Source organism: Panicum virgatum, chromosome 5K (assembly GCF_016808335.1).
Source record: "Panicum virgatum strain AP13 chromosome 5K, P.virgatum_v5, whole genome shotgun sequence".
Taxonomy (NCBI): Eukaryota; Viridiplantae; Streptophyta; class Magnoliopsida; order Poales; family Poaceae; genus Panicum; species Panicum virgatum.
In genome coordinates this window covers 4,877,749-4,946,015 of record NC_053140.1, presented here as the reverse complement: position 1 = coordinate 4,946,015, position 68,267 = coordinate 4,877,749, and the positions used below count along the sequence as shown (strand labels likewise).

The window sequence follows — 68,267 nt, the reverse complement described above, 5'->3', positions numbered from 1 at the left end:
CGTGCCCGCGCCTCCGGGACACGTGGCGCCTCCGGACTCCCCCGGCAGTATGTTGGTTCTACGCGCGTGGGAGGTCCGGATGTACGCGGGAGGTCCCGGACCCCTATGGGGGGGGGGTCCGGGCCCTCGGCCTGTCGGTTCGGAGCTTCCCCTCCTCAGGGACACGTGGCGTCACCGGACCTGTCCCAGAGCGGGGAATGGGTCTGGGGCCGTTGGTCCGGTGAGGAAGGAGCCTGACTCGTGGGGCCTGGCTGCTTCGCCCCTCATCGCGTAGTTATGGATGACTACGCGAGTCCTGCCTTGCTGGAGTAAGAGTGGGTATCCTTGCTACAGGGTACCGACACTTTCATTGGGACCCCCTTCTAGAAAAGCTTATGAATCATAAAGTGTAAATAAAGGGCAAAATCTCTACTGTCATACCTAATCGAATCAAAGATCGGATAAAACCTTTGACTTGATTATTTTTTTTACCAACTTTATCTATCAATTTGAGAACAACACACAATGTTGACAGTATCTAGAAAATTAAGTTATTCTTATTACAATAAGAATACTACCAACGTTCATACATCCATCCAATTCCATGATTACATACAAAACATTATCATATTTATTTTGATGAAGATTGAAGAGAGAAGTTCGTTAGTCAGTAGATAGCCTGTTTTATTCTCCTAGAGTCGGTTGATTGTTGAGGCCCACCATTTATGTGTATATATGACGACGTCGATCTTTACGAATATTCCCGCTGCAACAAAAGAGAGAGAAGAAAGAGAGAGAAAAAAAAACGGTAGCATTATTTTTGACACGGAACCAAGGATGTGTAAAGCGACGGTGAGAGAGAAGCATTAATGTTTGTCGCGTACGCACACACACGGCGACAAGAAAATATTTGCGCTTTGTCACATCACACGTCCTCACATTAGCGCAGCTTATGGCTTTTGTTTTGTGTTTGTCGTTTAAGCACGTAGTCTGACAGCTAGCATATGAATACATTAGTGACATCTCATCAGACTTATACTAGTGAAAAACTTGCTCTTGATGCTGCAGATATATCCTACCTAATCATGGAATAATTAACCATGCACGCCCCCACCAACTAATCATCAAGAATATATATTTTTATTTTCTCATAAAAATTAAGGACATTAATTCGATTTATTTTTTGACAGGGATTTATAGTACTATTGTTTGATTCGATAACAATAGGGAAATGCAAGAGCTAGCTGGTCACTAACATATATATAGAAATATCTTTTCGCCAATTAATTAGAATGCTTTTGTGATTATTATACAAATCTATTCCCTTGATTAGTTGGTCAAATCAGGACCAAATTAATATAGGAGTACTTGGTTGGTGATTAATCGGCATCATTCTAGATACCAAGCTAGGATGCGCCGTACGCGCAATTGATTAAAATGTTTCCAAGATCTAACGGCGTTTGTAGCCCGCCTCGCACTAGTAGCAAGAACGCTATATACGTCCTGCTTTATCAATAAAATAGATACAATCTCGTGCCGAACTGTTCAAGCAAAAATAATAACAATATAATACGACCGGATCGATACTCTATTTTTGTACGTGGCCCCATCTATTATATCCTCCATGGTTTGCATAACCTGGTATATCTCTATCTCGTTTTGAAAAGAAGAAGATAAGAGGTTTGTTCATGCTTGCAGGCTGCAGCTCTTGGTAGTGCGAGGTTATGGTTTTCAGCATGGATACGTGGCGCATCTAATCTGATATATGCTCATGTTTCTTCCAACCAGCAGATGTGGACCTGACCCTGTCGGGTGGTTCTTCGAAGAATTTTCAAGCTGGTTATTGCGGTCAACCATGCATCTAACTTTTTATTCTTTTGGTTAAACATACTCGAAAAACCTACACTTATAGGGTGAGGTGCTGATGAGCTACTGAGCTGACATCGATCACAGGCCATGGAGAAAAAATGTTGTAGTACACGTCGGCCACTCACTCTCTCTCGCGCGTCCTGACAAATTGATCACCTTTATTATCTGCCGTACGAGAGCGAATCTATCTATACGCAGCACTGCCATCAAATCACGTTAGACTATTCAACAGCAGTCAGCAGGTAATGGTTTAGTGTGTGGCGCTCTTAACATGGCTTGTTAACCATAGCGTCGACCACACAGCCACTACCGATGGCTGTTGGCCTTACCGGCCGGCCAGCCAGCAGCTGGGGCACAGGCTTTTAGGGTAAGCGTCAGCTTGGTAGATGTGGCTAGGCGACAGTGCGCAGGCGGCGAGGCGATGCAACAGGGCCGAGCACCATGCACGCGTAGGATCCTAGGGTCGGTCTCGCTGCCTGCCTTTTATCTCTTGGATCGATCGATCGATCGATCTCATCCGTCGAATCCTCCTGTCACGCTCATCGCCGCGCGCGCGCTAGGCTCCAACGCTGGGATAGGGGGTGACTAGATGAATCACTGAAAGGTCACTGCCCACACACGAACATGGCAAGCTCCCAACAAGTGCAGGCATACATAGTGATCCGGTCTTTAATTTTGCACACGGCACTTCCGCATCCTACATGGCTAGTAGATTGACAGCAGATTGATGTATAGAGTAGTCGTTGTAAGCATGGAACCCACCAGTCACTACTACATATATGGTCATTGCAAACGACATATCACTGCCGGTTTGTTTCAAAACCGACGGTGATAATATATCACCGCCGGTTCGAAATGAATCCGGCGGTGACGACCACTCATCACCGCCGGGTCGTATTACGAACCGGCGGTGATAGATTTTCGAACATCACCGTCGGATCGTAACACGAACCGGCGGTGATGGTTAGACATCACTGCCGGATCATTTTAGGTGCCGGCGGTGATACAATTTTTTTTCCTTTATCTTGTCCCTCTCCCTCTCCCGTCAGTGTCCCTCTTCCTCATCCATCTCCTCCCTCCCTTTCCCGTCTCCTCCTCCCTTCCCTCCCCTCCCCTCCGGCCATCCCCTCCCCATCTCTTCCTTCTTCCTCCACGGGCCCCCTCCTCTCCTCCTGTCCCGCGCGGCGCATGGATCCCGTCCCTGCCTCTCCTCCCGTACTGAGCGGGATGCGGACACAACGGCGCGTGGCGCTGCGCAGCGTGGCGGCGGTGGAGAGCAGCGGCCGGCCGCGTGCAGTGCTGCGTGGAGTGGTGGCGAGGAGCGGTGCGGCGCTGCACGGTGCGTCGCGGCTCAGCGCAGCGGCGGCGGCAAGCAGCGGCCGGCCGCGTGCGGCGCGTTGCGGAGCGGGAGCTAGGAGCGGCGCGCCGTCCCGGTGCAGAGGCACGCCCCTGCCCTGAGCCCCCGAGGAGTTGTCGCACCGAGCCCAGGTAACATGAACACAGCCAACCTGCAAGATGTTCGGCAGAATGCCTCACAAGATTTTTGCCTATTAGGCTGAAAAGCTGCACCAGAGCAGTTTAATATTTGTTGGTATAATACATCTTTTCTCTGAAAAAATCATTATAGAGTAACAGCATTAGTGTGCGGATATCTTCATTATATCACAAAGATAATTAGTGGATGAATTTGCCCTATAGTGAAAACTTTTGGACATGTTTTCTATTTCCTACTGCTTCACTTTTTATTGAGATTAATTATTTTAGAGAGCCGGTTTGCATGATTAGTATTTAAGCTACCTTTGATATGGTAATAACTTTTCCAACTTCATTTGTGTACTCCATCTACTAGTTTAAATATAAGAGAAAGGGTGTAACTCTGAAAAATTAGTTGAACTCAAACTAAACCTTTTGTGAAATTGGGACATGCATATACATGGATACTAAGAATTCAGACAGGTGGTTAACCTTACCTTTTTATATTGGACATCTACACAAATTTGGATTTTCCTTTTAAGCAATGAAGCGACCATCCTGTAATAATAAAGACTATTTGTTCTGGTTATCCTTTCTAATATTCATTGGGCGTCTATGTGTATGTTAGGGTCATTCTTTTTAATGAGCCCTTGTTTGCAAGACATGACTTGTTGATTTTTAAAACAAGTTTTTTTTGGTCTATGGGCAGTAATTTTGAATATTATCTACTACTACTTGAAGAGATGCTGAGTGTAAAGTAATAAAGACTACTTGAAGGTGGGTTGAATCTGACTGACATCAATCTTAGGGATGACCTCAATGGAATGCGATAAAAGTGTCCGGGGATCACTTAGTGTTTTGTTTTATTTATAATTTTTTACAAATAATACGTCTATCAGTTTAAGGTAGAATAATTTACTTTTACTCACAACTCACATGGAACTAATATAGTATGTGGATAGCTTTCTGTTCCTGTGATCGTACCTTTACATGGTCTATTCATCCAATCTATAAATGTCTCATGCTAATGGTGTTTCATTTACAATTAACAGGGATGATGTGGCTCTGGATATCCTCCAACATGATCCCTTTGCGGTAAAATAGTTGCAGCTCTCTCAGACTTGCATTTTGTTCTTCGGCTAAGGTTGTTGTGCATGTATTTCTATCTTTTTACAAATGTGATTGTCTCATGTTTTGTAGACATTTTGCATGCTCTTCTGAAATTTGAAGTCTTGTATGTTCTGTCCAATTTCCATGTAATAAGTCACATTGTTAATTTCTACAATCATATCAAGTGCCCAACCAGAGAGTAATGGGCAGCTTGTTATTAAGTTTGCTACAGAGAGATGCTCAAAACTAGGCTTGATGTATGAACTCTTTGTTTTAATTTTAATGTATGAACTCTTTCATTTAATCTCGATGTATGAGCTCATGTGATTGAATTTTGCTGCTATAATCATATATTATATATGATGTACAAATGGTGCAATATTATTATATGAATATATTTTTTATGGGAAAATGGTCTTCACCGCCGGTTCCATCCACAAACCGGCGGTGATGAGCACTCATCACCAATGGTTTATGAACCGGCAGTGATGAGCCCTCCCATCACCGCCGGTTTTGAAACCGGCAGTGATGACCCCTCCTATCACCAACGACTTAAATCCAACGCCCCCCAAACCGGCGGTGATGCTCATTTCGAACCGGCGGTGATGGGGGCGCTGGAGTAGTGAGTGTCTATCTCCATTGGTGGGTTTGGGGGTGATGAGAAGGTTTCAACAGTTGGATGACCTCCGATCCGTTATCCGATTTTGCAGCTGAATATTAAAAATCGGACTTTATGATAGTTCGATGGTGTAAACTAGACTTCTCCCTTATATATATGTAGTAGATGCAAGTAAAATTATCTGCTGATAAATTTGGCTTTTTGGATGAAGTTTGACTTGAATAGGAAAAAGTTGATATGTAGTAGACTTGAATTATAATATAGTAACGTGTAGAAAGTTTGATTAATTTCTCCTTGTTTATTTGTTAGTCAATCATGTGCCAGCGAATGTAAGGACATTTATGCTACGACGACGACAGCGAACCAGATGTCAGAGCAATCAGTGAATTGGATCAAGTAGCTAGCAGAGTTAGGAGAAAAACAGCGATAGATGGAACATATATTGGCTCACCATGTGGGCATTCCAAGTCTCCAACACATTTTGTCTAGGGACATTGTCAGGCCAGGAGCGGCCAAATATGACAGGCTAAATTGGAATTAGGAGCCCTGTCTTCCATGTGGATGCCACATGATGTGGGGGAAACCTACCTAAAAATTACAGCACATAATAAACAGTGGGGAAGAGAGTGAGTGACACTACGGGTCGACTTTTCCAGCATCTTTGCCTTTCAACATACGAGCTGGTATGCATGCAGCTCAACGATCAGAAACATTGTTGATCATGTGGCCCAGCTATCTACTCCCTCCGTTCTAAATTATAAGACATTCCAACAATTTTTTAGAGTCAATTTTTTTTATATTTAACCAAATTTATATAATAAAATAATGATATTTATTATATAAACTAAGTACCACTAGATTCTTTATTTGTTATATTTACATAGTACATCAATTGGATATCATAAATTTTTATATTTCTCTCTATAATCTTGGTCAAACTTGAGATTACTTTGACTCTCCAAGATTCTTGGGATGTCTTATAATTTGGAACGGAGGGAGTATGTGATTGCCACTACTACAAAAAACATTAACTGAGGCGGGCAAAATTGCTTAACCGAGTCGTTTTTGACAACCGCCTCGGACACACCGAAGCATTAACCGAGGCGGTTTTTTAATGTGCCCGCATTCGAGGCAATTTTAAAGCGCCTCGGTTAATAAAATTTTGTAGTAGTGTGCACTAATCATGGATGCATGGTCCATGAAGAAAACTCTAAGCAATGGAAGTATTTGTACGTGTTGTTGCGCTCACGTACGTACATATATACATAGGGTGTAAACACTAGGACACATTACGACAAAGTTTGTGAGGGCCGGCCGGGCGGTGGGTGGTGAGAGTAATGTGATGTCCCTTGGTGAGGTTGCCAGGGTGCTGGTTGGTAGCTGCAAAAGAAAATAGGGAAGGGATGGAGTGTAGTGTCTCCTAGCTGACAGGACAAGGAGCACTGAGAGCTCAGTGGAAAAGCAGGCATATGAATGAACAATGGTATGCAAAAATTAGGTATGTATCAGATAAAATGGTTATCTCATGAGCAACATAATCTTTCGCAAAGGAGACGGATATATTTGTAGCTATAGACCCCTTTTCTTAGCAAAAATGTGGGACCGGCTTTATTGTTTCTCAAGCACAATCAATCGTGACTGCACAATTGGTTTGAAGAAAATGGTTGCCGATCTTTGTGAAAGCAGACAGTTAGGTGTGACATTCCGAAAATTCACCCGAATAATTTGCTCGCTAAGAATAAATTTCAATTTTTTTTCAAAATTTTGGTTCGTCGCTGAGCTCCCCAAATCCCCCGAAATCTTTCCCATCGAATCTCTGTTCCGACACCCGTTTCCAATCGTCGTCCCATCCTTTTCTTTCCCTCGTTCTGCGCAACGTGCTGCGTGCCGCCGACAGGAGCGCGTGCTCGTCCGGCCGCGGTCGCCGCCGCGAAATCCGCCGGCGCGATCTCCCTTTCTCTCTCTCTCTGTCCCTCTCTCTCTCCCCTTTATTTTTCTTTTTCTTTTTCCCTCCTCCTTTCTCCCTCCCTCTCCTCTGCCGCGCCCTCCCGCACGCGCACGACACCGGCGCCGGCCCCCCTTCCTCACCTGCGCGGCCGCCCCCCTGCCACCCCGCCTCGCTAAGCGTCGTGCCCCTTGCCGCCTCGACGCGCACGCACGCCCGAGCAGCTGTAGCAGAGCTCGCACAGCCGCCGCACGCCGCCCCGCTCTTGCCGCCGGCCGCTCCTGTGCTCGTACGCGTCGCACGCGCGCGCGCCTGTGCCACGCGCACCACGCCGCCGCGCCGCTCGCGCCGTCGAGTCGCACTGCAGCGCACCGCACCCGCCATCGCCGCCGGCCGCACGCGCAAGCACTGCTCCCACGCGCTCCACGCGCCTGCAAGTGCTCTGCGCGCCGTTCGCCGCTGCCCAAGCCATCTTGTCATCCTGTGCCGACCTCGCCACCCGCGCCACCGCTCCACGACGCCGCGCCGCCCCCACGCCATTAAAGGCACCCCGCGAAGCTCGCCGGCCGACCACCTCCGCAGCCACCGCCCCACCGCCTATAAATAGGCCTCCACGTCGCGTTCCACCACCACCACCACAACCTCCACCGCCGTCCCTAGCCCCCTTCCCGGCCCTGCAGCACCGCCGTCATTGCCACCGCCGCCTACCTTCGCCCGCCACCGTGGGGAGCCGTCCATAGGCCACCTCCGCACAAGGTGAGCGGGGAAATCGAATCCCCAAGGTCCCCTCTCGCTTTTCCCCCTCCCCTTGACCGCCACCGCGCCTCCAGGATGCCGGCCCAGGGCCGCCGCTGCCCGCCGGCCCTCGTGGCCAAGCCACCTTGCTCCACTTCTGCTCGCGCCGCGACAGGGAAAAGAACCCCCTCGCTCTCCTCGTCCTTTTGCCCCACCCCCCGGCCGCCGACGTGGCCCAGAGACCGCCGGCGCGCCGCTCCATCCTCCCTTGTTTCTCGGCGGGGAAAGGAAGAAGAGAGGGCAATTTTGCCCAGACCCCCTGCCCTTCTTCTTTTTTAATTAAGAGTCCTTCCACTCTCTAGTCTTTTTTGCAAAATAAACCCTCTCCTTTATTATATTAAAAAATAAACCCGTCCACCACATCAGATTAATTCTAAATAAACCCTTGACCTTTTTCAGAATAGCTCGGATATTTTCTAAAATACCAATCAAGCCCTTGCCCCTCAAAAATATTTGCAAATAGGTCCCTGAATCCTTATTTAACCCCTGGACCCCTCTTTAACTCGTCATTTCATGCGCCAAAAATCCTCCGATCGACCTGAAACTTTGCCACGCCATTTCTAATATAATTTTGGCCATTCCATTAGAAAACTGCCCAAAAATATTACTCCTATCCCCATATCTTAATTGTTTCCGATTCGAGCTCAGTGATAAAACCTTTATTTCTTTTTCTTGATTGTGTGCTTGCTTGTGTGCGTCATAGATCATGGTGTGAACGAGGGAGAACCCGTCGACGAGCAGTACTGCGAGCAAGTGAACGAGGACCAGTACCGCGATGCCGAACCCGAAGGACAGTACCTCGATCAGGACTTCCCGGAAGGCTTTGAGAACGGCAAGTTCAACCCATCCTTTGATGCATATTTTGTCCCAATTTTATAAACACAACCTATTGGCCTGTTTTACAAAACTGCATATATTTTGACTGCTGAAAACATGATTGGATAGCCACCCCTTAATTTGCTATAATCATTCCTTGACCACCTAGATTAACGTCTGAATGTGATTTGCTTGGACGTTAATCGCTGCTAGAACGCTTAGGACCTTAAACACGGTACAACTTGTTTTACAAAAGAAAAAAAATGTGTGAGTGTGTGTGGGAAGGGAAAATGTCGAATTTTCGAAAGATGAGTTTAGACGGGATGGATGGCACTTCTGTGTGAATTGCCAAATGGTGTGCTCGTACCTGTGTGGTTGAGCAAGGAAGGGAGATATCCATCTTGTCACAATTAAGGACCGAGTTGGTGTGTCATCTTTCCTAACTCTACTATCGTGCAAACCACTCGACCGTTGTATGGGCAACGGCTTAGCATAAACCCCACTAGTTAGTCTGATAGCCATCAGGAGAGCTGAGAGCAACGAGTGACCAAGGAGAAGGGATAAGCTCTGTGTGACTTATGCCCCGGTTAAACCTCGATGATAGGTCAATGGCCCCTTGGTGGATCCCGTGGTGACTAGTCAGGTCTAGCTAAGGTGGGTAATGTCTTTATTGGGATCTGCACCGACACTAAGGTGATCGTGCTGTGTTACCCCACTTGTGGGTAAAGTTGTACACCTCTGCAGAGTTAAAATCTATTCGAATAGTCGTGCCCACGGTACTGGGCGAGTTACGGTTTGGTCACACAACTAGTGTTTCTTCTGGGAATGGATGGGTTGGCGTGAGTTATTTTAGGAAAAGTGTTCGGCAGTTGTGCCGTGTGCTATGGCAGACGAGGAGTCTGGTAGCAATTTAAAACTTGGATCATGTGTGGATCAACCCTACGTGTTACTCCGTGCAAGATAATGGCTTTTGAAAACCCCTTTCTTTCAAATAAACTCATGCATAAAAATTAGCTTTCTGCAAATTAAACCCTAGCCTTACCCTTGGTTTACTCTGTGCATTATATTCTATTTATACCCCCTCCGTGGGTGTGGTTGGACTTGCTGAGTACGTTTGTACTCACCCATTTTCTAATTTTTACAGAGGAAGATCCAGACTTTGTTCCCGAAGACGTTGAGTAGGGGTTCCGTCCTGCACCCAATCTTGCCTGTGGATAGGGTCACCCGCAGGAAGCTCCGTATGGCGCAAGACTCTGATGACCTCTTCGTAGTTAATATCGTTGTGTGGTTTTTAGTTGTTATCCTCGCGATAGTGGCACTTCACTGCCCATTACCGCGTAGAGTTGTACGGTGATGTACCATCTGATGTAATAAATGTGTTATCAGCCTTTTGGGACTGATATTTGTATCACATTTAAGTCTTCTCTTATGAGGGGACGCTTCATTAGGATATATGTATATATCTTTACAAAAATTGTGGGCTGAATTCCATAATCGAATCTACATGATATATAAAATATTTATTCCCTAACCTATGATGTTGTTTTCATTTCCAATAATATCATATCATTTTTATTTCCAATGAAAAAAATATGAAAGTGAAAGTGGTGGAGCCTTTTGCCGATCGTTTCCGACCGTTTTCATCCCTAATTCTATCATATATTAAGATAAAGTAACATATTATCATTAATGGTGTATAAAGATTGTTGTTCATAGAAAGTTTAATTAATAAAAACTTATTCAAAATTTTCAAATTATATTTTTGTTTTTATATATAAATATTGATCAATTTTCTTTGTGAAATAGGATTGATCAATTTTATAACTTTGTTTTAACAGAACTATTGTGGTGGTGGATGCATTTATATAGAGTTTACCATATATTTTAACAATTTGAAAAGGTAATGACTTTATTATGGCCGGCCGCACGTTCGCGCTATTATACGGCAGACTAATTTCATCCCCCACCACCGCTGTATAGTGGCACATGCAAGCAATATTAAAACTAAAAAGTTGTAGTTCTTAAACGATCCATCAAATTCAAATTCCGACTGCACAATTGTATCTCTTTTGAGGAGACCTTCAAAACAAGACCCCACTTGAATATATTTCGAAAATAGTTTTCAAAACCCATAAATTGCTTTATGTACAATGAAAAAAATGTCAAAGTAAATTAGTTAAAATGCTCAACCGATCTGCTAAAATTGCTCATTATTGATCATACAGTCAACATTAACCTACCTAGCAAAATTATTTACTCTTATCCACTATAGACACTAAACAGTCTATCTTCACAATATGAACACCAATATCCACTTAACTGAACTCAGACATACAAAAGCAACATTATGTAAACCCATAAGCAACTTTTGCAAATATCGTAAGCAAATTAGAATACCCGAAAAAGTACTTTTCTCTCAAAAAAAATTATATCATTAAAACATAGTGGTGTGAGATTTTTTTTGAAGCTTTTATTGAAATAAACACACCTGTGCAATCGGATTTTGATTTTGATGTTCGGTTTTGAAACTATAATCTTTTTTATTTTGAAATTACGTGCATGCATGTGCTTTTCTTTTTTTCTTTTTACCCCTCACATGCATGCACACACCACTGCTGGGCCAGCCGTACCACCATCTAATTTACGGCCAGCCGTAAGTTAGCCATGTCCATTTTAAAAATTTGATCAAGAAACCTGACTTATTTCTGAACAATTATTCTCAACGTGTATAAGCGTGAGGCACCTTAGTGGGTATGTGAACGTGGTGTCATGTGTGGTGATATGTGTTTGTGTGTGTCATCCTTTGCAATCACAAAAAGTGTCCCCAACTAAGGAACAGTTTGATTATTAAACAACATAACTTAATTCTACAAGCCTTTTATCTCGGGCCAAAGCTATTAATAGTAGAATAGCTCAGAAAAGGATTGCAGTATATTTGTCATGATGACCTGCATATATCATATAAATTTTGTGAGAGGAATAAAAATTAAATACAGTTAGAATTAAGAGAAATAAATCCCACTCGCTGTCACAATCAAGTCCTTTGAACCAGGGAGGCAAAATGACATGCTCAATTCGCCAAGTGTCCCATTTGTCATGTCTGGTACTAGCTAGCTAGTGTCCACCGATTCAGCCATATAAGCCAAACCATGCTTAATGTTGTATACACTGCCTCCATCACTCTTATCCCCTTGTAGCTACTTCTTCAAGCACGGGGGCCCATAAGCATAAATTTGGGTCCCCTTTTACTCCCTTTTGTGCTAACCCATGAAGTCGACAAAGGAACATGATTCAATGGCCAAATCTTAGCTAAAATACGGTGTGAATTGATCACTAAGCAGATAAGGATAAAAGTGGATTCAATAACATCTTATTGGGGCTATTATAATTAGGATATATAATAATGTGTTGCTTTACACATACATCACTTGCGTTCAATAATAAATAAATATTTTGTACTCTCAAATAACATCACAAATGCACATGTCAACAAGTGTCTGTATAAAATACATGTCCCTTTTTCACAATATTAACACTACTAAAAAAAGGGCAATCAACACTGGTCCTCAAATCGGTACTACGTCTCAGACTTCATCACCAGATAACTTAGTGGTGCTTTGTATTTTGGCACTATGAGGATTCTCTGGTAGTTGCGTCATTGTAATTATCTTGTTTTTAATAAAAAAACATGATCAGGCAGGTCGCAAAAAAAAGTACTCCATCGTGCTGTAGAACCTCTCATTTGAAAATAAAGAGCACCGCCTCTGCTTGTTCATTCCTGGCACGAAAAACAACAAATCTGTCGTGAATCTGTCGTGGCTCTGGAAGGGGGCCACAGCCGGGTGGTGGAACGCACCCGCCTAACCTCAGAGGGTGGTTACTCGGGGAGGAGCAAGCTATTCTTCAGATCTACCCATGGAGCAAGAACACAAGAACACACCAGGAGTTAGAGTGGTTCGGGCCGCCAGAGCGTAATACCATACGTCCACTGCGTGTTGTATTGCTCTTGGGTTTAAGGATGAGTCTATCCTCTGCCCTCAGGTCCCTCCTTTTTCACCTGAGTTGTCCCCCAACGGGCGTCTCCCTTTTATAGAGCAAGGAGGACGCGTACACAGGCGTTGGACCCCGACAAGTGGGCCCAACCAGGATGTATGTTATACTAGATAGATTCTAATGGAGTTACAGTGTTGGAGGATCTCTTGCTGGATATGCTTCTTCGTCCTGTAGACTATCTGACCGAGGGGGTCTTGTCCCATTAGCGAGATGCCCGTTGAGGCAGTGTAGGTTGCGGCGTAGACTGTGGGTCTACCGCGCAGGAGTTATGATACTCCGTCGCCGAGCTGTTGTGTCTGGCTGGCGTAGCAGACTGACGAGCGTGGCGTGGGTGGCACCAGCTGCACTGTGCGCCTTGGTAACGTGCGGTCAACAGTACAGCCTGGCTAAAGTCACCTCGGGTTCTCCAGCAGAGCGTACCTTCGTTTACCGCATTGAATGCGGTAGGTGGGCGAGCCTTCCCGGGGAAGCGTCGCGGCCGTGCGCGCGTGCCGCCACCTGCGGGCACGTGGCGGCTCCGGACCCCCCGGGCGGGGTATCTGTTTTCTCCCTGCTGAGGGGTCCGGATAGTATGTGGAGGTCCGGGACCCCGTGGGGGGTCCGGGGCCCCCAGCTGTTTGGCCCTGAGTGCTTTCTTCTCTGGGACACGTGGCGATACTGGACCTGCCTCGAGCGGGAAGCGGGTTCGGTCCCGCTGGTCTGGTGAGATGGAGCCAGACCCCAGGGGTCCGGCTTCTCAGCTCCTTAGGGCGTAGTTACTGATAACTACACGAGTCTTGATATGGTAAGAGGGGGTACCCCAGTCCTGAGGTACCGACAGTGGCCCCCGGGCCCGCCTCGGGGGAGGTACGAACCCGCAGGCCCCCACTACCGTGACACAATGCTGATTGCGTTGGCGTGCCCATGTCGAGAGCGGGTGCTCCGGACCCCTTTAAGGCCGTAGCACTTATTGCCAGGTTCAGGTACTAGAGTGCTTTCCATGGGGCTGCGAAGGTGCAGGCTTAGGGTACGGAACTGAGCTAAGCGGACCTCGAACTGCCCAAGGAGCAATCTACTTCCCCGGACCCGGCTTCAGGCGACCGTGGCGAGCGGTCTCCGCCGGAGCGGGCCACCGGAGTGGACTTGGAGCGACCGTGGCGAGCGATCTCCGCCGGAGCGGGCCACCGGAGTGGACTTGGGACGACTGTGGCAAGCGGTCTCCGCCTTAGCGGGCCACCGGAGTGGACTTAGAGCGACCGTGGCGAGCGGTCTCCGCCGGAGCGGGCCACCGGAGTGGACTTGGAGCGACCGTGGCGAGCGGTCTCCGCCGGAGCGGGCCACCGGAGTGGACTTGGGACGACCGTGGCGAGCGGTCTCCGCCGGAGCGGGCCACCGGAGTGCACTTGGAGCGACCGTGGCAAGCGGTCTCCGCCGGAGCGGGCCACCGGAGTGGACTTGGGACGACCGTGGCGAGCGGTCTCTGCCGGAGCGGGCCACCGGAGTGGACTTGGAGCGACCGTGGCGAGCGGTCTCCGCCGGAGCGGGCCACCGGAGTGGACTTGGGACGGCCGTGGCGAGCGGTCTCCGCCGGAGCGGGCCACCGGAGTGGACTTGGGACTGTTGCCATTGATCCACCGAGATATGTTACCGGACCCCGCGGTATAGTATAGAAAACCAAGCCTTATACTAGAAGGGAGTCCGGACCTCTAGACACAGCAGCTTCGGATACTATGGTACTCGTAAGAGGGCAGTGAAGTACGTAGGCTTAGGGTATATTACCAGGCTAAGCGGCTACGCAGAACTCCTCCACCCCAGGATACCAGCACCACTTCTCCGGAGCAGGTCCCTAGAAGTTCGGACCGCCTTTTAGCTAGAAGGGGCGTCCCAACCTGACCACATGCCAGTAACTCAAATTGGATCGTTAGCAACAAAAGAATAATCTCCGTTGGAAAACATACAAACTGAATGGACGAGTGCTATAAAGCTTAATGCAAAGATAAGACTGAGGAAGCAAATCTCCTTTATTACTTGATCTGTGGTGTACATTAGAGATCGGGATTATGAGGGCGGACATCTACCGCTCTGGACCACTTGCTGGTGTTGCATGTTCATGTGATGAAGCCAGAGGTCGGGTTTACAAGGGCGGACCTTTACCGCTCTGGACCACACGTAGGCACCATGTTATTACAAAGGAGAAATACATTCAATAATATCTAATGTTAACCTTCAACCGTCGCCCTGTGAGTCATGCTCACCCCCGGTCGGAGTGGAACTGCCACCTTGGAAATTCCTCAGTTGTTGGGGGCGAAGGCGGTCTGGACGTGCTTATACAGCATCATCCAGCATCACCTCGGGAGCTTGCAGGGCCCTCCTTTGCACAAGAACTGTTTCATGCTTAGTTTGCATGAGAACAAATTCTTTGGCTTTGAATGGGAGTGGCCCTGCTGTTGCCGATTGTCGACCGGAGCCAGCCTGACACCATGGCGCAGAGGATGGACGGGTGCTCGTTTGGACGAGCACGGAGCGTGGAGAAGGGCGGTCGTTCGCCGGCTCCTCCTTGGTGCTGGTCCAGGGCCTCCGGGCCATGCGGTGGGGGCTGCCGCCTGTCTGCAGCAGCTCCAAGGGAGGCCCGAGCCAGGCGAAGGGGAAGCCGACAGACATCCTTCTCGAGCCACAGCCGTCGGCTCCAGTTCCATCTTGAGAGGAAACCTTGAGCCGATGCCATGCCGCCGCAGGGGGCCCCCGGTGGTTGCTTGAGAGAAAACCTTGAGCCGACACCGGGATACTGCAGGGTGACGCGCAGCAGGCGTCGCCCCTACGCACCATCGTGCCGGCTCTGAGGTGTCGCAGTGGCGACGCACAGCAGGCGCCGCTGCCGTGCGCCATCGCATCGAGGACACTGCTATCTCGGTGTCAGGGCATGCGGCGCAGGCAACACAGTGCCACCCTCCATCTTCTCGTCGTCATTGCAGAGTATGAGCTCAACCTCAGAAGCTAGAAGGTGAGCGAAGATCTGGCCAACGCTTGCGCGCTCCCCACGGACGGCGCCAGATGTCGTGGCTCTGGAAGGGGGCCACAGCCAAGTGGCGGAACGCACCCGCCTAACCTCAGAGGGTGGTTACTCGGGGAGGAGCAAGCTATTCTTCAGATCTACCCATGGAGCAAGAACACAAGAACACACCAGGAGTTAGAGTGGTTCGGGCCGCCGGAGCGTAATACCCTACGTCCACTGCGTGTTGTATTGCTCTTGGGTTTAAGGATGAGTCTATCCTCTGCCCTCAGGTCCCTCCTTTTTCACCTGAGTCGTCCCCCAACGGGCGTCTCCCTTTTATAGAGCAAGGAGGACGCGTACACAGGCGTTGGACCCCGACAAGTGGGCCCAACCAGGATGTATATTATACTAGATAGATTCTAATGGAGTTACAATGTTGGAGGATCTCTTGCTGGACATGCTTCTTCGTCCTGTAGACTCTCTGACCGAGGGGTCTTGTCCCATCAGCGAGACGCCCGTTGAGGCAGTGTAGGTTGCGGCGTAGACTGTGGGTCTACCGCGCAGGAGTTATGATACTCCGTCGCCGAGTTGTTGTGTCTGGCTGGCGTAGCAGACTGACGAGCGTGGCGTGGGTGGCACCAGCTGCACTGTGCGTCTTGGTAACGTGCGGTCAACAGTACAGCCTGGCTAAAGTCACCTCGGGTTCTCCAGCAGAGCGTACCTTCGTTTACCGCATTGAATGCGGTAGGTGGGCGAGCCTTCCCGGGGAAGCGTCGCGGCCGCGCGCGTGCCGCCACCTGCGGGCACGTGGCGGCTCCGGACCCCCCGCGCGGGGTGTCTGTTTTCTCCCTGCTGAGGGGTCCGAATAGTATGTGGGGGTCCGGGACCCCGTGGGGGTCCGGGGCCCCCAGTTGTTTGGCCCTGAGTGCTTTCTTCTCTGGGACACGTGGCGACACCGGACCTGCCTCGAGCGGGAAGCGGGTTCGGTGCCGCTGGTCTGGTGAGATGGAGCCGGACCCCAGGGGTCCGGCTTCTTAGCTCCTTAGGACGTAGTTACTGATAACTACACGAGTCTTGATATGGGAAGAGGGGGTACCCCAGTCCACAAGTACCGACAAAATCTTTCATAAGACCTCCTCTAGATGTTGCAGTCACTATGGGCGATTTTGCTAGGTGGATGGGTAGCAGCAGTGCCTCGAGTCGCGTCCGTGGGAGGGGGAGAGTCTTCTCACCCAGCGAAAACCCCAGCGCTAGCTAAAACTATTCTGCACTATTCATCTATTGAAAAACTACTTTAGCCGGCGACGTCGACAGCCACTGGAGGAGGCCTAAGTGACGAGGCAAATTAACGCAGTGATCATACTTCGACTCGTGGCAGGCCGGATTTTGCTTCTGTCATTCACCTTGGCAGGACGGATGGCCGGATGGCCGCCAGGGCACATACACGTCCTTGCTTGCTTGTGGTGCCTTTTGGCAGTACGCACATTAGAGCGATCGAGCCGGGAATCGAGTGCATGCCTCTAGTATTCTCTTTATTTTTAAGCAAGCAAATGACAGTACTGACAAAATAATTAGGTCATGTATTTAAAAACAAAATTGAGCAAAGTTTATGAGCGAGCCTGTGTGACTGCCGGATCGATTTTAAAGGATCACCTTTTGGCGTTAGCGTCGTCGTTCTTTGGTCGTTTCTCTTGGAGCATGCGTCGTCACCTAGCTAGTACACTCCTACGCGTACGTACGCCCGTAGGAGTGATTGGCTGGTTGGTAGGTTTACGTTACTCCGATCCTTCCCACTCCCTTTTATTTTCCCCCGCGGCGCCGTCTTGGCCGCATCTCCGACCCCTTCGCAGTGGGTGAGATCAGCATACCAACCTTTGTCTCCATCTGCCTCGTGCCCCAGCTACCTGCAGGCAGCATGCATGGCGTCAAAAATCCACTCGAATACCTAACCTAACCAGGACGGGCTCATGATTAGCCCCGCCATCAGTTTACCAGCAGCTCAAGCTGCGCGATCGCTAAGTCCTCCAGCAAGGCCACCTCAGTTAGCTTTATACATAAGTCCAACTTACTATTTTGCTTACATGGAAGAAAGAGAAGGTAAGGAGAGAGAGTGTGTATTGTCTCTTCTTCAAAAGCTAGCTTATAGCTCTGTTTGGAATCCTCCAACTAAAATTTCGCTGGCTAAAGTTTGGAGGTTTTTTTTAGCTAGCTAAAACTTAAGTTACTTAACTTTAGTAGGAGTTTGTTTGGATTCTTGGGCTAAACCCTTCTAAATAACCATATATGGTTATTATGCTACCTTTCATTTATTACTGTCAACTCCCACCGATGGAGTAAATGTGAAGGTATTTTGAACTTTGCTCACTTTTAGAAAATTTTAGCAACTCTTGTAGCTGCCTAATGACTAAAGCTCTTTTTGGGGTCCAACTAAAGTTTAGCAACATTTTAACCGGATCCGTTTGGATCCAAAGTTGTTAAATTTAGCCAACTAATCTTTAGCAAGGGGATCCAAACAGGGCCTATAGAGGAAGAGGAAAAGTGAGCAGCCCACTTTATTAATGAGAGAGGGGTTGTGGGATCCAAAATGTTTTGAAGAATGTGCTATAAGACAAACTAATGAAGATGTAATCTTTTTACTATCTCTTGTATGAGGTGGAAAAATTTAGAGCTAGTGCTGGAGCTCACCTATTGGAGCCGGTCTAAGAGCATATTTGACAGAGCTCCAGCTCAGACTCTTGCGGTAGCTCCTACTTGAGCTCTACCAAACACTTCGAAGGTCTTCGTCCTGTTGCATGTGAGAGCCGCAAAAATAGCTTTGCTTGCGAGAAGATGGAGCAGGAGAGCCACAAAACCAAACCAGCTCTAGCTCCGGCTCCACCCTTTTCTACAGAAGCTGGAGCCCTCTCAAACGGGCCCTAAGCTAAGCTGGAAGGAGCAGCAGCTAGCTAGCGGGTGTGTCAGCTACATGCCTGGCGGCCGGCCCTGTCTGCACAGTCAACTTGCATTTCCCTTGCCGCGCGCAGCAATGGGGATCGGATGGATCCGATCGATCTGATGCGAGGCCGATCGATCGGGGCGTTGCCCGAATAATCCGGTCCATGCTGCTCGGAGATCATGTTCGAGATAGACCATGTCCGGCAGGCGGCCATGGACGGTGGATCCCGGCGCAGATCTAGGCCCAGCTCATCGTGCTCGTGCGTGCTCCAGCGTCAGTGTGACAGGAATGGAAGGAGAACACGGCGACCTCGACCAATCAAGCAAGCTGGTAGCCGGCCCTGGCCCCTGGCCTCGATCGACGGACCGACCGGGTCGAGCTGTCCATGCTTGACCGTGGGGGCTAGGTAGCGTGCCGATGCAGATCCGTGGGCGTGCGCGCACGCGGCCTGCTGCGGCGCGCCACGCCTCCGTGCCCGGCAGGGCTGGCGGCGATCACATCGGCGGCCGATCAAGTGGTCCAACGATCGGCGATCAGCGCCCACATGCCGCCGCGGATCCAGCTAGCGAGAGGAAGAGGCGGCGGCGGCGGCACAGTACCGGCCGGCCACCCTAGGGTACGCGCCAGCCTATATACACGGCCGGCCTGCTGCTCCGTGCCGCCCACGAAACCTAGCAACGCCGCGGCTGTGACGCGAGCCGTGAGGCAAGCGAGCTGCGAGCCAGCGGACGCGCCGCGGCGTCGAGACTCGAGAAGCGCCGAGGGAACGCCCAGGCAAAGGGACAAGCGCGCCCTGGCCTTCGGTTTGGCTTTTTGCTCGCTAGCTCGCGCTGGCCCGGCCCTGCGACGCTGACGACGACGCGCCCGCCGTAGGTAACACTTACACGTTAACACGCGGCGGATGGCGACAAATAAACTACAGATCGGGCCGTTTCACACTCGTCGCTGCCCATTGTTACCCTTGATGCTGCTGCTGCTGCTGCCGTCCCTGTCGATGGAGGGAGAGCTGTGCGCCTGCAGATGCGTCCCGTCCGGTGCCGGGCAGGCACGGTACAGCACGTACACGCGCATAAAACTTGGCCTGGCCTGGCCTGGCCTCGATCTGTTCCACGTACCTGCAGATGTGCAGAGAGAGAGAGAGAGAGATGCTCGTCGACTCGTCGTCCTCTTGCACAAGGGGGATCGATCACTGTCACCGGCTCACCGCTCGCTCGCGCGCCCATCGGCCGTCACCTCACCTCACCTCGACTGACCGATAGATGGTGAGCGGGGACGCTACCAAGACGACGCTGCAGCTGTGCTTTTGCAGCACTGCGCGCTGCAAGCAGCAAGCTGCCCGCTACGCATCCAAAAGGGAGCATCGGGGAGGACGGCACCTCCATGCCAAAGCGGTCAAAACTCAAAAGGGGCGCGCAGGTGTCGACCGCCCACTGGCGCCGCGGCGGCCGCTCGTGGGCGCCGGCCGGGGAAAAAGGCGCGGTAAAAAAAACAGCCTGCGCGCGAAGCGACTGCACCGTATAACGATAGAGAGGCAGGCCAGGGGGGGCAGGCCAGATGGCAATGGGTACCCGATACCCGAATACCCGACGGGTTGTACCCGATATAAAAGTGGATATGGAATGAATTCTTCACCCGTGGGTATGTTAATGGGAACAATCTTCTACCCGTCGGGTAGACGGGTGCGGGTACGGGTGTGAACTACCTATACCCACGTACCCATGGATAATTTATACCCGCAACAATCATGCATAGAACATAATAAATTAGATCCATATAGGTATATATATTCAAAAAATTGATCAATTTGTTTGTTGCTATATTATTAATTATTGTCTTCCTCTTATTTACTTATATTTGATGATTTGTGATTGTATTTATATCATATATTTATTAGTTTTGTGTTATTTAATATGTGCTTAGCGGTATCTAATCGGGTACGGGTTATCCATCGGGTTTATTTTACCCGACGGGTACGGGTATGGGAACGATTTCATACCCGCACACGGATATAGTAGCGGGTATAATTTTTTTTTGTGGGTACGGGTATGAGATAGAACTACCCGGCAGGTATATACCCGTTGCCATCCCTAAGTTGCCATCCCTAAGGGCAGCACATGAACACACACGCCGGCACGCGTGCAGGGCCGTAGGTAGGGGTGAAAGAAAGCTGGCCTGGCTATACAGTTTTTTTTTTACTTTTTCACTCGCTCCCGTGACCGACCGGAAGGTTGATTATTTACCGGCGGAAATGTTCTCGACAGATTAATGTTGGCGGACGGTGGTGGTACATTGGCGAGCACGGGGCGGCGGCCGCGCTTTTTATCTTCGCTGGAAGTTGAGGTACTTGATGGCGAGGGCGAAGACGACGGCGAAGAGGACGCAGAAGCCGGCGACCATGGCGGCGACGACGCCGAGGAAGTCGTGGCGGAACCCGAAGTGCTCCTGGAGGAACGCCGCCACGGTGGAGGTGGCGCCGTCGGCGAGCAGCAGGGGCTGGTCCAGGTCGCCGAACTGCGACGTCAGGAGGCCGTAGAGCGTCCACGACACCGGGTTGGCCCAGTAGTACCACCGCCACCACACGGGGATGCGCTGCGCGTGTTCAGCACAGAGAACCGGACGGGCGAATGGTCAGTGCTGCTGCTATGGAAAAACAGATGGCTGATGTGCAGATACATGGGCACAACAAGCACTGTTCATTTGCAAGTGTCAACATGAGGCTACACCATTCAAGGCTTTCTAGAAGTAGAAATTTGACGGGAAAGGGGCTTAAACTTAACAAGTACTTGGACTAAGAAACTCCTGACATGTCCTCCGGTGTGGAGTTGTTGCCCAAGAACCTACTAACCAGACTATTGGGCCCATGAGCGAGATAGTACGACACCACTGCAGCTAAAGCCCAACTCAAACAAAAGAGTATGTAAAGCAACCATCTATACTACCAAAAAGAAAATAGATAATATGGGGTAATTCATTTAGCAAATGGTTTCTTCTATTGGAGGATAGCTCTTATTCTGAGTCAGCTAAATCTGATGTTCCGAACAACATTCCAATCACTTCAAGTAACTAGCATATAAATTTTTTCCCCCTGGACATGGCGATGACTCACAACTAATAATTCTGAAACAAAGAAAAAACCTTTTAAAAATATCTAAGATTTTTTTATCATATCATTCTGTCTGGTGCAGCTTTGTGGATGACATGTCACATGCAAAATTCACAATTATTGGTAGGCTATGGCACATGAATTGACTAGAGGATGTTAGGTACGAATTATGGGGGTGCAAGTTTATCCCATACCTTTCTCGGGATCATGAATCCGCAGAACAGATTCCACAGCGTATAGAATGGAGCAGCAATAATAGGTGCAACCGCATGGTTTGGAGTGATCGCCGTTGTCATCATGCCATAGAAGGTAAAGTACAGCAACGTGAAGTACATGAAGAACAGGTACCATAGGAACTTAGCTGCTGTCCACTCAAATGATCCCAAACTGTAGAAGATTGTACCATAGATAAGGGACTGCACAAGGATGTAAGGGAACTCCACCGTGACCTGTCAAAGAGCAATTGTCAGCCCACAATATGAGCACCATATATGATATGAAGAATAACAACAAATTCTTAGTCCCAAGCAAGTAAGATAGTTCTGACGGAAATTACCAGAGAAAATGCAAAAGGCAATGCTGAATACATCCCAGCAGCTCGCTCTCTGTATGATACGAATCTTTCAATGGAGATCACAGGCTGAACTGAAGTCGCGTTGGTAATTCCTATGAACAGCACTGCTGCGTACATGGCACCCATGGCATTGAATATGTCATGTTGGGTCTCCCTGGCAATTACAAAGCAACAAAATGGTGCTAAGTTCAGGTTGCCAGTTTAGGAACTGTGTATATGTAATTTCGCAGAACAATCCATGTACATACCTTCTAGAACCGAATTTCCAGCAAATAGTTCCAAACATCAAAGAAATGATAACTGTGTAGAAGAATCGAACTGCGGTGTATTGAGGGTTCCTCCAGTATGATAGGTTTTGCTTCCATAAGCAAGCAATATATTGAGCACAAAACGGTTGGGCATACTTCGTTGCGAAAGTAAGTTCTTTCGATTCACTGCTCGGTCTGCTCAGGACTTCAACGATTTCTCTGGTCTGCCTGAAATACAGAAGCATTACCAGATGAGTGAGGAAAAGGTGAATCCAAAAACTCAAGAGAATTTTAGTAGGTTATATGTATTTACTGAAATAATTTTGATTGTCGATAGTATTCAGCAAAATCCACTCCAAGAATCTGCTCCATTTGAGTACTTGTGACTTCCAACATCCATGCAGCAGGATTATAGCCATCCCTGATTTTGGGCACTCCTGGAATTGCCTGTACACAAATATGAGGATGTGAGGAAAGAGACTTTGTGTAAGTTTGCATCAGTGAGAAAACACATATTGAAGAATATACCTCAAAAAAGTCAACCAGATTGCGTGATTTGGCACCCAAGGGGCCAGCATATATAAGTTGACCTCCACGCTTCATGAACAAAAGCTGAACACCATACGCAGATAAGTTAGGAGAGGACAACTTTGCAGTCTTTATAGATGGTAATAGCAGGGGGAACAGTAAATTCAATAAATGAGACCAGTAAAACTTCGAACAAACAAGGTTTAGATTACAATTTGGCATCACAATGATTGCTAAATTAGATGTAACATCATTTTTTTCTTTATTAGTGAAATTGGAACTCAGTATATATATATAGAGCTTCGGAATGTTTAGATTGTTATTAACCATTTCTCATGCGTATGAAATGGATAGCATATATAATGTCATCTCAATTATTTCATGTACCTCATCAAATGATTCGAATATGTCAATACTTGGTTGATGGATGGTGCAGACAATGGTCCGTCCTGTATTAACGATATTTCGCACCGTCCTCATCACAATGGCTGCAGATCTAGCATCCAATCCTGATGTGGGTTCGTCCATGAAAACAATAGAAGGATTTGCAACTAGCTCCACAGCAATTGTCAACCTTTTACGTTGTTCTGTAGATAAACCATTTACCCCAGGCAGACCAACAAGAGCACCACTTAAGGGGTTCAACTCAACGAGTTCCATGACCTCTTCAACAAAAGCCTATGAAAGTGAACACCAAGGATAATGAGGACAAAAAGGGCATGCAACATATAGCAAACCGGAGAAAAAAAGCATTCAGGAAAAGCATACCCTTTGAGTGTCAGCATCAACATGAGATGGCAACCGGAGGCATGCTGAGTATAACAAAGACTCAATCACAGTCAAGCAAGGTGAGTGGACATCATTCTGTTCACAATACCCAGAGATCCTAGTGAAGGTCTCTTGGTTCTTAGGATACCCAGATATAGTAATGCTTCCTTCTATGATACCTCCAGTCTTCCGGCCAGCCAAAACATCCATGAGGGTAGTTTTGCCAGCTCCACTGACTCCAACAAGTGCTGTCAGTATTCCTGGCCTGAATGCTCCAGTGACATCAACAAGCAGCTGTAGTCGGTCTTCTGCTATGCCTTGCTTTTTCAATTCCTGCTAGCAAAACTGGATTATGAATGAATAAATACATATCTTTTCTTTTCTGAGTAACCTCAGTCATACAGATGATCCACCTCTGACATACCTCTGGTACATCAACGTAGTAGTTGATATTCCTAAAGCACATAGAAAGGGGTTGAAAAGGCAACACCATACCCTTCTGTTCCTTGAGATTACCTGCAAGTCAACTGCAGTCAGTATGCATGAATAGGAGTCACGCGCTTACCAAGGAGAAGAATGTTCTTATGTGAGTCATGAAAACATATTTCATTCTTTCTAAAATTACCACTTAATGAATTTGAGTGCAGATAAGATCTTAGCTCCATGGCTACCCTGTCATTCTTCCTCCTAGAATCCTTGTGCCGAATTTCATCTTTGGACACAACAGCTTGCAGATTACCAATAGCTGTGAAGAAGCAATAAGTGTTAAACTGAGAAAACTATTACAAATAAGTTGAAGTTCTTTTGGCCTTCATAGGGAAACATAAACTTACGGTTGAGAATCGTCAAGAACATTGTGAACAAGATGTTCAAAACAACTGCATAACCAAACAATGCTCCAACACCAATCCAGAACCAGTATTTTTCCTTGAATAACCCATATCCAGTGAGTATTGCTTCGCCCATTGTGATGTTCTGGTTTGCAAATTGCTGAAATAAAGCATGTGTCAGTAAAAAGCCATCTATAGGACCATAAGAACAAAATTGGTATACCTTAGGTCAAGTGGTATTATGCATTGGAACTATTCATGTGCATTCATGTTTTGTGTTGTGTGCAACCAAAATACAACTGTAACAGACTGGTGCCATTTTGCGTTCCTGACATGAGATTGCATATTAAAATCAAGTGCTACCTTGCTCCAAGAATGGCCATGGAATTCGTTGATGGAAATAGCATTTTGTGCATACATCATAGGAGAGACCCAATAACCCCAAATCCACCAGACTGGTATGCTTTCTGTTGGTTATCAAGGAAACATCAGATATATAATCTTGAAGCTACTATCAACAAGCTAACAGAGAGAGGTTCAACCTTTGGTTATGATGAATCCTCCAAGAATCATAACAACCAACAAAGCAAATGATCCAAAGGTGTTAGCAACTATCATATTACGGCCCAAAGATGCCATGACCCGGAAAAGGGCCAAAGATGTTTGGTGCAGAAAGAAAAGCAACAAAAATTGTCCCAAAAATCTGCAGATGGAAAAAAGATCAACCTTTAAATGTAAACATCTCTGTTGCTCTCAGCAGAAATAAAAATGAACAGAGTAATGTCAACTACCTTGTAAACTGGGGATCATAGCCAACTACATAATATGTTACAAGTACCCACATTCCTGATTCATAAAGTGAGGTTGGGATGCTCAAGAGCCAAGAAGGAAGTGTATAAGCCCATGGTGGGTAGAAGTGCAGGTCCCTGTGCTTGTAAATGACAGGAAGCTTTGTGACTAACATTGAGACTTCAGTGAAGCCATTGAACAGAATCATCACTATTGCAAAGTAAAGGGCTCCTAGATAAATGATTCCATCATCAACTGAATCATGGTGCATTGTTGATCTGAAAAACACTGTCATTGTGATAAGAGCAACAAGAAAAAGCTGCAAAAAAGAGTGAAAATGTTATAACATCTTTCATTGATTGGAATGGACAACATAAAGTAAAATACACGATTCATATCAAACTCACAGCATCCGATTAAAACACAAATATGTAAGAGCCTGTAGCTCTGTGCTTATCAAACTAGCAATATTCTGACATATATTATTTAAGCATGATAGAATGACTTTTTCCCACAAAATGCAGAATAGTTAAATGAGCAATTATTCAATTATGACAACTTCACATTTGTTATTTCAGCATGAGGAAAAGCTTTCAAGCAGAAAAGGCATTGAATGAGTTACTGAGTTAGTGAGGACAATGTAATTTTTGTTTCTTTTTTTACTCAAGCTATCATGCAAGTTTTAGCGATCACAGTATGCATAAGTTTTTCTTGTATTAACCCTTCAACAGTGGCCTTGTGAATGCATTTATTTATCAGTTTGATAGATGCATATCCTAATTGACAATACCTGAATGAATTTGAAGACGTAGATGAACGAGTTCCTTTTCATGAGGAGACGCTGCCACTGGTAGTTAGACTTGAGAAGCTCAAGCCTCTTGACACCGTAACTTGACTTGCAAAGAGCTGCAGGATGATTGCGATGTCTGTTGTATGGCACAGCCAATTCCTCCTGCAATCTCTTACCAATAATAAATGTTTTAAAGGCTTCAGCAAATTTTGACACAGAAACAAACTGGTATGGATAATTGTAGTGGCACCAGTACTGCTGCTGATCTTTCTTGGACAAAACCTGCAATGAAAGAAACGTGAATACAAGAAAATCAAGTTGATAGATAAAACTAGTAAGTGTGGAGGTGCATACTTCTTGCAAAAAATCTGCCACATTTTTTCTTTCTGGACACCTGAATCCCATAGCAGCAAAAAAATCAACAGCAAATTCACGAGGGCCCTGGTATACAATTTGACCTTCGGCTATAAGAATGACATCATCGAATAGTTCATAAGTTTCTGGAGCCGGCTGCAGCAAGGATATGATTGTGGTTCCATCAAGGGCATGTGTAGAATGCCTTAGATACTTGATGATCTGATATGTTGTTGCACTGTCAAGGCCTGTAGATATCTCATCCATGAACAGCACTCGGGCAGATCCAACTAGCAGTTCACCTGCAAGAGCAATGAATATTAGCACAACTCGCAGACTGAAAGCAGCACACAAATCTTGCTAACAGCATGAGCATACATAAATGGCAGTAATATGTGGCAACCTGTTGTCAAGCGTTTCTTTTGCCCTCCAGAGATCCCTTTGACCATTTCATCTCCAACAATGGTGTCAGCACAGATGTCGAGCCCTAAAATCTTGGCTAGATCAAAATTAGCAATTCAGAAATTTTGGCACAGTAAAGTATTAAGAAATTACAAGAAATAAAATTATGTTAACAACTATTTAAAAACAATAAGAAAATTATGTAAAATTAATGAGGCCAGCAAAAAGAATAAATGGACAAACACAAATAAACAGTATTTTGAGACTGTCCAAAGCAAATAAACAAACATCTGAAAGAGACACATCACATACCTTCATTATATACTCTGCCACAAGGCTTGTCTGCTTTCCCTCAAGTGCCAACGCCTGAAAAATTAAGAACACGATATATGAGACAATAATTAAATAAGTATATAATCAGTGTGCAAAGCTGGCAAAGCTATCTAGATGTAGTAGACCTTCATGAACACATCAAGGTCCTCATCAGGTTTTATCCCCGCATTCTTTTCTCTCCTCAGTAATTCAACAAGCATATCTGCAGGTTGGTTTATGTCAAAGAACAAAAAAACGAGAAACGACAAAACTTGATAAAATGGTGATGCAGTGACCTACCATACTTTATTCCAACACCCTGACAGCGCCCAGCAAACTCTAGAGTTTCTCTGACTGTCATCTCTGAAGCATGCCAGTCTTGCTGACTGACATAAGCAGATGTTCGCTGAGGCACAAACTCATTTAAATGGTGGCCATTGTAAGTAATGTTCCCAGACATCTACACCAAATTTGGGTGCTGCATGTTAGTAACAAGAAGTTGGGGCTTGAAAGGCTATTTTTGCTTGCTGACCAGAATTCATTTTCAGGCAATAGAAGATGACAATACTCTTCTGATCTGATGATGGATAAAGCATTGACTAAACGAAACCAGGTAACAAAGATTTTACCTATCAACTTTGAGGAGCAAGAATATATAGAAAGAAAGCTGATTGACGTGATTATACGAACCTTTAGTCCTGGGCCGAGACGTCCAGCAAGAGCTAGAAGCAAGGTGGTCTTCCCGGAGCTTGGAGGACCCAAAAGCAGTGTCATTCTGCAGCATGAACCAATACACCTACTAGTTTAGCAAAGCTTGATTTCGTGCAACATAAAAACAGAATGATACAGAGTCTTCCTGTATGTGATTGAGGCGGTGAAACAGATTCCATGCGCACCTTGATGGGCGAATTATCCCACTGATGTTGTCCAAAATCGGCAATTTCACTCTTCCTCCTCGGTAGATCCTCAGATGCCTCAGGAACGCCTGTTAAAGAGAGAGACAACAGTAAGCATTTCAAGATCAATAACACTGATGCCTAATTCTGATTGCTGATGCAGCGGAATCGGTTGAACAAAGCTTTCACCATGAGAATCAGTATACTGGAAAGCAGACGGATAGCTCAAAAACCGAAAAGAGATATCGCAGCCAAGGATCACCGGGCCAACCTCAGTCATGTTGCATATGAAGTTCGGGATGGTCGGCAGCGCCCTGCTCCCGACGTGCACGTACGCGTCCACCGTCAGATCCTCATACCTCACTTCGATCTTGGGGAACTCTATGTTCACGCTGCAGGAATTATTTGCAGAACCTTGGAATGTTCAGCATACTACGACAAAGTAGTACAGGGGCACACAAAATTATTTGCTTGAGAGCGAGTGATGCAAATTACTACGTGACACGACCCGGCACGCACGTACGCGGCTCGTCTTTTTTTTTTTTTGAGATTGCACGTACGCGGCTCGTCACGAACCATCTACGAGGGGAACGCGTGACAAGTCCAAATCCAAACGCCTCCTGGGCTCTCTGCGATAGAGCAAGCCCCCGGGGCCCACGGGCCAGTCGCCCTGAATTCGCGCCGTTCGGGCCCGCACGTGGGCCCCCTTGGGCGCTCCACGCTGGAGGGTGGACCGACTACCGAGCGAGAGCTTCTAGAAGCTTCCAGCGTCGGCGCGTGCGGAGGCGGCGGGCGGAGTGCAGCGCAAGTAAACCGAGAGACGAGGATGACGCCATGACGGATGATGCGAGGGCGAATTAATGCAGAGAGGCGCGGTGAAACAGACTCACGCGTCGAAGCGGCTGCGTATGCGGCGGAAAAAGTGCTCGGCGTCGCCGGAGTCGGCGAGGAGGCGGTCGACGAGCGCGGTGCGGTCGCCGGAGGAGAGCCCCGCGACGTCGACCTCGCAGAGCACGTCGTCCCCCTCGACGGCCGCGGCACCGCCGGGCGCCGGGGACCGGAGCAGTCCCCGGCGCGCGCGGGCGACGGTGGGGAGCCGCTGCAGCGCGGCCCACCGCAGCGCCTCCCGCTCGTCCTCCGCCTCCCGCCACGACCCCGAGCGCGAGAACGCCGCCTCCGCCGCCCACATCGCCGCTCCCCCTCGCGCTCGGCCGCCTCCTCCGCCGCCGCAGCCGCGCGAACCCTATCCGGCCGCCCCCACGCCACGCCACGCCCCGCTCCGATCCCTTCCGCCGAGTGGGTGCCGCGGCAGCGCGGGGCATTTAAGGAGGGCGTACAGCGTACTGGCACTGGCAGCGGTGGTAATGGCGGGGTGGGAGGGAGGGGTTGGATCCACCGACTCGCCCGCATTTATGGCGCGCGCGGCCATGGCCGCCTTCTCTCTCCTCGCTCGCTCGCTTGATCGCCTCTCTCTCTCTCCCTCTCCGTGCTTTGCACCTCCAAATCCTCGGGGTTTTAGCGGAAGCTGTGACAGGCACCACCGGAAAAAGGGAGGGAAATGGGGAGGCCGTGGGTGCACCAACTTTCCAGTTCCGAACTTCAGATTCCCCCAATCCGGTTCTTCTGGGCCTGTTCCGGGGCCCATTTAATAGCCTCCCATTCCCGACCCTTTAATTTCACTTTTTACCGGGCCCATGGTAACTCGAACCAGGTCAGTATTTGATAATCTAAATTTGCCCTAAATTTTCTAAAATTAACGACGTACTTCTTCGAATTCTTCCGTTCGAAATGATGATCAATTATGGTGTCCCAGCCGTTTGCTGCGGCCTGCGGTTGCAAGCCTTGGCGTTGCATGCCACATTGGCACGGCAGCGGCAGCGGCAGCGGCAGCGGCACGAGCGAGCTAGGGTTGAAAATGGGACGGGAAAATCCCGTCCCAACCGGCTCCGTTTACCGTTTAAACCGATCGTAAACCATTTCCGCGAAAAAATGGGAAAATGGGAAAATAAAACGGGAAAACGGGCGGGAACGGTTGGGGTGTTTTCCCGATCATTTTCACGGTTCCCGTTTTCAGCCGGGAAAATTCCCGCGGGAATTCCCGTATTTGTCGTAGTCGGTTGTGTTACCTGTGTTGGAAACGTGAATTGTTGTTTGCATGTGTTGCAACGTGAATTGTGAATTCGTGATTCACTTTACCTGTGTTTCTTAGTTATACGAGTCTTGTTTTCATGTTATTTATGCATAGTTGTAATTATTTTATCGAGTTAAATGTTTGAAGTGGTTGTATGTATTTTCCCGTTTTGAGTTATCGATTCCCGATCGTAATCGGCATGCTCCCGACCGATTGATTCCGTTCCTGATATCCCGTAATACCGATTTCGTTTTCCCGTCCGATTTTTCCGTTCCCGTTTCCGTTCCCGACCAAAAAATACAGTTGCGGAAACGGTTGAGGGGTTTTCCCGACCGTTCCCATCCCTAGAGCGAGCAAGGACACGGGCGGCGGTCGTGGCTGCGCTCTCAGGCTGTCCGCAGCGGGTCTGCATCCCGCTCTCTACCCGTTTTACAGTTGAAGTTTGGAGAAAAAATTGCCGCAGCGGCACTCTGTAAATGGCGCGGTAAGTTAGCGAGGCCACTGTTTTGCGCCAAATCTGACGCGGGTGGAGAAGCAACGCTACACATCGACGTGGCGCGGGGCCCACACACCGGCGCGCCATCCCAGCGACCCGCGCGGAGGGAAGAGGGGGGACGAGGGGCGGCAACGCCGAAGCTCCACCGCACAGTCGCGCCGGCCGCGAGGAAGACGAGGAGGCGGGACCGCGGGGCCGCGCGAGGCTCCGTCGCTGGAGCCGGCGAGGAGGCACGGCGGAGGGAGCAGGGCGCTCGAGCAGAGCCGAGCAGCCCGGCCCCCGCCGCGCGGGCCGACCCGCCCCGCGCGAGCCCGCCCTGCCTCGCCATGACCGCACCGCCACCGCCTTGCCATGGCCGCGCGCCCGCCACCGCCTGGCCCGTCGCGGCCTCCGCCCCGCCCAGATCCGCGCCGCTCGGAGTAGGGGATGGGCCGCGCCGCCCGGACCAGGGGAGCGGCCGCCGCCGCGGCTTGCCCTCCGGCCCGGAGCAGAGAGGGAGGGGGCGAGGCGGCAGATCCACGCCGTGGAGCTAGGCTCGCCGCGGGCAGACCCGCCGTCCTCCTCCACCCAGGACCCGCCGTCGTCAAGGCCGGGATTGGGGGCAGGAGCCCAGTACCCCGCAATTGCCGCGCAGAATCGAGCCGTGGATGCTCATGCTCGGCCAGGCGAAGCTCGCGGGCGTGACCTCGGCGCCCCGGCCATGGCCGCCGCCTGCCGGAGTCGTGCGGAGCAGAGGGAAAGAGAGGGGGGTGCGCGCCGGTGAGGAGGCGGAGGTGCGCCGGGGTGCGGCCGGCCTCGTTCGCCGCGCCCGACCGTCTCCATGGCGAGCTCCATGGGCGGACGGAGCTCGCACCGGGGGGGCGGGGCCCCTGCCCCGGCGGAGAGAGAGAGCAGGGAGGGAGAGAGGGGAGGGAGGGCACGAGTAAAAAAAGAAAAAGGACTGAAATGTGGGTCCCATTTTGGGGTAGTTGGTATAGAGAGTGATATAGAGAATGGATGGGTGCGGAGAAACTGAATGTAGAGAAGAGAATCTGGATGACTAGGACGGAATATTTTGTTTAAATAGTGAATTTGGAGTATGACGAGTGCGGATATCCTCACGGCGACCTGGTTGCCAGCGGCGACAGGCTGGCGCGATCCATGGCCGGCCGGCGGGTCCGCACGTGAAAGCCGCCCGTGCTGCTGTAGCAGAACAGCGCTGCCCTGCTAGCTGCTACCGCATGGTCTACCTTGGAGCTACTAGCTTGGCTGCAGACTGTTCTGGCGGCTTGGTCGCCGTAAGAGCATGTATTATGGCCGGCGCGGAACGGGCGGAATCCGACATGGTAGTAGGTGAGAGAAGGAAGCCGGCGGCTCGCGATACGCCCGCTCGGGCCGGCGACGACGCGCTCCGCGAGTTGCTATTGGCTCAGCCGCCTGCAACGCATTAAATAGAAGCACGGTTCGCAACCTACGCGCTCGCGTTACCGCCGGCTGCCGCGAAATCTTAAGCCATGCTCTACAGATTGTACGGAAGGTTGAGGCAATTAAAAAGAAAAGAACGGGGAGCTTCACAGTTCAGACTGCAAACCAAACCAGCGGGGGGCCTCGTCGTTGATGGCCCAAAACTAGCCGAGGGGGCAGCACGATGCCCTCCCGAATGATTCACAACGGAGAGGGGGTTCGGGCCAGAGCCTCAAGATGCAGAACGGGAGCCCCAGTGCCCCACCGTTACAGCTTCTTTCTTTCGCGGCGAGGGACCGCCGGACCGGGGTCCGGGCACGGGCCAGGAAACCGCCATGGCCAGTGGCCCTGCACAGCTCGCCGCAATAACTGCGGCATCTGCTTGCTCGTCGGCATTCATGGCTCCCGCCAACCGCAATTGCGTGCTGCAGTTAATTATCACTTCGCCGTCGTCCATCCCGGTTTGGAGCGGAGAGCGCAGGCCTCGCTCCTCCGCACGGATCGATCTCGCACGCAACAGCCCAACCCAACAGGAAATCAGAAAAATCGTGAGGGCAATGTAGTTCCGCGAAAAGTTTTCAAAATTTTTGACTGACGCACGTCACATCAAATTTTACAATACATGCATAGAATATTAAATATAGTTAAAAATATAACTAATTGCATAGTTTAATTGTAAATGACGAGACGAATTTTTTGAGACTAATTACTCCATAGTTGGACAATAGTTGCCAAATAAAACTGAAACATACTACAGCAACTTTTTCGTGAACTTTTCGCGGACTAAACACACCCACGGTAGGGATAAGGATGGATCTAGACATTCGAATTCTTAGAACAAATTTGATATTTTAAAATAGATATGTTTAAAATTTTATGCTAATCTTTTTTTATATTATCAAGCATATTATTACACATAAGAATAAATTTTTGTATAGATTTTTTATGTATTATTTGCTCCCTACAATTAAAAAGGTGAAAAAAGATTCGAATCCGTATCCGATCCGTATTCAAATTTTTATATCTATTATTTGAGAATATATATGATAAATATGAGGTTTAGTTTTTATAAATCTTTACAAGATTAATGTTAAATATAAGGCTATGAATTTACATAGTAAATTCTATATCTTATTTGTCCATAATAAAAAAATGACTAAAAATCTAACATTCGAATAAACATCCGAATCCATCGTTAGTTAATTATGTAGGGAGGAGTACTGGCAGTGCCAGTACTGACATTGCCATCCCGGTGGCAGCGGGTGACTTGGCGTCGGGCGCTGCCATATCGTGGTACGCCGGAGTTTTGGTTTGTCGTGGCGCGCGCGCCGCCGTGCAGAACCACGTCGCGGCCTCTCAGATCTCCGGCCGATCTGCCTGTCGGCCTGTCGATACCGCATCGGCATCGCAGAGGAGATCAGGAGAGGAGATGTATGGGGTTCTGACAGTGGAGCCAAGTCGGGAGTGCGATGCGAGCAGAGTAGCAGGCATCAAATCATGGCCATATCTGAAGGTCTCGGTCGTCCTGGAGCACTGCCCGTGGTCGCATACGCAGCTGACTGGCGGCTCCTGAATCCTGATCCTCCTCGTGCTCATTTGGTGGCCTTTTGTCGCCGTACGCGGATCGACGCGTGGTGCCACAAGTTTCCCCTGCTCACGCTAACAGCTCGACCGGCAGCTGCAAACCTGCAACTGCATCAGGCATTCAGCCCTTGTTTGGATCCCAGCTTTTTCAGAAGTCTCTATCACATCAAAAGGAATCTTACTATTTTATAGTATTAAATAAAATTTGTTTATAAATATTTTTTACAGCTGAGTGCTTTTTCGCGAGACGAATCTAATGAGCCTAATTAATTCATAATTTGTTACAGTGATGCTACAGTAACCATTCGCTAATCATGGATTAAGATATCTCATTAGATTCGTCTCGCAGTTTAGCCCCAGAGTTCTGCGGTTAGTTTTATAATTAACATTTATTTAATACTTCTAAATACAAAAAAATCCCTGGGACTTTTTTGAAGACCATATTCCAAAACACCCCTCAGCGGTCATCAGGCCTTCAACCCCCTCCAGCACGCCCAACAAACTCTAAAGAAGGAAACAGCGGCATTGATCCCGTATGCGCTTTACCACGGGCGCCACTTGCCGCGTGCCTGCGAGGTTGGCAGTTATGGCGCCCAAAGGTAGCGCGCGTCATCAGATGAGATGAGATGAGATCGACGGCGACGGCCGGTCGCTGCTGCTGCCCGCTCACATGGACTTTGGCCACCCACCGCGTCTGTGGCCGCGACCTGTAGACTCGATCGGGGAAGAAGAGATTGGCAGGGCATGACTGTGTATTGTGAGCAGGCAGTCCTGGCCGGGCGAGCGTCAGTGCCGTGCTGGAATGGATGTGGCCAGATCATGAACAACAGATCCTCTTTCTGAAGAATGGGCCACCGTTTGATCCGATCCATTCACGGATTTATCCGAGATGATTGGCGATGATTTTCGCTTTAGGGACTCAAACTCCCGGCCCAGCAGTAACTGTCAGCGACATTTAGTTGTTGCTGCTTCCTGCCTCTTCCTCTGTCACTTGCACTCCTCTGTCCTCTCTTCACCCTGAAAACTGAAACTGTTTCTGTTTGTTTATCAGGGGAAAAAGAATGAAACCGTGACAGTGACAGGGTTGATTCTAGTCATCAATTGTAGATCTTTTTTAAAGAAAAGTCATTAGTTGTAGATTAGCCCACAATCCCGCTCAAGAATTAGTTGGGGCTTGACTAGCAGCCTGATAGTACTTTGGTTTGGTAGCAGGGGCGTTTGACCTTTCTGCACCTGCATGCCACATTGCCGCTGCAGCAGCAGCGCAGTACTCTGCACCGGCCGTTCATAAAACTTTGCCCAGAAATTGGAGTTGCGTCCTGGGCTGTGTATAGTTCCAAAATTTCTCAATTCAAAATTTATTCATCTATCACATCAAATCTTTTACCTTATACATGGAATATTAAATGTAGGTAAATAAAAAAACTAATTGTATAGTTTTGATGTACACGATGAGACGAATCTTTTGAGCCTAGTTAGATCATAATAGGACAACAATTGCCACAAACAAACGAAAAATGCTACCGTGTGCTACAGTGTCCGATGTAACTTTTTTTTATCACCATTTTACATATCTAAACACAGCCCTGGCCTCCTGGGTGCCATGAGTCCATGACATGATGCCTAACGCCTTGAGTCCATGACATGATGCCTAACCAAGAAAGCCCCAGGCTTGATCACTCATTTATACGAGCTGAGCATACAGCGCTGCTCTATGATTCAGGCCCTGGTTAGTTCAAGCGTAAATTTTTTTTTTCGTTGTAATCTTATTAATTTGAAGTACTAAATGAAGTCTATTTACAAACTTTTTATACAGATGGATTGTAAATCGCGAGACGAATCTAATGATGCTAATTAATCCATGATTAATTAATAATTAGCGGATGGTTACTGTAGCATTACTGTTGCAAATCATGGGTTAAGTAGGCTCATTAGATTCGTCTCGCGATTTACAGCCCATCTATGTAAATAGACTTCATTTAGTACTCCATGTATATGTCAAAACATTCCATGTGACAAATTTTTTTGTGTTTACGGGATTTATGGGGTGGGAATTAAATAGTGCTCGGCATTGAATTGCAGCCCTAGTGCTGCACCTGCTTTCTCCGGCAGCCATTCACTCCTCACTCACCCAGCTGAACGCGCTGGCCCGGCCTCACGTGGCACGCTAACGGAACGGAACGGAACGGAACTGGACAGTCCGTTCCTCCCCCAGGAAATGAACGCCGTTTTCCTTGATGACTTGTTCATCCGTTTTCCCACATACTAGCTGCCTGCGATTTGTCTACACTCACGGCTTGCAAAATTGGTGCTCCTTGCGACGTTATCTGCTGCATCCTGACAATTTGCTGTGAGCATTTCGTGCTGCTTTTTTTTATTCTAATAAATTGTTTTCTGTTCTTGCATTGCGTTTCGTTCAGTGCGTCGTCGATGCAGCAGGAGTCGTTCTCGCGTCTACTCCGCCACGTTCGGAAGGCCATTGATGCGCCGCTTCTGCACCTGGCACATCCCTCTCATGCCTCTCTCATCTGTCGCTTTTAATTTCTCTCTTTTTCTCTGAACAGAAACGAAACGAGTGGAGACAAAAACAAAATGGTTTTATGGGTAGCCGATCGCGTATCGCTGTGGCCGGTGTACGATGAAGGGGACCCGGTTGGAGGAGGATGGGAGAAATGTCACCAGAGGGGAGCAATGAAATGGCCAGAGAGATTGTTCCAAAACTCTGATGCGATGCCTCGCCGGTCGCCATCGTGAGAGGCAGCTGAAGTTACAACCACTGAGCCGACTTCAATCTCTGTGTTTCAGGAACTCAATTTGCATTAGATTTTGTTTGGACTGAAATTTGCAGTACATGTGATGGTGATTCAGAAGGCTGAAGCTGACGTTAGAATTGGTGTCCTGAACATTCAGATTCAGGTTCAGCATCACATGGTCACCAAATATTTAGCCAAACGCTGCAAATAGCTATACATAAGAAAAGCAGCTGCTTTGAGTTTTCAAGCATGACGAAAACAGCAAGTTAGGCCAAACAAATTACCAACTAACAACTCATCAGACGGAAGCATGTCAAGAACAGAACAGCTCATAACTCTTATAGTCTTGTACTTAGGTTTGTGTTATTGTGTACAATGGCTGTCATCAGTAAGATGGAAAACTGGAAGTCAAACAGCACAAGTACTCAATGGTAACATGCTATTTAACGTAAGTGACTCTGCAGGCTGCATTGATATGCCTTTTATTCTGTCCCAGTTCTCGTTCCACCAATTGCCCTTTTCAACAATGTATTCTTGAAAATAGGCCATTTTCTTCTCTCAGATTAATCCCAGACGAATTTTTATACCATTGGAAAATCGGAGTCCTGTAAAACTTGAATGTTAAGCCTTTACTTACACCAATGGGTGGTTACTGTACCATTCCATCAGTCACCAACTCCTGCAAGCCGCGCCTCAGCCTCTCTGCAGCAAGCCTGGTATCTTCCTCCTTGAGCCCACCAAAGGAGACGCGGATGTATCCAGGGCCTCCACTGGCGCTCCCTGGGATCACAGCGACCCCATGCTTGTTTGCGAGCCACCTGACAACTTCAAAATCGTCCGAGCAGTTGTCCGGTAGCTTTGCCCAGAGGTAGATGGCGCCCTCCCCACCCTTGACATTGTCCTCACCGAGTGGAGACAGCGCCTCCACAAGCAGCTCTCGGTTTCTTACCAAGTCTTTCACCCTTTCTTTGATCCACGCAGGTCCAGCCTCAAGTGAGTAAAGCGCCAGGTGCTGCCCGATGATGGAAGCGCAGATAGGTATGTTATCTTGCACTTTGAGGAGCTGATCATGGAAGCCATCAGCTTCATTTGGAAATGCAATCTGCATAGAAAGCTCATGCATGACTAGCTGGCATAATGGCAATCAACAACAGTGAACTAAGCCTTTTTAGTCGCAAGAAGGTTGGGCTAGGCATCACAGTAGTAAACAATAAAAAAAGATAAAGGGTAAGTATGATGCACTCACGTATCCCACACGCCACCCCATCATTCCATAAGCCTTCGAGAATGAGAAGAGGTTGACAATATGATTATCTTCTAAGCAATAGTGCTCCATTCCATCATACATAAAGTATCTAAAAAGACCCACAAATATCGAATGAAAAATGATCTCAAGGTCAAGTCATCAAAGTGCAAAGAATACGGATCACAACTGAATAGCAATAGAAAACAAAATTAATTTGCAGGGAGTAAAAGATAAGCCACTTTCTGTGTTTCATCAAGTCAGACTTGATTGGACCCCGTTTTTTATGCTATCTTTTCAAATGCAAATGGTTGCACACAGCTGCAAGATACAAACTTATTTTAAAAACAGATATGTTTATGTAGTTCTTTCTCGACCATAGGTTTTGTAGCTGAGAGGTGAAATTCCTTGATTAATTATTAGTCCGTCACACTGGGCCTCAACTCCTTAATCCCCAAGTTTTTCAAGTGCCTCTTTCAGGCAAACATAAACCATGCATAAAAACAGAGTGTTCAGAGGCTTATTTTTACATCAACGAGAATGAGTTGAGAGCCTAAAAGGTGCTTCAAAAGGCATAGAAGCTGGAATGAGTCTGAACAAAATAGGATTTATCACAACCCCACCAAAAAAATTGAGCTCTGACACAACACTGAATGTTATAGCTTCACTTCTATTAGAGCTTCTTCAGCATGATCTTTGCGCAAAGACTTCACCAATACAATGGCTACTTAATTTGATAAGCATTTGTGTGTGATCAATGGTGAATGGCATTTTGCATATTCATTCTGGTTTCCTTCTGGAAATAACTAGAAAGTCTTAATTGAGGGACACAGAAGATATATTACAGAACACCTCTGCATAAGCTATTAGGATGGATGCCATCTGGACGCAAATTCAAGAGTAGGAGGCAGAGTTGGATTGAGTTATATGATCTATCCTTTTGACTACAACTGTAATTCAAGGCTTTTATCCATTCTCTCATAATACATACCACAAAAGGTTATAGAATTGCTTGTAAAAAAGTATCACTGTCAGTATTAACTTACTCATAGGTATTGTCAACAACAAGCCATGCACCAGCATTTTTGCAAAGATCTGAAATTCTCTGGAATGACAATGCAATGTTAGGAAATACTTGATAGTTGTTACTAACACAAGTGTTTGTGGAGAGAGATGACCTCAAGCATAGGCCTGGGAATAAAAGCTCCAGAGGGATTCCCCGGATTCACAACAGTAACAAGTTTAGGGATAGGGCCATTTTCTTTCAGAACCTTCTCCAACCAATCTGCATTTTTGGCATAGTGGTAATGTAAGCTTCCAAACTTAAATATTATCAATTATAGCCAATACATAATTTCTTATACTAAATGCATTGGTATTGCATTTCAAAAGCATATTCCTCTCATCAGCTAAAAGATAACACAGACTTACAAGAGGATAGTTATCTTACCAACATCAGGATGAAGTGTCTTGGGGTCGCAAGCACCAACTAATATGTCAGTAACACCTGTCATCTGGAATGACATGTAGGCGTTGAAATAATATGGTGCAAACATGACAACGGAATCACCAGCATCACAAAGAGTGAGGACCAAGTTCACAAAAGCCTGCAAATATAGGTGTAAGAAATGACCTGGTTGGACAGGAAAGGAAGAATGTGTCCCAAAGAATTAATTAACAGAACATAACCTGACAAATTTACAAAGCAAAACAAGTGGGACACAAAACATATAGTAATGTAGATGAAACAAGTTTTACCTGATTTGCACCAGCAGTGACCATAACTGATGACTTGGTAAGCTTATTCTCTCTGCGTAGCTGCAAAAGATACAGTAAACATCAGAAAATATATGCTGCATGAAGGAATGAAGTCAAGGTGCAGGTTAACATAACAAGTGGCACACAAATACATCGGTGCTCCTACAAGTTATAAGAATCTTAGCACAGGTCGTGATGAAACAGTGGAAAAATTCTGAAGACACCTGTGTGCCGTGAAATAATTAGGCTAATAGTATTACAGAGAGTACCCAAATGATCTCATGATTTTTTATAGTTACTCAGACAAATTTGCAGAGACAATTTGCAGGTCCTTGCATCATGATTTTTGCTTCCAAATTTCCAGAAGTCAAGCAAATGAATCTTGTTCTCATTTCCCATTTTGATAAATACAGAGTTTTGCGAACTCATTGCCTTTTTTTCAGAAAATTAGATGCTTCCCAGGACAATAACTCTGAGAACAGAAAGACTTTTCGGAATCTTCTCTTTGGAAAAAAACAAATTCTACCATTTGCCAATGCAACCCTTAGCATTGAGATCACAATTTTCTATTAAAATTTGCTTTCAACATCCTGGGCTAGAAACCAGGATTTTGGGTCTTGAATGTTAGTTGCAGTGTGGTAAGACTTATGGGGGGAAACATACTGTATATCCCATGATGAAAAGAATTTACCTTTTCAAGAAGTGCTTCACGAAGTTCAGGAATTCCATCATCAGAACCATATCTACTGACTGCTGGTTCCCTGATGATTTTTTCAATCTTATTCATAGCTGACTCAGGAGGTTGCCAGTAAACAACTCCCTGCATTCAAAATTTGCAAAGGTTAAAAACAGAAACTAATTTCCAGGAGATGCTGCATGGTCTGGTCATGCTGATTGGACCCTTACAGACATGCTTGTCACTAATTGGATTGCATATACTTGGTCGAAAAGGAGAGTATTACATACAAGTGTGTACCACTTTGGCAACATAAGAACCATTTTCAGGAATAGAAAGTAAAAACTGTATGATGCGTTCCATGAAACATAGCAAACGATCTGTACCCAACTACAAACAACTTGAATAACTGACATAAATAATATGGGAGCTAATTGCTATACAGGTGATCGCTTCCCATGCCTCCATTGACTTCCATTTGTTAAGCAATGCAAACACCCCCCCCCCCCCCCACGTGCTTGTTCCATTAACCTTACATCTCCCTCACAACGCATCAATTCATTGCACAGACAAATCAAGAATTACGATCAGATACCTGGGCAAGCGACATCACGTCCGTAGCCCCTCGAAGCAGTTCTTGTATCTGAAAAAGGGACGTCATCGGGAAGAACTCAGCACAAAAGACCAAGAAACTCGGAATCAAAGGCGATTTCGACGAGGCAGGAGAAATTCATCACCTTCACCATGACTGGCGCGTCCGTCTCCACCGCCCTCCTCGCCAGCCTCGCGAAGCTACCCATGCTTCCTCCTCTCCTCTCCCCTGCACCCCACTTCCAAGCAGAAGAACTAAGAACTGGAGATTGTGGGGGGGGGGGGGGGGATGAAGGCTGGAGTCAGAGATCCAAGGAGACCAACCAAGGAACAGCAGCGAGTCCAAGAAGCCGTGGAAGAAGATGGGGGGGGGGGGGGGGGGGGGGGGTGGGGGGGGGGGTTAAAGAATTCCCCCGAGACAACAACCTTTGGGGTCACCCGTTGATCCCGAGCTCGCTCACCAACTCCTCACCCCTTTGGTCCCAAGTCCCCTGCCCCAACCAGGCAACAACGTCTAAACAAAGACACATGAAGACAGAAAAAAACTGAAAGATTCGAGGGGGGGTTTCTTACTCTTTTTTTTTTCGGTTTCCTATCACTCTTTTAATCTTGTCTGTCTCTTTCTCTGATCTTTTGGCTTACGTTGCGGGAGTGGTGGGGGTGCCGTGGATAAGAATCCAAGCTCAGCTGCGTCCTGCGTGCGCTTCAGGGGAAGAAGGGTCAGAAAGGTGAGAGCTTTACGGTAAAAAGGGGACAAAAAGAGTGCATTTAAATTTTCTAAATGCAGTGGTGTGTGTCATCAGTCCACAGAGAAATCACCGAAATGTCGGGGCCAATTGATGATGAGAAGATGCCGTGAAATTCAGCAGGCTTTATGCTCCGCCGGATTCTAATACAAGAGTCCATTATTTGGACACAAGAATTAAGGCGAAGATTAAGATAGCTGCTATATTTCCCAGCAGTTATTTCTAGAATTAAAATAGTATAGAAATGGAAGATTAACAAAAAATGATGCATGTATCGGAGGAGATTATCATGGATTTATATTTGGTGCGCATCTTGGAGAAAGTGGATAGACTTGTATGTTTGAGATTTGAGATTGGAGGGAGGAAACTGTATAAACAAATAACATGTGACACAGTCACACAGTGATACACAAAAATCCCAATGGGTGGATGAAGACAAGTTTGCTCGGCACTCTGCTCGTTAGGGCCAGACAAATCTTTACAAACCCGTAGCACACTTGTCTCCATCCCTGCTCACACTGTTCCTTATGAGAGAGATTGAGAGAAGCACAAATCTGATCAGGATCTCACGGTCCCCTGCTCAGAGTATAATTTAAGAAAGGAAAATTGAGCTACGAGATTCTCTCTGAACTTAGTACGGCAGCAACAAATCTTTATTTTTCAAGTTCAGAGAACAATCTCCGGAGCAGATTTTGACTGTGTGCCGTGCCGCCATGGAGGCCACAATTTCTTTTCTTGTGTAAAGAAACTCCGGAGCAGATTTGCCACCAACCTAGGTGCGCAAGCTGCAAGCAAGAAGAGAAGGGGTACGGCGTGGCGATGAGCGACAAGGCTATCAGAGAGGCAGATAGTGCTCGGACCTATGCTTGGCGGAGAGCAGGAGCCTGCCTTGCTTGGATCGCGACGGAACCCAATAGCACGACACCTCGGCCCGCCGGCACCGCGGATGCCGCCGATTCGGCTCGATCCGCTCGGCGCCCTTCGAGTTAGAGGAGAAGGTGGTTTTGTGCCGACCGGCGAGCGCTGGCACGCGGCCCTTTTTCTTGCCCGGCAGCCATGTATTAACCATGGGCCGATGGGCGTGCATGAGCTGCGTTGCCGCGGAGGCGTCGTGAACCATGGCGTTGGATGACGACGAGCCCTAAAGCCGCGCCATGGGATCGGCTGCGTTGGACATCGCCGGTCGTGCTGCCAATTGCTCCCGAGATACACTAGTATCAATGTCTTTCCACGGCCGGACCTGCCAATTGCATCAACGTCCGTATAGGGGATTTTAGTATCAAGTTACATGCGTGGTCTTCATTCCAAAAAAAAAAAAGTTGCATGCGTAGTATTACACCGACTCCAACATAGCTTCCTAGCAGTACGACGCAAAACGGTCACTGATGCGCATCGCACTCAACTAGTGACAAGAATCCCCATCAATCTGAAATTGCAATATTCACCACGAACTGATGCACGCTCGCCCAATCATCGAACACTTTGGATGAGGGTGTTTCGAAAACTTCAGTGTATCTTCTCGCTTAGTTAAAATGTTGGGGGGAAAATTCATTTTTCAACTCTGAACTATCACGACCATCCGATTTTGATCTTTGAACTAGGAAACCGGACATCCTACACCTCCGACCGCCGATACCGTTTAAAAAATAATCCTAGCCTCAATCTAAGACAGTTTTGCTATAGTATAATTTCTAAATTTTTAGAATTTTACATCTCTCTCAATTAAATAATGAAAAAAAACATAGTTAATATTGTCTAAAAATCGTGATATTTTGCTGGGAGGTAGCACAAGAGATAGGGAATCTATTTTGGCCAGATGTGCTACATTAGACGTAAAGGAATTTCAATTATAAAATTTTAAAAATAGGTAAAATTCAAATTTCCTTGAATTTTTAGGCCAGTTAAACCTTTGATAAAAATGCATTAAAAACATGATGTTCATACTTTTTCGTTGAGGCTAGGGTCGTTTTTCAAATGGTTTCGGTAGTTAGCGGTGTAGGATGTCCGGTTTCATAGTTCAAGGACCAAAATCGGATAATCGTAATAATTCAGGGTTGAAAAATAGATTTTTTCCATAAATTTTATCAGCTACCACCGACTATCGCTTTGCGTATCTTTACATTGACTTCATCTTGTATGAAAAATTTTGTGGCCCCATATCTTCACACTGACTTGATCTTTAGTATGGAGAACTTTGTGGCTCCACATCTTCACATTGACTTCACCTTTGATATGATAAATTTTGTGGCTCCATCCATATTAGCGAAAACGAGACAGACTCGACTTAGTGCGTACCCAGTGTAGGAAATAAAAATCGCATCGGGGCTTAGGGAGCGAGTGCAAAAATATATATATATATATGGGGTCGAATGCAAAATTAAAGCCATATTTAAGGTACTTTTCAAATTTCCCCTTGGCAAAAACAATCAATAAACAACACTTTCCGTTTTCTGTTCGCTATTACAGATTCGTAAGAATGCGCGTTGGCAATAGCTGTAACGCTGAAGCCGGCCTCTCTGACCTCGCCGCCGGAGAACACCCGGACTGCGATGGCGGCGGCGGAAGCACCGAGGGCATCAGCCTCTTCCGCGGAGGACAGGCTCCTGCAGTCCCTCGCGGACCGGGGGTGGCGCTTCCGCGACCCCACCGACGAGGCCATCCAGGCCCTGCTCCTCGCCTCCCCCACGCCGTCGCCGGAGGCCGTGGAGTCGGAGCTCGCTGACATGGACTTGAGGACGTTCGGCGGCAAGTCCCTACCGGACCGTGCCACCACTGCCGCCACGGCGAAGCGGCTCTCGTACGTCCACGGCCCCATCGTTCTCCAGGTACCGTCAGAAATCTCAAAGCCACCAAGTCCCAAGCTTCTACACCCGCTAAGAATTTGTGTCCGAATGCGGGGGGAAATGCCTTGCTTAGGGTACTTACTCAATCCCTGGCTCGATTTGGGTAGGCATTACATATGCGATTCGTGAGTTATTACGGGTGCAATGGGGCAGTGGTTTAGTCAATAAGAGAGGAAAGACCGGAAGAGCATTGGAAATGCCAGTTCTCTGAACCAAGCTTTGGTGAAACATTGATGTGTGTTCCAGACAATGAAACAAATGTTGATCGTGTCTGTTCAGCTTCAGCACTTGTGATTTGAATGTGCATTCCCATGATGTTTTTGGTTGTTTTAAACTTTTAATCCTATCGTTGTGCTAACTATTTCCATGAAACTGTTGTTTTGATACAGGTAGTCTCTGTAAGAGATATATATCGCAGCAGCATTGATGCCTCCTTCAAGAACCCACAGCAGCGTCGTCTTCTGCGCTTTGGTCTCACTGATGGGATATGTGAAGCTGTTGCCATAGAGTTTTCTCCTATTCCATTCATCACTGAAGAGATAGCTCCAGGTACCAAGGTCAGTTGACTGTTGTTTGCTTCTGCCTCTAATTCTTGTTGTGGAGTGGCGCATTTTGTGCCCATTATGTGTACAGAGTTAAGAGTTTAAGCTTGCCTGCCTGTCTGGGTCTGAGATTTCTAGTTCAATCCTGAATATCAATGCCATTGGAACCAGAGACCAGAATATAGCTTAACAGTACTTGATTGAGCTCTGAGCATGTTGGAAATGGATAATGGAATAGGAATGTTCAAGTAGCTCTTTTTGTGATGCTATTCCATCTTTCAGTATGAAAACTAACTTTGAAAAGATAATGTAGGCATGCTAAAAATTTCTATTTAAGAATGGTGTAAGAACACTTATTTGAGATGATGTATATATTGTGATGTGGCCTTAAGATGGGGTTGGGAGATAACATTTGTTGTTCCCATTGGCTGTCTGCCCCATGGTCTGTCTGAATTTCCTTATGTTTTTAACTAAATAAGAAGGCCTGAAATTTTATTAAGAGTCGTTCATCATGGTTCTTTTTTTTTTTCAAAATAGGGTTACCCAGCTTTTATAGAAAGCATATAGTTGAGCTGTCATGCGATACCTGCAGTTTATTGAAAAATAGCATTTTGACATGCGTTTTTCCTCCTTTTTTGCCATGTTATAGATTTGCCTTGAAAATAAGATTCCAATCAATAATGGCATATTGTGCTTAAGCATGAAAAATGTGAGTGTCATTGGGGGTACTGTCCAATCACTGTATGAAGAGTGGCAGATGAACCAGAAATATTCTGGCTTATCTCGTCCATCCTTGAGGTTGTCTCAAAGTGATGATGGAGCTGGACCTCCACCATTTGAGAAGTTAGATATTGAAGCACCTCCCTGCAGGACAACCAAAGTTCAAGCATATCCTGGTAACCATTCGTACCCTATTTTATTATTCCCCCTCATGCTGTTCACTAAGGAGCTGGAAGTTATGTAGAATTGCTTACTTTCAGCAAAATGCAGCAGCAGCAACGAATTCTTTTAGTCCCAACTCCCAAGCCAGTTGGGGTAAGCTAGAGATGAAACGCAACACGAGGCACCAGTAAAAAGGGAAAACTCATTAAAAACATCATTCAGTAAAATACAGCACTGGAAGTCGATAAAAACTTGCATTTGGTTCAGGCGGTAAATTGACATGGATGGCATATTGATGTTCAGGACTATTTCCTTCATGAAAAGGTGTTATAACACATGGTATAGTATTACACTCGTCACTAGAAATATATACATGCTTTTGTTGAAGTTTAATAGGAAGTCACTGTCATGTCCTGTAAATCTGATTAAGCACCATTAATTGGGTAGCAGACTGGTTCCTCGTCATTTCTGAAAAACATGGACCTCTGCACCTCCTCAGAACGGCTAACTGATCCTTCCTTCTCAGGTTCTCACATGCTTGCGAGATGCACACTTTTAGCGACACACACTTGTTTTGTATACCAACATTATTCTCACCTGTTAGTGTTAGCTGCCACATGCAATTATTGCATGTTTGCACAACTGTAAGGCTTTGTGATGTATTTGTAACTTATGAGCTGTCTTCCTTTCATAAAGCTAGGAAGTTGGCAGTTGCTCATGACCATGCGCCAGTTAATTCTGGTGGCAAACCAATGAATGAGGTTTCGAATGACGTGAACAAAGACACCACAAAAAGCAAGCTTGAATCTAAGCAAATTACTCAAGATACCAGACCAAAAGAAGGTCAGCCTCCAAAACATATTGTTCATATTAATTTACTCAGCATAAAATTGTCAGGAGCAGTTAAACTTATTTCCTTGCAATGTGCAGTCAGCGAAACTGTTCCTGTTCAAAACCAAGCTGCTGCACAGAAGCTACTGCAGAAAATGTCACAGGCTGTGCCTGAAGACAGGCGTGGTCGGGGTCATAGATTCAAGGGCAAAGGTAGGGAAGAAGATGCTCAGGTTTTTACACTTGATGAATGGGAGAAGAGGAAGGCCATTGGTTCAAAGTCCACTGCAGAAAGTTATATGCAAGACACTAGCCGAGATGAGGAGTTGGCAAGGCAACTGCAGGAAGAACTTGACCTAGAAGATATGCATGTTAGTTCGATCCCCTATTATGATCATGTGTTCTTTCCCGGACTTTTGATAACACTAGCGTCAGAATGTTGATTGCAATGTCAATATGATGTTTTCAGGGTGGGGCAGATGTTTTCCATGGTGGGGCAGAGAGTTCGGATGCTGAACGTTTACGGATGAGCATGTTCAGCTTCAATGGCCCTGATGAAGCAGGTGGTGGTAGAAGAGACTTTGGAGGACGGGGGCGGGGCAGGGGAAGGGGCCGAGGCCGAGGTAGGGCCAGGGGAAGATTTTAGTCCAATAACAGAATTCTAGGTTTGTAGGTTTGTTGTGTGTAGGGGTAACAGTGGTATGATGATGTTTTCAAATCATGTTCTCATCATCTCTTGCTTGATGGGTCATCAACAATCTACGCTTCCCTGGAAAATTTTGTTTTATTCTTAGGTGCCGGGAACGGATACATGGTTTGGAGAACGAATTCAAGTCCAAATTTTCCATGATACTTGATCTTCTGTTTATTTGATGGCTACTAGTACATCTAGGGGTGGTAAAGGGCCCAACATTTTGAACTAAAAAATCTAAGGATCGGGCCCTAAAAGAGCCGGGCTCTAAACATATGTATTTTTGAACTAAAAATTTTAAGGGCTTTATTGGGCTGTGAAGAGGCCATTAGGGCCATGGCCCATTACCACCCCTAAGTACATCCATCGGACCTTTGATATTGTATTTCCTCTTCATTCTGATATTTTGCTTGCGAAAATGCGAGTCAATGCAGTGTGAGCTCAGCAGTTACAGGAATATGGGGGCAGAAACTACAACTCTGAATAAATGTAAGGGGTTCGTTGCAAAAGTTGCCAAACATAACGACTTCTTAAACCTGAAGAAATCTCAGAACAGCTGCCAAGGAACACCGAGTTCAGAGCAGCAAGCCACCGGGCACCTCGCGGCGATCGCTCTTCCAAATCCTCGAGATCAAACGATCTCGCAAGCATTGAGGCTGCCAATTTGCTTCGGTTGGTATTGGTTGGATCCCAGGGCGACGAGGTCGCCGCAATGGGTCACGGCGGCATCTGGATCCGGGCGGCGGTGGCAGTGGCGGCGGGAGGCGCCATCGCGGCTCGCGCGGTCCGGCGCAAGTCCGTTGACTTCAGCGCCGTGTTCGTCGGAGTCCCTGCCATGGTGGCTCATACGGTCGCCGGGTACAGGTTGGAGAGGCGCCCCTCTTCGTTTTCAGCGGAAGGGTTTGCCCGTGAATTCGTGACTAGATCTCGAGTTTGTGCTTCGCAGGTTCGCGGGGCTGCTGCTGGTGTTCTTCTTCACGTCCTCGCGGGTGACGAGGGTCGGCGAGGCGAGGAAGCGTGCCCTCGATCCCGAGTTTAAGGAGGGTGGGCAGCGTAACTGGTGAGTTGAAGTGCTGCTTCTGTTGCTCCTCTCTGCCATGAGCCCATGACCCAGTTTACAACCAAGAGTAATATGGGATGATGTTAACTGAGTGTTTCGGTTTTGGGGTATAATGGCGTTATATATTTTTTATTTAAGGCATGAAAACGCCAAAACTGAATGTGAAGTCCCTTGACTTTATACGTTTGGTGCATGATGTTATAAACTGAGGAACGAGAAGTTTCTGCGAATGAGGAATGATCGAAAATTTTGGTTGTCTACATCATTAGCTCTGTAGAAGCTTCAAATGATTTCGGTTTCAGTTGTTTTAGTAGGATAATGAGTTGATTCGGTGGACTAGTTTATCTCTGAGTAGATTCTCTGCAAGAAGAGAGAAGCCTTTCCTGCAGCGATTCTGTAGTTTTGTCATTTGTGTCCGAAAGGACAACCCAAGGGCTTGATAAGCTTTTTTCCTAAGTCTTAAAATGACTAGATGACCTAACTTTTCATAAGGACGACGGTGATGAATTGAAAGTTTGTTGTGAATTAGATTGCCTTTCTTCTGTTAAGAATTCACCATGTCTACTGTCTCGTAGAGATTTTGCATAGCTTTTTGTGATATTTCTTGCCTCGGAGCATGCCTACTTTCTTCGGACAGGAGCCATGCCATTGATTGATTAGTGATTACTGTATTTTGTTTACCCTTACTCAAAGTGTTGCTACAGTACAAGAAAAGTAAAAAACTATGAACAGTTCTATCTTGATGTAATATTATCCACCACCCACATCTATCCAATTATCACCCACATCTATCCAATTTTTCAGATTTAATGAGTCAATTTTCTAAAAACAAAAGGCTGTTTATCTGGATGTAATTGATGTGACATGCAACCAATGTGCCTTTATTTATGTACTTTCTAGTTTTGAAAATGTTGACATTGCCATTGCTGAGATGGATATATTTGGATTTCAGAAAGTTCCCTTCTGAATCTTTCTAATGCAGGTGCACCCACTCTTATTGGCAGGAAGCAAGTTTTGTCAAATAGTGGCATTGCAAGTATCTTGGTTGTTTTGATAGCATTAGTTACTGAAGGGACAGATAGGTGTTTGGATTCAAAAGAGTCAACTCTTGTAACTGCACTTATTGGTGGTGTTATCGGACATTATGCTTGCTGCAATGGTGATACATGGTCTTCTGAGCTCGGCATTCTTAGCAAAGCTGAGCCACGAATTATCACAACATTCAAGGTATGCTTTAGGCTTTTCTCTGATTGCGCAATTAACTAGCAAGCATATAATTTCACTGTTTTCTTTCAACGTTAAATTTGATCAGAGAGTGCAAAAGGGTACCAATGGTGGTGTAACCATAGATGGACTTCTCGCAGCAGCAGCAGCTGGATTCTCGATTGGGCTTGCGTTTGTGCTGATAGGATTCTTAACCGCACAGTGTGCTTCTTATGTATTCTGGAGGCAGTTGCTGGTTATACCTTTGGCTACAGCCGCTGGCCTAGGTGGAAGCCTGATTGATTCAATCTTGGGCGCAACGGTTCAGTACAGTGGGTTCTGCAGTGTTCGTAAACGGGTATTACATCCTCAACTATTTAAAATCTGCCAGTCTCTACATATCCATCTTCTGTGATTCATAAGCTGATTGTTTCTCCGTTGTGTATGTTTGCTTTTGCTTAGGTGGTGGGAATAGATGGTCCAACCGTAACGAGGATTTCAGGAATGAACATACTGGATAACAATGGGGTCAATGTAGTGTCTGTATTCTTGACAACTGTTCTTACCGCAGTGGCTTGCACATACATCTTCTGAGGTCTAGCTACGGTCTATGGAGAGTAATGGTAGGACCACATTACTGAAGACAGAGAAAACCGATTGATGAATTAGAACAGCAAATTGTGTAGCAGTGCCGTTAGTCAGTTTGATGCATGTAATAGTAGATACATTGTTGTTTTAGCATCAAGTATTTTCAACACTGGATGGGATCTTAGATCTTTCAAATAGAGGAAAAACACTTGCAGCTATCCCTTAAAGTCAGTTCTCTGTAACATTTATTTATGCCCTAGCAAGAGAAAACAAACACAATCATTATGTTATCATCTTCGTTAAATATTTAATGTATTAGCAGTAATTAGCGCTATCTGAAAGGACTGTGCTACTATTAGTTAATCTTTTCGGACAGTATATGGTATACACATGTCATCGGAAATCCTGTGTAGCGTGAACTGCTTGATGAAGATACGCCGTGGCATGCAAACATCTGGTGCGAACTGGTCCAGGATCCAGAAGTTGTATCCATAAAAAGAGAGACACACAATATACAGGGCGGTATTTCATTTCTTTTCTCGTTGTATCCATATAGCTAAACTAGCAATGTATGTTTTGAAGGGCCCCAGCTCCACATCTCGATCCAAATAATTCCTAGAATTTTAGGTAAGAATTAGGCCAGCGCTTGGTTTACGGGGAGACAGTGAGGTCATGCAAAACAGGATCCTGCTTATAATAGAAAATCGCTAGCAATTAGCAAGTAGATAACCTAAAGGACAACATTTTAAAGAGACTGCTTTTGTTTCCCTTCAACCTCACCATCATTAAAAAAAACAGCAAAAAGGAAGGCTGCAAACTTGTCGTCCTCTCATGCAATGCACGCTGTCCAGACAACAGGACGCATTCTGACAGAATTTGAATCAGACAAGATTTGAATTTGAATCAGACAAGATTTAGACAAGAAACACCCCATTCCAAGAATACGCCATGCAAAAATCAAAATGTCCCTTCGTCCTCAAACCATCAGCTATTAATTACAGACTTTGACAGAGGGGGCGCATACAAAAGGTAACAAAATGCCTTTGTATACACCCCCAGTGAAGCAAGCAACTTCATCTAATTTAGCTACCAAATAGTGAAAACGGAATGCAGTTGGTTCCAACCTCATGTCACAGTTGGGGCTACCAGACGAGCTGATGAAGGAGGCGGCGGAAAGCTAACGTCCGCGACAATCACCGGCTGGTGGTACCCACGCGCGGCGCTCCGCTCCAGCTGCTCCCACATGAGCCTCCGCCGCTCCTCGGTTGCGACTCGCTTCTCTTCTTCCTCTTCAAAATTGTTCTGACAAGTTAGGAGCAACCTCTCGTCCAAGTCATGGAACATTTTCCGCACGTTCATTGTTACATTGAGGACCGATTGGTTCCAGTGCCAACGGGTGTTCCGCTCCAGAGCTGGATATATTATCGGCAGGATCACTTGACGATTTTGGGAGATCATATCGAACAGGTGCTCATTGTTCCATAGGAACAAAGCTCTCTCAGCAACCTACAAAAAGAAGGCCACAGAAAAGCAGCAGTGCTTGAGTTTGAAAGGCTAACTTCATCATGCAACAGTGCAATATGTATGCATCATACAACATGCAGTGACATGAACAAAGCGGACAGTAGTGTCAGGCTGGTCATAATCCTAAATTTATGTTTTTTAATCAACAGTGAGACAGATGAATACAATATGCTATGCATATAGGAAAATAGGAAACAGTGCGACCAATCCACATTAGTGCACAAAATCAGTAGACAGCTCAAATGGAAAATCACAATTCTACCTTGTTGATTGTCAAGCTCCACAAAGGTGCAAATGCCAACAACTTCTAATTATTGAGAAATCAGAGCATTTGCATTCATAACATGACTGGAGTATATAAAGTAGCAGCAGACTTTGATGATCCCCACACATCAACACCCCCAAATATTCCTCCTCACCTGCCTTTGGACCAAGGATTTGATCTTCTGTGGCCTAGACTTCTAGAGTACAGTGAGACCAATTTAAGGTGGAACTAGAGAATTATAGGGCATTTTCCAATCCTATGTTAAAAAAAAAACAAATGGCCTGAAGCCTCACAGGGCTAGAAAGTGACCACACACTGCACCTGAGCCAATAACATAAGAGCGTGGTCTCACTTTAGCCAGCAAGAAAAGATTTTAGCCACTGATGAAATTCTTATCATTAATTAGCAAGCACTGTCATAAAGGTGCAGGGGACCATGTAAAGGAACACTAATAAATCAGAAAAGTAACACGAAAAGGAAAGGGGTCAAACAGATTCTTGGATTAACATAAGCAAAAGATTCAGCTGGAAAACAACTTTGCAACCACTACTTGATAATAAAGAAGATTTGCTCAAAACCTTTTATTAGAGGAACTACATTGCACGAGCATATATTTTCTATTGGTATTTGTTACCATGCCAATTGTTATAAGCAGAAGAGCACAGCAAAATACACAGAGAAGACACAATTCAAGTGAAAACATTAACCAAGGATTACTTAATTACTGATTTCAGAAAGAAAATCACCTGAAAATGAGAGCTATTCAGGCAACTCGCAATCCTCCGGAATAAGGGAACCATGCACTTCTGAAATTCAGCCATATCAGTCAACTCCAGCACCTCCTCCAACTCGCCCAAGAACATCATTTCCTTCTGACTATTCGTAACCGGCCAATACTTCAACAGGCCTCTAATCACAGTCCCGGCAAGCTTTGGTTCCTTCTCAATAAACTGTGTGATGCAATACGTCAGCTGCGGCAGATAAACTCCCACTGATTTCGGCTTATGAAGCGGAATCAATGCTTTCCATAAGAACAACTTATGTTCCTCCTTCAATGGCTTTGCAAACCCACTTATTACACTGCCAAAGACCTCCAACAGCTCGGCGATCCCATTGTGATGATCAGTCTCGAACACAAACCTATAAAAGATATTGCTCACAGCCTTACGGATGAATGGGCGGTTTCCCATGAACTTGCCATAAATCCTATGCAATATCGTCTTCAAGCAGTCCCTCTCTCTCGGGTCATCAGAATCAAACAGATCGAGCAGCTTCGAGAAGAAAGAATTGTCGACATACTTCCTAGCTACCTTGGCATCGACAAGCGGCGAGGTCACAAAACGAAGGAGAAACTCATACACGACTTGCAGGTGGTACCAGGACGGATCGAAGAACGGCTCGTCCTCCTCGGTCTCTGAAGCCGTGGTGCCCGACCGCACCTTGGGCGGGAAGACCCTGAAGAGGTTGGCGGCGAACATGCGCACGCACGCCGCAATCATCGTCTCCGTGAGGGGCTCCTCGGCGGCGCCAATGCAGTCGACCAGGGACATGAGCATCTGCCGCTTGCGCTCCTTCTCCGGCGAGTCCTTGCCCCGGTCGGAGAAGTCGTACACCGCGCAGCAAATGTTCACCTTCTGGATGAAGGCCTCCTCCCTGGACCTCACCTCGGCCCCGGCGCCCGCCAAGGGGGGCGGAGGCGAGGCGCTGGGCTTCCCCGCGGCCCCATTCTCCCGCGGCAGCGGCAGCGGCGGCGGCATCTTCGCAAGCGGCGAACCCGCGCCCCCGCCACCGCCAGAGCTGGATTTCATCGCCTTCCACGAGAGCTTGCCAATAAATTGCTTCCACATGGCGGCGAGATCCGGCGGCACCAACACCACATCCAATCTCCCCAATTAAACAACCATTCCGACAAGCCCAGCCTCCTCTCGACAACACGACGGCGCGAATCCCGGGCCCGTAAAAGACCGCGCTTTGGCGACGGCAGCGAGCGGCCGATCCTCCAGCAACAACCGCAAGAGATCGCAGGGGCGAGCTGCAGCCGCCTGAGCAGATCGACCACCACCCTCCGGATAAGGGGACGACACGCCGCGCGAATTATCCGGGGCCGGGAGCGCGAGCGACGGCGGGGCGCGGAGGCCTGGCAGGGATCCGGCAATGGCGGGCTCAGCGCCAGATCCGGGGGCCGGAGGCGGCCATGGATGGGATCTCGGGGGGAGGGGAAAGGGGCGTGGAGAGGTGGGGAAAATTTTGGCGTTTTGAGGAGGGGGTGGTGGCAGGGCAGGGCAGCCAGCCGCTGGAGGCGAGGCGAGGCCGCGAGGAGGGGTGAGAGGACACTGCAAGTGAGAGCGAGCTGCCTGGGCAGTGGAACGATGCAAGGACGACGGGTGGATCGCCCGCTAGGCGCTCGTGGGCCGTCGGATCGGGCGGTGGACCTTCCCCGGACGTCCGATCTGTGGCCGGTTGTTTTCGTTTTCTTTTTAATGGTTGCTGTCTTTGTTTAGCTCTGGAAAGGCATACGGGTATGAACTGCATGATGGTGATTGGATAATGGGAGATCGGTTGCAACGATGGAGAAATATCTATCATTCGAATGTTTCCTTTGGTGCCTGCAGTTGTTGTTTAGTAATTACTAAACTTCTTTTATGAGTTGCCCATTTTTTTTGTGGTATATCGTTTTATAATATTTGTCAGCTATTACAATCTTTTAAAAAAATTCACCTATTACTGTTACTGCATGAGAATACGAGATGATGTTCGAATACGGACAGCAGTGCCGGGGGTGGGGGGGGGGGGGGGGGGGGAGCACGGCCCCCCTAACGGCATGGTGTTTCTTCCTCCGCCTATCTGACGAGGAAGAAGAGAGAGCTCTCTGGTGCAGCGTTGGATAGGTAAGGATAATGTCGGAGATATTAGTTATTTCTTTCATCGACCATTGTCACAGAACTAACAATGCTTGGTTGCAGCTCTGTAGATGAAACTGAAGCTTGCTGCTGCTTCGCTGCTGGCACTGAAGAGATGCACTCGAGTTCTTTGAGTTTCTCGCTCTGTTGATGTGTGGTATTTCCTTGTGTCAGTCTGCTTATTCATCGCCTTGTTGATATGTGTTCCGTGGCGTATTGTCCATGTATAAGTGAGTTTCCATGTACCGAACCACTTCTATGAAATGAATGATATGTTCTATGTGTTCCTCTCGTATTCAGTGTTAAACGAATTATCTTGAATGACTATCTACCGGACTTTGATCCAGCAGCTTCTTCGCCTCCGCGTCAGCCCCCCCTACGGTGCAAATAATAGTTAATCTATCCTCCTTTTTACACCAAATATAATTAGATAAGTAATTTACAGCAAGTACAATGTCTAGTAGCTCACATTGCACTTTTAGTTAAAGTCCACCAGATTGATCAAGAGACAACAGCTACACCACTGTCAAAGTGTTATTTTCAAAATGGTCTCATTATGGGGGGCAAACGAATAAGTCGTAAAATGACTTTGTCTACGTGACTGAAGCAAAAAAATGTAGCTTCTGCGGCTATCGTGATCCCAAACGAATGAAGCCGTTTTACCAAATGTTTTTTTAAATAGCTTCAGCTTAACTTCATAAAAAAAATGCAGCCGAAGTTATTTCAGTAAGAGGCGTAGATTGAAGAAGGCTCCGAGAACGAGGAGCCGAGGGTCGCTACTGGTGATTCCAAACTTGCTACGTGCGGAGGCAGGGACGCCACCACGCGTCCGCGTTTCGGCCCTCCTTTAAAATTTTTGCTGGCTCCACCGCTGAAGACATCATGTCATGGACCTACGTGCTGGTGCATAATCGAATAGGAAATATTAAAATGACAAAAAAATCATATGAAGTTCATACAAACAGTAGGTTTCAAAATACTCACTATAACAATTTTGCATGTATTTTGTAAGTTTTTTCTAACAAGTGAGTGATGAGTCGTTGTTCTTCCTATCCAAAAGCGAATGATGGCTTCGTTTGACATCCCAACACCTAATCATTTCATTTTCAGTCTCAAACTATGGCTTGAGTAGCCATGAAGTCCTCCGAACTTTTGCTCACCCCAAGGACCTCAGAATGTTTATTATGCTCATGAAATCCATGTTTCCATAGAGTAGTCTACCACAACCTGATGCACTGCTCATGCTTTCAACTGAAGCCTAGCGTGTTAATCTTAGCTTACCAAGGCTCCATTCTTATGTCACTTTCCCAGAACAAATCCTTCAGGAAAAGGGAAGAAGACCAAGGAATTGACATGGTAGGTGACAATCCCGACGATGACCTGACACGGATAAGGCGGTCGTTTTCACTCTGAAAAGGGGAGCGCCACCAGCCCTGATCCGTCGCCACCACACCACCTCATTCAGCGGCGACGATCCTTGTAACACCCAGCTGTTAGTCCACTATAATTAAACTAATCAGGGTCATTAGTTCAAAATTTACGCGACGAATCACTAAACCCGAAACTCTTCCTGTCAGTCTGGGCCGAACCGGTCTGACCGGTTGCACCTGAGTAAACCGTTTTTGAGGCCCCACAACATTTAAACCTCTATCTATTCCTCACCAACTCATTCAATCTATCTGGGTTCAGCTCGACCTCTCCCCGAGCTCCCCTCTTTCCCAAACCCTTTCTTCCAAAAATTTCCCATTCCCACTCAATCCAAGGCCGGGAAGAGCTTCAAATCGGTGGAGGAGCATCTTCTCCATGTGCTCATCCCTGGGGTGACGTGGAGTCTCAAGTTCTTCGTGGGGGAGAAGCCCACTCAAAATAAACAAGTTAGGGTTGGTTCGATCTCCTTTTCTAGGTGATTAGAAGTGAATTTCTTTGGTCAAACACCCCTAAGTGAACTCATGAACTAAAGCCTAGAAGGGATTTAGATTTGGTAGGCTAGATAACTCATTCAAGGTATTTCACCTAGGGTTGGGTGAATCCACTTTTTAGAAGGTTTTAGTCCAATTCCTTAGGTTAAGATCATCCTTATGCATCCCTGAACTTGGGCCTAGAATGGAATTAGAATTTGGTGGATTAGTTTCGCCGCGGCATGGATTCTAGCTTCTTATCTGGGTAGGACCGGTCTGACCGTCGAAGGGACCGGTCTGACCGGTGAATTAGTAGGGTTCAGTGGAATCGGTCTGACCGGTATGGGACACCGGTCTGACCGGTGTTAGCAGAGCTGAGAGGGTTAAATTGGGGTTTGTTGATGCAAATAGTTAGAATTTAATTGGGTTATTGATTATTTGTAATTTTTATAAATTATGATGCATTCTCATGTCATATACATATGCACACGTGTAGCAGCCGAGACAGAGGAGGTGGTGTACGAGGTGGTTGCGGAGCCACAGGAGCCGCAGGGGCAAGCCCCGCAGCAGGAGGAGCGGCGTGAGAACCAGGCCCAAGGCCCAGTTGACCCCGGTACTGAGCAGCACTCGCAAGGCAAGCCCCGGTGCATGACCTATTATTTTAAATTATGACATCTATATATGTATTTATTACTTGTGCATTACGTTTTAGGAGTTGTTTGGAACCCTAGTTGCATTATTCCTAGGATTCCTTGAGTTATACTAGTACGTATAGGACGATAGAAGTGCTATGTTTAACGGTTCCCGGTAGAAGACAAGTGATCTCTTGTCACTTGCGAGATATATGATGTTTAGAAGTCGAGTAATTTCTGGTTACTTGCAAGATATAAGATATAATCATGTTCCAGTACATGAGTTGTGAATTTGATACGGAATGAATGGAGAATTGAGACCGGACGGGAAATGATGAGGATATGTAGGTATGGCAGCAGGACAGGGTTTCTGGGTATCTTAGTCCCGTCTGTGTCGATTAAGGACCGGCCGTTGTCGGCAGTGTTGATCGGGGATTGAATTGTACTAACCGCATGCCGGGAGTAGGAGGTAGTCAGAACTGGTAAGCCTAGTACTGCCTTGTTTCGAAAGTATAGGACTCCATCTCACCTCCTGAGTAGTCGAGTAGTCGCGGAGAAATGGGGTTGTATGTATTACTTTTGGTGGTCTCACGTTGAGCTCGGCTGACCATATGATGGTGGGGCGGTCATGTAGTTCGAAGCGGGGAGGGGAAGGGTTGGTGCGTGTGGTCCGACGGGGCTTATGCGTGCCGTGTTGGTTAAGTCCACCTTGCAAGATTAAATCGAATCGATTCGCCGTGTCTCGTGGTTATGAGAGCATTGATCTCTTTGCTGCATCGTAGCAAAATGTTAGAATGTGAGCCATATATATATATATATATATATATATATATATATATATATATATATATAGACACACACACACACACATATATATACATATATATATAATGTTGAACACATGAAATTATTTTGATTGCACCACCATATTTGCTATAGTTGGTTCGTGCAAATATTAGATTAGAGGTAATTTATGTAGAATCTGGGGCTAAAATATTGAAAATAAGGATCCACTTGTAGATGCTTTTTCTGTAAAATAACCACCAGCCAAATACCTTGCATGTCTAGGTATGTGGCCTAAGCTATACCCACTGGTCGGGTAAGTCTTGCTGAGTATTAGTTGCTCAGGGTTTGTTGCTACTCAAATTATTTCAGGAGCCCAGGACATTGATTTCTGCCCCTGTTGTGCCAAGTTCATCTGCCGCAATGCAGAGGGGTGGCAGGTCGTGGAGAAAGACCCTTAGGCTGGAGCGTCGGTTGGGTTGCACACTTGAGGGCAGAGTTGCAGCCCTTAGTTTTTGCGTAGACCGGTCTGACCGGTTAGTAGACCGGTCTGACCGGTAGGGATGGTTAGGGCTGGGACGACCGGTCTGACCGGTTGAGTAAACCGGTCTGACCGGTTGGGCAAAGACAGTAAAGGTGGCATTAGTGTAGATGTAGGCTCTTTTCCTTTGAACTTTGGTTACATCTTTTCTAAGTTGTAAACTATGTAAATTATGTATGTGTATTTGAATCAGGTTTGTAAAATTATGGTATTTGAGCTCGTTTGTAAAAAGTTATGTTTATTCATGTTATGTCGCATTGTTGTACTTTCAAGTATTTGTCGTGCTTGTACCATCTGCGCCCACCTTCGCGTGGGACTACCGGTATTGTTTCGATCGGGCCGTGGGTTGAGAAAGGACCGTCAAATTAAACCATTAAGCTAATGCGCCCGATGTGTTAAAATAACGGCCATTAGACTTAATTTAGAATTTTAATTTGACGGTTCTGTCACAATCCTCCACACATGTTCCGCCTACCATGCGCCCATCAGGATTCAGGGCCAAGCTCGGCGAGATCACGGCACCGATCAATCATCCTGGGCTCCGGAGCCGAAGCCCAGAACCGGCGCCTCTCGCCGTCCCACCGCACCCGCGGAAAAAGAAAAGAAAAGGACCCCTCATTTGATCGTGTCGGCTTCGTTCAGGCTTCAGAGAGATGCTGGAAGAACATGGGAGAGAGATCATGGTCCTCAACTGAAGAAATGGTTTACCCTGAAGAGAAAAACTGATCTCAGCCAGTCAATGGCACATGGACAGGTAGCCACCACATCTGAGATCTCCGCTTGTTTACTACTGGAGCATGAGTTCATTTTCAATGACCGTTTCGTTTGGCATCAGCATCAGCATGGCATGGCATTGGTTAAAGAAGAAATCAACCATTGACTACCATCCACTATGGAAGTTCAGAATGATTATTCATTTCAGACCTTCCAGGACCCATGGGAGCAACCTACTGCACATGAACGGTGGTGAAATATCTGTCTTTCTGAAATCTGAATCTCAAGCCGGCTGATACCTGAGCTCGTCATTTAATACCCAGAATCAACGTGCCATAGAGAAAATCAGAATCAGCAACAGAACAAGCTGATGACGTTTGAAAGGACTGATAACCATGAACTTCAAACAAAACCATAGCTCAGGCTGCTCAGCACAATAAGATGTATATATGACAGCAATGCCATCAGCCTCACAACTGTAGCGAGTACCACACAATATAACCACCTAACATCAAAACGGCAAGCAGGCGACAAGCGTCGAACATGAGTTCTGCATGTCTGGTCTTATTCATCGAGAGACGAACTGTAGGCGTGTATATTTCAAACTTCGGATCTATATGTAGAAACTAGAGACAAGTAAAGCAACTACAACCTTTTCTCAGCTCAATAGCATAAGGGGACCAAAAGCGGGGTAGGCGACAACTGTACACATTTCTATCTCACGTGAAGATCCTCAGGACAGCAAGGTTCCATCTTTCCTTCAAGAAGTCCGTGCGAATCAAGAGTGAGTGTGTTTCATCGGGCGGCTCTTGGTGCTGTGAGTCACACAAAAGAAAAAGAATGAATCAAAATGGTTGTTATCATTAGATGACAATTGTAGCACAGGAAGAAAATCTTCAGGAAACATGTACCTAAGTTAACAGCCTCTGAACTTTGCATCAGACGAAGGCGCTGGCAGGTTTCCACAAACATCCTGCATAAGCATTAGTTAGAAACTTGACAAATTGAAGTCTAGTGGGAACAGTCTACTATGAACTTCCAGCTCCATATGAAGAACTATTCTAGTTCATTGCAGTATACCAAGAAATAAGATGCAGAACAAAAATAACACATACCAAACCACCTCAAAGCTCAGGTTAATATATTTCCTAGAAGGATCAAGAAGCAATTTGCTACATAGCAGAGCCCATACATCTGTGAACAGTGTGCAATCCGGTAGTGGAGAACAAAACAAGAAAACCTTATCCAAAGTAGCCCACTAATAAAGTCAATCTTTTCATATACAGGCCGCGAATTGCTCTGTTGTGGAGCAAACAATACACCAGAGTTGTTTAATCTCCTAAAAAGCTAGAAACAACAATAGCCACACATACGGTCCAAGAAACCTCAAAGAAACTATTGCGATTGATCCACGTAATAGATGTTTCTGGATGATACATAAGATTAAAAAAACAAGAAGGCAAAAAAAGGTGTGCATAACTAGATTCAATTTCCCCTGTTGGCTATCTAAGTTAAACTTGACCAAAAGGAAGGGCAAGGCTTTGTGATCAGTACGACGATATGATCACAGCAAACTACAAGGAAATGCCAATGCTTGTCTGTAAATAGCAAAAACAAAGGAGTGTGCTCCAAGTCTCCTTTCATGAGATCACCCTCTACTCCCAACAACAATATATAGATCAGTACATGCAGAATCAGAGAAGCAAATCCTCCTTAAATGCAGTTATGCTACACACATGTATTGCTAACAACCAAGGGTAGCTATGATGAATCTGACTTTAAAACAATGCGACGTTGTAAGAAAAAAAAGTACAAATAATTTTTTAAAAAAAATCATGAAAAGCGCCCTTTGGTCTTTCATCAATTAAATCAACCACTTTGTATGGATGGGGAAGATGAAGCAATTTCAGTGCCATTCCAAAACAATTGGGCGAAATCACTTACCCTGTTACCCATCACTATTTACCCGAAGGAAAAAGTTCAATTTACTCCCCTCAACTATAGACAAAGTCTGGATAATCCCCTAAACTATAACTTGGTTCAATTTACCCCCTAAACTATGTCATTTAGTTTACTTTACCCCATAACACAATTTATCTTTTTTGTTTCTCCTTACACAAGTTGAATTTTAATTTCAAATTTTGCAGGGTAGTAATGAACATCACAATGCATATTTAGAAAAAGTTTTATAATTTTTCCCCATTAGTTTTCATATAATTTTGAACTCCAATGACTAATTTATTATTAAATATCCTAATCTATCAAAATAATGATAAAAAATTATGATTTATTTTTCTAATATGTGTTATGGTGTGTACTATCATGTTGTAAAATTTCAACTTAAAACTCCACCTGTGCATAGAGAAATGAAAAAGACAAATTACAGTAGGGGGTAATTTGAACCAAATGGGATAGTTTGAGGGGTAAAATGAACCGAAAAATAGTTTAGGGGGTTATCCAGACTTTGACTATAGTTGAGGGGAGTAATTTAGACTTTTTCGTTACCGAAACAACCCCCTTAGGATTTGTTTCCTTCCTACCCAATTTCAATCCGTACCAATCATGCTGATTGCAAATCTACTTGGTGCAATCTAATTCCAATAAAAAGTAGTTCATTGCAGGACTCCGAAGAAATTCTGAAAGCCACCGCGATAATTTGATGATGAGTTCAAGATCCTAATCATTGATCATACGCTAGGAACTATGGTATTCTCAAGCACGAACTGCAGTGGTGGTAATAATCGACGAATTAGGGAAAGTTGGAGTTCAGATTGAAGGAGCTCACTTCCAGGGGACGTCGCCGACGAGCATCCAGTCACCGTCCTTGTCCTCGTACGTGGGCACGTACTCCGTCCCGTTCACCGCGTCCACCAGCTTCCTCTCGTCGTCGGCGAACTTTCCTGCGCGCCGTCCAGGCAAACCACCCTCATCAGCTGGAACGCTCAACCAAACAGAGCGAAGCAAGCGAGGCAGAGGGGTGGTACTCACGGATGGTGAAATGGGAGAAGAACTTGTCCTGGAGCGCGCGGAGGAGCTGGTCGTAGCCTGCGTAGGCCTCGAGGTCCACCTTCCGCAGGTAGGGCGCGCCGTCGACGGCCACCTTGACGAACTTGGCGGCCTGCTTAGCCTTGCTGGAGCCCGCGACGTCGGCGAGCGCGTTCTTGCGGTACGACCTCACCGGCGGCCACCCCACCACCCGCGCCCTGGCCACCAACAGAGAGAGGCAGAGGCAGAAGCAAGCAAAGCAACAGTCAGGCTCTGACGCTAACCTCTCGCCAAATTAACCACCTTCCTGGAAAAGGGAAACAGGTGCGTGGCCTAAGATTATCGAGGGGAAAGGCGGGCCGTACTTGGGTGCCGGGGGAGCATCGGAGGACGCGGCGGCGAGCGGGGAGGAGCGGTCGGCGTCGGCGTCGGAGGAGGCGCGCTTGCGGTCGGGGTCGGGGAAGGCGGAGGAGGACGAGGACGAGGACGCGGAGCCCGGGAGGCGGAGGGTGAGCGCGAGCGCGGTGTCCTCGAAGTCGAGGCCCGAGGCGGCGGAGGACTCGGTGGAGCTCCGCTCCGTCTCCACCGACATGGCCGGCGGCGTGGGTGGGGGTCCCGCGGCTGCCGCTCCGCGTGTGGGCGAGAGAGACGGGAGGGGGTGGGGAGGGAGGACGGAGGAGGAAGGGAAAGCAGAGCCGGATTGGTTATAGCGGGTGGGCCGTGGTCGCTGGCCAGTGGCCAGGTTGCGCGGAGTTTTCCGCATGAGCCCCTAACCTTTGCGCCAATTCCTTCGAAGCTCTGCCTGCTCTGAACCGTAACGTTGATGAAGGGAGGATCTGTGCGCGAATACGAGACGAGACGAGGGTGCGAAGCGCAAGACGGGAGGGGCGCTCGAGAGTTCCCAAAAGTGGAATAAACTAGGGAAATCGCGGGAGAGCACTCCGCGCGCGCGTGGCCCCACCGGTGGGCCCGCGCTGCCGGTTGGGCGCCCTGCAGCGGCCCCGGAATCGGCAAGCGGGGCCCGCGCCGGCCCCGGCCGTCGGATCCCCGACCGACGGCGGCGGCCAGCCCAACCACCCCGGGCTGCGGCATCACGGCACGCCGAAAGAGACCTGAGAAGCACACGCTCACGCACTTCCTTCCCCCGGTCATCATCGGCTGTTGTAACCCAGTACGGATAACAAGCCCGAGCCCGTTTAAAATTCTAGCCCACGATTTTTCTTTCTTTTTTCGTCAATAAAAAAGAATCGTTGCTGCGTCTGTTTCTTTTTTTGAAATAGCGAGCGCACGGGTTTGAAACGCGTGGAGTGGATTTGGGCACGATTTGTCTCCAAAACTTTACAGCTGCTAACTAGCTGCCAGGGACTCGTGTGACTGTGTGAGGCCGGAGTTTGAAACGAAACGGGATTTTCTTGAAAAGAAATGAAACGGGTGGGCGGGGAGTGCCAGACGGAACGGGACGCGTACCCGTCGGGCCATAAAGGCGGGGGGGCGCACGCATGTGAACGTGCCGTGCTGTCGGCCGCTTGTCCCCCCACCCGCCACTCCGTGCGTTCATTCACCGCCGCCCGTTCCGTTCCGTTCCGTTCGGTTGGGCCGTTCGCGTCCGCCTCGCCGTGCCCGTCGCCCGCGGGTCACCGCCGGTTCTCTTCCTCATCTCCGCCGCGTCCAAACCAAGCCGCCGCGCCCGTGCGGCCGCTTCGGATGCCGCCCGGGCGTGGGAGGGTGCGGCCAAGTAGGCAGGCAGGAGTGGGCCGAGATCGTGGTGGTCGGGAGCGAGAGCGAGCGATCTTCCCGCCGGCGTCTGGTCTGGTCTGGCCGGCAGCCGTGGGAGGCAAGGAAAGGAGGCTGGGCAGTGGCCAGTGGCCGGTGCGTGGTGCAGCGCGCCGGCGAGCAGGGATCTTCGAGTGGCTGGCTCGAGATGGCTGGAGATCTCGACGCCTTTTTCCTGTCCAGTTCAGCCGCGACAGCGCAGGACCCGAGGCCGGCGCCCGGTCCGGTCCACGTACGCCTTGCCTTGCAGTCAGACTGGCAGTGAGAGGCGCAGCGTGATCTCGACGGATCAGGGGTTGCGGTTGCGGCTGGCGGTGAGTCTGTATCTCTACGACTGGGCTTGTACAGTACTCGGACCGGGCACGTCGAGGACTCTGAGGCGTAGATCCGTGTTTGGTTTGATTGGAAAAAGTTTTCGACATTTTGACCACTAGGAGTATTAAATAAAATCTAATTATAAAAACACCTCCATAACTATGGTACTGTAGTAGTACTGTAGCTACTGAGGCTTTTGACCGTACGATTAGGGAATGATTAGTCGTGGTTACTGTAGTATCACTGTAGACAATTATGGTGGAACTTGGCTCATTAGATTCGTCTCGAAAAGTTACACTCATACGTGAAAAAGTTTCGCAAATAAATTTCATTTAGTACTCTATACATGCATTTGTTTTTTTGAAATTTTTTTAATGGTGTAAACCCAACATAGCCCTAGACTTGCAGTAATCTCTGAATCGGATCCTCGTTTCTGCTCCCTCACGAATCGGAGTCTGTGTATCTCTACGAATCGCAGTCGTTGAACATGGTTGCAGGGCACATGCTTGGTACATGGGCCACCAGTAGTGTTTCGATTTCTTCCAAGAAAGCTTCGATGTCCTGGTCCCTCGGGCGTGAGTCACGAGCGAGTGCCAAGAAATCAGGCAGGGAGCTCGGCAGAATAATGCCTGGACACGCAGCTTCTCTTTTGGCGCTTCCTGCTCGAGCCATTATTCTGACGGTCACCGCGGAAGAAGCCATTATTCTCGTCTCTCCTTTTGCCTTTTGCAAAGACAAAAAAACAAAAAGAAAGAAGATCACAACTTCACAGGCTGTCATACTTCGTTACCAGCTCTTCTTTCCCAAACCCTAATTACCTCTTTGTAATGACTCTTTCATACTCCATCCGCCTCAAATTACTAGAGGCATAGAAAAAACTATATACCTTCTAGACAACACGACCAATAACTTGGAGACTATTTGGTTAGATACAAAAACATGGACATGCCGATCCTTTTTACCAAAAGCTTAGCAAGTTTAGAATAGCACTTGGTTAGGTGAAATATTTTTTTTATCCTTCAACAAAACAAGTGCTCAAATCTATGAGCTTGTATTTTCGGCTGGCCTACTTAGGCTGTGTTTAGATACACCAAAAACCCCAACAAAAACATCACTTTCCATCACATCTCCATCACATCGAAACATTAAATGTAGCAAATGACCCATGCATGGAGTACTAAATGTAGGTAAATAAAAAAACTAATTGCATAGTTTTGATGTACGTTGCGAGACGAATCTTTTGAGCCTAGTTAGGTCATGGTAGGATAATATCTACCACAAACAAACGAAAAATGCTACAGTGCGCTGCAGTGTTTTTTCCCTGGCGCTACAGTGAATTTCAAGGGAACTAAACACACCCTTAGGCTGGTGGATGACTGTTTGGGCTGACTCCGGCTAGTTTGCTAGCAGCAGACGCCTCAGGCTACCTCCAACGGTGCCCTCTATATGGCCCCCACCCCGTGTAGGGGGAGCTTTGGGGGGAATCCAATCCAACGGTTCCCCCCAAAGCCCCCCCTATATAAGGGGGGAGTTGAAACTCCCTCCATATATAGAGTGAGTTTCAACTCCCCCTATACCTCTAATCACACCATTTCTTCATGATATTAATCTCGTTTGAGCCCCGTAACATGATGATAATGTGTATTATGACAGTACAAATACTGTATGATTTTTTTAAAATTCAAAAATGATAAATAAATAGTTAGTTAATGAGTGATAGTATATAGAGGGAATAGATATGGGGGGAATGGTTGGAGATGAGTTATAGGGAGAGGAATCTTTTGGAGGGAGGTAGTAAAATATAGTAAATAGTACGTTTGGGGGGAGTTGGATGGGGGAAATGGTTGGAGATAGCCTCAGCCCAGGGCAGCTGTAAGTAGTCCAGCCAAACGGCGAGAATACGGCATATTTTTAGAAGCGAACCAATCAAGATCTTGTTTGGTTTAGTAGCGCTAGAATACCGTAGCAAACTTTGACCATCAATTAGGTGTATTAAATAAAGTCAGTTTACAAAACTAACTCCACAACCCCTATTCTAATTCGCGAGACGATGGTACTGTAGCATTGCTGTAACAAATCATGAATTAATTAGTCTCATTAGATTCGTCGCGCAAAGTTGTATCCATCTGTGAAAATGTTTTACAAATAAACTTCGTTTATTACTGTATGCATATAAGATTCTCTTCTAGCGCTAGATGTGCTAGGTGAACCAAAATATTAGTAGGGGAGTGGCAGAGCTCGGCCAGAAATTTAGGTGGGGCATATTTTTTTTATTTTACGGCCACATATGAATGTTAAATATAGTCTATTAACTCAACAAATACCAACTAAATAAGAGTAAGAAAATCCAACTAAACCTATGAATTTTTGAAGACAAATTAGTTAGTGTATAATATATCATATATGATTATCTAAAAAACAGCACACGAGGACGAGGAGACATATCACCCTAACCAATTGGCCCTGCACTGCAGAACTGAGCTGCTACGGCAGGCAGATAGCCAGTAGCGGGCACTAGGCGGCAGCCCTGCAGAAGGATGGATCTAGACATTCGAATTCTTAGAACAAATTTAATATTTTAAAATAGATATATTTAAAATTTTATGCTAATCTTTTTTATATTATCAAGCATATTATTACACATAAGAATAAAATTTTGTATAGATTTTTTTATGTATTATTTGCTCCCTACAATTAAAAAGGTGAAAAAAGATTCGAATCCGTATCCGATCCGTATTCGAATTTTTATATCTATTATTTGAGAATATATATGATAAATTTGAGGTTTAGTTTTTATGAATCTTTACAAGATCAATGTTAAATACAAGGCTATGAATTTACATAGTAAATTCTATATATTTTTTGTCCATAATCGAAGAAAAATAACCAAAAATCTGACATTCGAATAAACATCCGAATCCATCCTTGCCTGGCTGCGTCGATGGAGGCAGCGAACGCTGCTGCTCTATCGCTGCGCCTGAGGAAGAAAAGGAGGGTACTAGGGGCTCCTCACTGGCACTAGGTGGGGCAGCTGCCCCACCATGCCGCACGGGGAGCTCCGCCTCTATCCGTGTGTTTGGTTGCGGGGTCAATGGATTGGGTTGGATCCAACCCGGATTTTGGGGACGGAGCCAACCCCTCCATTGTTTGGTTGCACTTTTGATTTTGGGGACGGAGTGAACCCATTTCATGTTTGGTTGAAAGAATTGGGAATACGGGTTGGATGGCATGATAACACCGTTAACGAGGGTCCCACTTGCCACCAATGGACCCCACCTGTCAATCTCTCACTTTTTTATTTTTTTCACTTTTTTTCTTCTTCCTCAGCCCGACGGGGAGGGGGGGCAGCTCGTCGCCCCCCCCCCCCGCCGCGCCCGGCCCCCCTCCGCGCCCGGCCCCCCTCCGCGCCCCGTGCCACCTCCTCCTCCGGCTGCCGCGCCCGCACGCCCCCATTGCCGCGCCGCCGCCGCCGCCCTAGCCGGCCGGATCTGAGCGCGCCGGCGCCCTAGCCGTCCGGATCCGCGCGCGCCGCTGCCGTCGGCGGCGGATCCGCGCGGGGGGAGGCCGCCGCCGCCTCTGCGGGCGCCGCCGTCGCGCTCGGCCGCTGCGGGAGGCGATGGCGGGCGGCGCGGGACACCGTGGCGGTCGGCGTGCGGCGCGACTGGAGGCGGCGGTCGACGCGGCAGGAGGCGGGGGCGCGGCGCGGCAGGAGGCAAT

General features: G+C 47.1%; 6 protein-coding genes and 1 long non-coding RNA gene across 13 annotated transcripts; 3 read left to right on the top strand and 4 right to left on the bottom strand.

Moving 5' to 3' along the window:
- The first annotated feature begins 2,898 nt into the window (after positions 1–2,898).
- On the top strand, positions 2,899–4,777 carry LOC120705816. Its single transcript, XR_005688066.1, has 2 exons — positions 2,899–3,336; positions 4,374–4,777. It is a non-coding gene; the product is annotated as an uncharacterized LOC120705816 (long non-coding RNA).
- Positions 4,778–20,716: 15,939 nt separating this feature from the next.
- Positions 20,717–29,386, bottom strand: LOC120705815 (ABC transporter G family member 31). Its single transcript, XM_039990346.1, has 24 exons — positions 29,050–29,386; positions 28,431–28,551; positions 28,160–28,248; positions 27,954–28,038; positions 27,564–27,723; positions 27,410–27,486; positions 27,264–27,317; positions 26,953–27,043; positions 26,550–26,851; positions 26,196–26,477; positions 25,408–25,724; positions 25,159–25,319; positions 24,980–25,083; positions 24,620–24,776; positions 24,412–24,531; positions 24,211–24,302; positions 23,787–24,119; positions 23,406–23,696; positions 23,019–23,102; positions 22,804–22,937; positions 22,491–22,718; positions 22,225–22,396; positions 21,863–22,117; positions 20,717–21,154 (listed from the first exon to the last, which is right to left on the bottom strand). Exons 1-24 carry the CDS (start codon positions 29,346–29,348, stop codon positions 20,885–20,887), a joined length of 4,278 nt encoding a protein of 1,425 aa, XP_039846280.1. The 5' UTR covers positions 29,349–29,386; the 3' UTR covers positions 20,717–20,884.
- Positions 29,387–36,871: 7,485 nt separating this feature from the next.
- Positions 36,872–41,426, bottom strand: LOC120705814 (aromatic aminotransferase ISS1-like). 5 transcript variants are annotated; one of them, XM_039990342.1, is made up of 12 exons: positions 41,408–41,426; positions 41,235–41,325; positions 41,159–41,204; positions 40,981–41,063; positions 40,839–40,886; positions 40,259–40,387; positions 39,568–39,627; positions 39,260–39,416; positions 38,988–39,094; positions 38,856–38,914; positions 37,813–37,921; positions 36,889–37,668 (listed from the first exon to the last, which is right to left on the bottom strand). In XM_039990342.1, exons 4-12 carry the CDS (start codon positions 41,041–41,043, stop codon positions 37,216–37,218), a joined length of 1,185 nt encoding a protein of 394 aa, XP_039846276.1. In that variant the 5' UTR covers positions 41,044–41,063; positions 41,159–41,204; positions 41,235–41,325; positions 41,408–41,426; the 3' UTR covers positions 36,889–37,215. The 5 variants fall into 5 exon arrangements, with proteins under 5 accessions (XP_039846277.1, XP_039846276.1, XP_039846274.1 ...); XM_039990340.1 differs by lacking the exon at positions 41,408–41,426 and having other exon boundaries at positions 41,235–41,387; XM_039990343.1 differs by lacking the exons at positions 41,235–41,325; positions 41,408–41,426 and having other exon boundaries at positions 36,872–37,668; positions 41,159–41,198.
- Positions 41,427–43,998: 2,572 nt separating this feature from the next.
- Positions 43,999–47,563, top strand: LOC120705812 (tudor domain-containing protein 3-like). 2 transcript variants are annotated; one of them, XM_039990337.1, is made up of 6 exons: positions 43,999–44,405; positions 44,813–44,980; positions 45,615–45,861; positions 46,544–46,690; positions 46,778–47,049; positions 47,148–47,563. In XM_039990337.1, the coding sequence occupies exons 1-6, from the start codon at positions 44,130–44,132 to the stop codon at positions 47,322–47,324; spliced, it is 1,287 nt and encodes a 428-aa protein (XP_039846271.1). In that variant the 5' UTR covers positions 43,999–44,129; the 3' UTR covers positions 47,325–47,563. The 2 variants fall into 2 exon arrangements, with proteins under 2 accessions (XP_039846271.1, XP_039846272.1); XM_039990338.1 differs by having other exon boundaries at positions 44,040–44,405; positions 47,169–47,563.
- A 167-nt stretch (positions 47,564–47,730) lies between these two features.
- LOC120705813 (protein PGR-like) lies at positions 47,731–50,554 on the top strand. Of its 2 annotated transcripts, none has more exons than XR_005688065.1 (5): positions 47,731–48,233; positions 48,316–48,429; positions 49,412–49,656; positions 49,742–49,990; positions 50,095–50,526. XR_005688065.1 is itself a non-coding variant. In XM_039990339.1 (5 exons), the coding sequence occupies exons 1-5, from the start codon at positions 48,082–48,084 to the stop codon at positions 50,224–50,226; spliced, it is 870 nt and encodes a 289-aa protein (XP_039846273.1). In that variant the 5' UTR covers positions 47,732–48,081; the 3' UTR covers positions 50,227–50,554. The 2 variants fall into 2 exon arrangements, 1 of the variants encoding a protein (XP_039846273.1); XM_039990339.1 differs by having other exon boundaries at positions 47,732–48,233; positions 49,434–49,656; positions 50,095–50,554.
- A 533-nt stretch (positions 50,555–51,087) lies between these two features.
- On the bottom strand, positions 51,088–54,327 carry LOC120705811 (serine/threonine protein phosphatase 2A 57 kDa regulatory subunit B' kappa isoform-like). Its single transcript, XM_039990336.1, has 2 exons — positions 52,756–54,327; positions 51,088–51,726 (listed from the first exon to the last, which is right to left on the bottom strand). The coding sequence occupies exons 1-2, from the start codon at positions 53,854–53,856 to the stop codon at positions 51,346–51,348; spliced, it is 1,482 nt and encodes a 493-aa protein (XP_039846270.1). The 5' UTR covers positions 53,857–54,327; the 3' UTR covers positions 51,088–51,345.
- Positions 54,328–59,878: 5,551 nt separating this feature from the next.
- LOC120705810 (auxin-responsive protein IAA1-like) lies at positions 59,879–63,196 on the bottom strand. Its single transcript, XM_039990335.1, has 5 exons — positions 62,828–63,196; positions 62,466–62,680; positions 62,263–62,377; positions 60,389–60,450; positions 59,879–60,292 (listed from the first exon to the last, which is right to left on the bottom strand). Exons 1-5 carry the CDS (start codon positions 63,052–63,054, stop codon positions 60,273–60,275), a joined length of 639 nt encoding a protein of 212 aa, XP_039846269.1. The 5' UTR covers positions 63,055–63,196; the 3' UTR covers positions 59,879–60,272.
- Positions 63,197–68,267: the final 5,071 nt, after the last annotated feature.

What these genes read in the sequence shown, in the direction of transcription:
- LOC120705813 (XM_039990339.1), top strand. Translation starts at nt 48,082, where the DNA reads ATGGGTCACGGCGGCATCTGGATCCGGGCGGCGGTGGCAGTGGCGGCG. An exon ending in CATACGGTCGCCGGGTACAG is followed by an intron (nt 48,234 to 48,315) that starts GTTGGAGAGGCG and finishes TGTGCTTCGCAG; the next exon opens with GTTCGCGGGGCTGCTGCTGG. An exon ending in GAATTATCACAACATTCAAG is followed by an intron (nt 49,657 to 49,741) that starts GTATGCTTTAGG and finishes AAATTTGATCAG; the next exon opens with AGAGTGCAAAAGGGTACCAA.
- LOC120705815 (XM_039990346.1), bottom strand. Translation starts at nt 29,348, where the DNA reads ATGTGGGCGGCGGAGGCGGCGTTCTCGCGCTCGGGGTCGTGGCGGGAG. An exon ending in ACCTTGATGTGTTCATGAAG is followed by an intron (nt 27,318 to 27,409) that starts GTCTACTACATC and finishes TTAATTTTTCAG; the next exon opens with GCGTTGGCACTTGAGGGAAA. An exon ending in ATGGCCATTCTTGGAGCAAG is followed by an intron (nt 24,777 to 24,979) that starts GTAGCACTTGAT and finishes GCTTTATTTCAG; the next exon opens with CAATTTGCAAACCAGAACAT.
- LOC120705810 (XM_039990335.1), bottom strand. Translation starts at nt 63,054, where the DNA reads ATGTCGGTGGAGACGGAGCGGAGCTCCACCGAGTCCTCCGCCGCCTCG. An exon ending in GATGCTCCCCCGGCACCCAA is followed by an intron (nt 62,681 to 62,827) that starts GTACGGCCCGCC and finishes GTTGGTGGCCAG; the next exon opens with GGCGCGGGTGGTGGGGTGGC. An exon ending in GTCGGCGACGTCCCCTGGAA is followed by an intron (nt 60,451 to 62,262) that starts GTGAGCTCCTTC and finishes ATGCTTATGCAG; the next exon opens with GATGTTTGTGGAAACCTGCC.
- LOC120705811 (XM_039990336.1), bottom strand. Translation starts at nt 53,856, where the DNA reads ATGTGGAAGCAATTTATTGGCAAGCTCTCGTGGAAGGCGATGAAATCC. An exon ending in TGAATAGCTCTCATTTTCAG is followed by an intron (nt 51,727 to 52,755) that starts GTGATTTTCTTT and finishes TTCTTTTTGTAG; the next exon opens with GTTGCTGAGAGAGCTTTGTT.
- LOC120705812 (XM_039990337.1), top strand. Translation starts at nt 44,130, where the DNA reads ATGGCGGCGGCGGAAGCACCGAGGGCATCAGCCTCTTCCGCGGAGGAC. An exon ending in AGATAGCTCCAGGTACCAAG is followed by an intron (nt 44,981 to 45,614) that starts GTCAGTTGACTG and finishes GCCATGTTATAG; the next exon opens with ATTTGCCTTGAAAATAAGAT. An exon ending in TTGACCTAGAAGATATGCAT is followed by an intron (nt 47,050 to 47,147) that starts GTTAGTTCGATC and finishes TGATGTTTTCAG; the next exon opens with GGTGGGGCAGATGTTTTCCA.
- LOC120705814 (XM_039990342.1), bottom strand. Translation starts at nt 41,043, where the DNA reads ATGGGTAGCTTCGCGAGGCTGGCGAGGAGGGCGGTGGAGACGGACGCG. An exon ending in ACGTGATGTCGCTTGCCCAG is followed by an intron (nt 40,388 to 40,838) that starts GTATCTGATCGT and finishes TTTTGAATGCAG; the next exon opens with GGAGTTGTTTACTGGCAACC. An exon ending in GTGAAGCACTTCTTGAAAAG is followed by an intron (nt 39,628 to 40,258) that starts GTAAATTCTTTT and finishes TATCTTTTGCAG; the next exon opens with CTACGCAGAGAGAATAAGCT.